The sequence below is a fragment of the Felis catus genome, chromosome B4, assembly GCF_018350175.1.
Source record: "Felis catus isolate Fca126 chromosome B4, F.catus_Fca126_mat1.0, whole genome shotgun sequence".
Lineage (NCBI taxonomy): Eukaryota > Metazoa > Chordata > Mammalia > Carnivora > Felidae > Felis > Felis catus.
In genome coordinates, this window is record NC_058374.1 from 111160012 (window position 1) to 111232100 (window position 72089).

The 72089-nt window shown below is 39.8% G+C and overlaps 2 long non-coding RNA genes across 2 annotated transcripts; both read left to right on the forward strand.

Annotated features, from left to right (window-relative positions):
* The first annotated feature begins 3061 nt into the window (after positions 1 to 3061).
* Positions 3062 to 33176, forward strand: LOC111561486. Its single transcript, XR_006600931.1, has 4 exons — positions 3062 to 3876; positions 24208 to 24298; positions 30380 to 30626; positions 31415 to 33176. It is a non-coding gene; the product is annotated as an uncharacterized LOC111561486 (long non-coding RNA).
* A 456-nt stretch (positions 33177 to 33632) lies between these two features.
* LOC123386672 lies at positions 33633 to 58348 on the forward strand. The gene is made up of 2 exons (XR_006600934.1): positions 33633 to 35943; positions 58109 to 58348. It is a non-coding gene; the product is annotated as an uncharacterized LOC123386672 (long non-coding RNA).
* The last annotated feature ends 13741 nt before the right edge of the window (positions 58349 to 72089 follow it).

Consider the following 72089-nt stretch of genomic DNA (forward strand, 5'->3'; position numbering starts at 1 on the left):
TTGGTCCAAGTTTGATGCTAAAAGTATTTTGGGGGGAAAGCAATAGTGATGATAACTTTATAATATTCCCGGATTAAGTGTCTCTAACTCCATGGCCAACAGATGGCGCTCCAGTTTCAATTGTAACGGAAGTTCTCAGAATATCTCACACAAAGGTCTCCGTTTCCATTAATAACGAGATTAAACGCATGTCCTTAAAACTCTGTTATGGGGCTAGAAACTTTGACTGATGTTTCTTAATTTCCCTTAGAAATTACTGCCTAATCATAAAGTGGATATACAAAAATAAATAAATAAATAAATAAATAAATAAATAAATAAATAAATAAATAAAATAAAAATAAGAGTGACTATAAAGCAGCAACTTTGAGTACAGAAGTCATACAAGAAAATTTTTTGTGGGGCCAAAACAGTAATAATGGGTAGAAAAGCAGAAGTTTTACTAGCAGATAGACCTAATTTCTAACTCAGTCTCACCATTTTCCAACCATGTGACCTTGCTTAACAAAATTGCTTAGTCTCTTAGAATCTGTTTTCTCCTGCAAAATGTTGATAACACATTCTTCCAAAGTTAGTTGTAACAATTAGGAATAACGTGTTTGTCAAGTGCTTTGCAAAACAATTAGTAGATAGTAGGTACTCAGTAATATTTAGCTATTCTAATTGGTGACAGATAAAATATAGAAATACATATAGGATTTATTGGCCTTGGGTCATATGCGTTTAAGTTAAATGCAGTCTGTTACTATTACCTGCATATTAACAGCATGGAATTTGACACATCACAGATGTATTTGTAAATTGTTAGAGTCAGTTAGAGTCTTAAATGCTTATGCTTTCTATAAGTCAAACATTGAAGTGACATTATATTGATACAGCAGAAAGTTCATAATATATTATTAGGTGGGGAGATAAAACAGATTGCAAAACAGTATTATAGTGTAGTCCCAATTTTGTTTAAAAACTGTATATCTGGTAAGATATACAGCAATATATTAATGTTGGTTATCTTTGGGTCGTAAAACTATAGCTGATTTCAGTGTTCTTAATACTTTTTACACATTTTTAATATTTTCTATAATAAATATGTATTAATTTCTAGTGACACACACACACACACAAATCTTTTTCATATACTACTGTATGAAGCTAGGAATATATCAGATATGGACACAGCAAGTCTGTGAACCAGTTGAATCCACAGAGGAAGTACACTCAGAGCTTAGATATGTAATGCCCTGGGACCTCCCTCCTGCTTAGAATTCTCCATAGGGGGAAAAATAAATGGAAAAACAAACCCAGATGTGTTTCTCTTTGCCAGTGTTTCAGGCCAGCATATGTAAACAGTATCAGTGAGATGTTCAAACAGCTGATTAGAAAGGAGAAAATTCAGTTGGCTTCACAATTTGGAATCATGTCAAACACCCTCTCAAAAATAAACAGACATACCAATGTCAAAATTTCTTACTAGCCTTAACTCATAAGACAAAGTTTTTGTATTTATAATAATTTGGGAATATTCATCAAAAACTTCAAATACACATATACTTTCAACCCATCATACCCCTTTTCTAGGACTCTGTCCTATAGAAAGACATAGACTTGCACCAAGATTCATGGTCGAGGGTTGTACAGGGCAGCATGGCTTATAAGAACAAAAATTGCCACTAATGGGGAATGATTTTTACATCATAAGGCATTCATACTATAGAATGCTATGCAGCTGTTAAATAGAATGCTATAGATTTCTAAATAAGGACATGGAATGATCTCCCACACACATTAAGTGGAAGAAAAAGAGTAAGAGAGCTATAACAAAAGTAAGATACCATTTACATTTAAAAAAAACCTCTCTTTGTGTATGTGCATAATACTTATGTACACATATTTAAATACGTAAATACATAGAAATATTGAAAAGGTCTAGAAAGGTAACACCTAATTATTAACAATGATCATGTCTAAGGAAAGTTTTTTAAACTATGTTTTCTAAATTGTTTTAAGTCCTCTCTCTCTCTCTTTCTCTGTCATGCAGACACACACACACACACACACACACACACACACACAATCATACATAAACACACACACTAATACATGTGTCTACTATGTGCTAGGTTTTGATGTAAATGTCAAGGATGTATTAGCATTCCACACCAGAAATAGCCCATTCTTATGAGAGCTTTCAGTGTTGAGGTTCATCCCTGGGACTTTTCACAGACTACTGGCTATATGGTCTAGTCAGACAATAAATAATTATTTCTGCAGGTTGGTCAAACAGTTTGTGCCCCAGAGCCCCCCCAACCCAACTTCTCAGTAAGGGAAAAAAATAAAAAGAAATAAACGAGTCCAGATTGAAATATAAGAAATAAAATTTTGAAAGATAATATGAAATATTATATTCTTGATATTTTCTTTGAAAAGATACCCCCATAAAAGCATGAATAATAAAAGAAAACGTTGCTAAATTTGACCATATTAAAATTTAAAATATATTAAAACCTCAGGAAAATAATGTCATAAACTTGAAGAACATACTTTTGACACACAGAATCAATAAGGGAATAGGAACCAGGATGTATTTAAAAACATCTGTAAGAAACAAGAAAAAAGACAAACAACTCAAGAGAAAAAAAAATGGGGAAAAGTCATAAAGAGCTTTTTTTAATTTTTTTTTTCAACGTTTATTTATTTTTGGGAGAGAGACAGAGCATGAACGGGGGAGGGGCAGAGAGAGAGGGAGACACAGAATCGGAAACAGGCTCCAGGCTCTGAGCCATCAGCCCAGAGCCCGACGCGGGGCTCGAACTCACGGACCGTGAGATCGTGACCTGGCTGAAGTCGGACGCTTAACCGACTGCGCCACCCAGGCGCCCCAAAGAGCTTTTTTTTTAAAAAAAAAAGTTTATTTATTTATTTTGAGAGAGAGCAAGTGAGAGAAGGGCAGAGAGATAGAGAGAATCCCAAGCAGGCTCTGCACTGTCAGTGTAGAACTTGATATAGGGCTCGAATTCAGAACTGTGAGATCATGACCTAAGCCAAAATCAAGAGTCAGATGCTTAACCACCCAGGGGCCACCCAGGGGCCTCAATAAAGAGTTTTTTATGGGTAGGAATTACAGATGCTGAACATACACAAGAAAAGACATTCAACTTTATTAGTAATCACAGAAATGAAAATTAAGACCACAATAAGATACAATTTTATAACCACTAAGTGTACACAAATACAGGTCTGACGTTGATCAATATTTGTAAGGATTTGAACCAATGGATATTCATATACTGCTGGTAAAAATGTAAACTGATTTATCACTTTGGAAACAGGTTTGACACCTTCATATTAAGTTAAATATTCTATACCCCCAAACCAAACAATTCCTCTTTTAGATATCCGTCCTTGAAAACTGCTTGTACATGTACAACAAGAGACATGAGTAAGAATATTTGAGACAATATTATTCACATATGCAAAAAAAATGGGGAAAAACCCCCTCAAATTTCCAGGGATAAGAAAGTGCTAACTGAATTACTAAAGTTACACCATGGATATTATTTGGACTAAAAGGGAATGAACTGTAGCTACTTGGAAGTATATGAATTACATTATATGAATTACATTGTAGAAATGTAATGTGAAATAAACAAGTCACAGGTGCTTACCTACAGCTCAAAATGCTCAGACTCAAGAAATACCAAACAATACGTTGCTATGGAAACCTCAACTTAAAAAAAACAACAACAACTATAAATTAAATAATGATTTCAGGAAAGTAGTAGCCTCTGAGCAGGAGGCACAGAGAATGTCTCTGCTACATTTGGTGTGCTACAAGGATTAATCAAGTCCTAGTTCTTGAGATCAATGGTGGATTCCTAGGTACTCATTTTAGTACTGTGCTACTAGATTATATAGATGTTACTATGATTTTTATGCATCATTTGTTACATCTTTAAAAAAAAACTTTTTTTTTAAACACAACTTCTAAAAGAGAAAAATTAAATCCAAAGATGAATAGTATGTATTCAGGCATGTTAGCAGTTTGCTTTTCATGTGTATTCCATGTTCTTTTCTTTAGTACTTTCTTAAATATACAAATTTTAGACCTCATGCTCTTCAGATTCTTCTTCGTAGAATAGCATTTTGTCAAAGAAGGACAGGAGTAGAATAGGAACAGGAGAGGAAAATCAAAGAACCCTTCCAAGTACAATGGGACTCTGAAGAGACCATTTTTAATGTGTCACTAGATGGTAAATTAATTTTACTTTGATTGGAAAACAATCACAGGTTCTGGTCGTTCAATCTAGCCTGCCATTGTGAGGTTAAGTTATAAGGTCCTGCCAGTTCTAAAATTTTAACTTGAAACAGACGATCTCTGCTTGTCTTCAGAACATTATGGTAGATTTGTACATCGTGATGGAATTTATGTCTGAACTTGCTTCTCCCCATGATTAACAAAATTCACTGAAAATACTTGCAAACTCGAACAAAATGTGCTTATCTTTGGGTAATATAAGGTTTAAATTCTAATTTTATTTTTGGTACTTAGTAGATTCACTTTTTATATTTGACACCTTAGACTCCCAATTTACGCAAAGACCTCTGTAAATTTGGGCCAAAAGCAATTTAGCTAGTTATACTAGTATTTCAGTGTAATATCCTTCTCAGCCAGTCATATTTGATCTGTTCTTACATCACTTTTTCCCTGGGTGTAAGATCTCTTCAGTAGATGCTAAGAATGGCAGTTTTGTAGAAAGAACACAGAATTTAGAGTGTTAGTGCCTGAGTTCAGGTCTGATTTACTTAGCAACTAGGTCAAGTTACATAACTTTTCTGGGCTTCACTTTACTCATCTGGAAAACACAGAAAATAATTGTATTAGTCAGGCTTTTTTGTCTGCAATTCATTTTGCTTTCAAACTCAATTCAAGATAGCTCAAAGAACAAATTCAGGTACTTCACATTCTAGAAGTTCAAGAGTCAACACAATTAGATCCAGAATGTCTTAAGTCTCTTTCCCCACCCCTCTTTTCTCTCTCTCTCCAAAGATTCACTTTCTTATGCAAACAAATCCTCATCATTTGGTAGGAAAAACTACTTCTAATTGACCCAGAATCACATTTTTCCAGTTTAGGAAAGGGAAGGCAGCAATTATACCACTCAGCACCAGATTGGTCTTTCTTTCTTTCTTTCTTTCTTTCTTTCTTTCTTTCTTTCTTTCTTTCTTTCTTTCTTTTTCTTTCTTTCTTTTTCTTTCTTTCTTTTTCTTCTTCTTCTTCTTCTTCTTCTTCTTCTTCTTCTTCTTCTTAATGTTTTATTTATATTTTGAGAGAGAGAGCATGAGGAGGAAAGGGGTAGAGGGGGGTGGGGGCATCACAGAGGATCCAAAGCAGGCTCTATGCTGACAGGCTAACAGCAGCAAGCCCCATGTGAAGCTTGAACTCACAAACCCTGAGATGAATAACCTGAACCAAAGTCCCATGCTCAGCCGACTGTGCCACCCATTTGCCCCCAGATTGGTCTTTCTTAGGCCAAATGCTCACTTCTAAGTCAATCACTGCTCCTGGAAGGACAGACTATCATAATTGGCCCACCTGGGATCACATGTTCATCCTTGAGCCTAAAGGAGCAGATATAGTCATTGGCCAACTCACCAGGACCACTTGCATTGGATAATAGCAGATTTCCATAGCACACAAGGATGGTGTCCAGATAAAAATATCAATTTTCCACTACTGTAATAATTCCTCTAGGTAGGATCTTATGAAAGCTAAAAATTTGGGACAGAGTGCTTTGTGCGTTATAAAATACATTAAATCTTGGTTTAAAATGTGGGTTTTTTTTTTTTTTTTTTTTTTGTAAAAAATCACTAAAGAGAGTACCATAAGATTGGATTAGAATGAGGCATCTGGGGGCGCCTGGGTGGCGCAGTCGGTTACGCGTCCGACTTCAGCCAGGTCACGATCTCGCGGTCCGGGAGTTCAAGCCCCGCGTCAGGCTCTGGGCTGATGGCTCAGAGCCTGGAGCCTGTTTCCGATTCTGTGTCTCCCTCTCTCTCTGCCCCTCCCCCGTTCATGCTCTGTCTCTCTCTGTCCCAAAAATAAATAAACGTTGAAAAAAAATTTAAAAAAAAATAAAAAAAGAATGAGGCATCTGTTGGGGCACCTGGGTGGCTTAGTCGGTTGAGCCTCCGACTTCAGCTCAGGTCATGATCTCACGCCCTGTGAGTTCGAACCCCGCGTGGGACTCTGTGCTGACAGCTCAGAGCCTGGAGCCTGTTTCAGATTCTGTGTCTCCTATCTCTGACCATTCCCAATTCATGCTCTGTCTCTGTCTATCTCAAAAATAAATAACCGTTAAAAAAAATTTAGAATGAGGCATCTGTTGAAAATGAGTCATTTTTTGTGTGAAATTGAGAAAATTGTTCTATATTCTTTACAAAGAAAATTATCTACAAAATGAAGGAAATAAATATTAGTTTTATGTTTAACATAGATTTTTTTTTTTTTTTGAGAAATGAAAGCCGCAATAAAATCTCCAATGTCTTTATGTGCCCACAGTAAATGTCTCATTTTCTATCAAGAACTAAATGTGCTCAGGGGTGTGAACATGTCACGATCACTTAGCTTAATGGGTGTGAAGTAAATGCGCTCTTTTCTAGAGGGAAAATCTTTTCTAAAGATCATTGCAACATTTACAAAACTAAGCACATTTTTATAAAATTGGACAGTTGGAAGTGACCTGCAAAGTTCATCAAATCTCTGCCACGGCTTTAGAATGACAATCAAAACACCCCCGGGAAATAACTATCTTGAAATAGATTTTTAAAATGTCTTCCAGGGAGAGACTCTGGGGAATCCATGTTTCTCACAATAAATCACAATCTACCTTCACTTCTTTCCTTCAGGCTGCCAGAAAATAATTGGATTACACTACAGCTCCCTGGGGCAGTGGTTCCCAAACCTGGTTATTTATCAGAACCTCTTTGGAAATTTATAAAACACCGTTTTCTGGGCCACACTCTAGAATTAGGGCCCCGGAATCAGTTTTCTTTTTATTTGTTTGCTTGTTTTTCTTAAAAGCTTCTCCAGGTATCTTTATTCAGCCACTTTGATCTATGCACTGGCTTTAGGAAATCACAGAGTCTCAGGACTAAGATAATATTAATCATAACTCTAATGCCATTGCCAAGAGATAGGTGTCTCACTATTGTTATCAGGCACTGGAGAACAAATGAGCAAAGTGTTTTAATTTTTGAAGCTCTAACTGTATGAAAGAAGTTTGTGAATGTCTACATTTCCCAATTTTTCTTTCAGAATATTGATGCAATACTCTGAATATTGACTATTAGATCCAGTCCGAAAGCCTCTGTAAATAGAGGCAGTAGGTTCCTTAACACATTCTCTGGATGTTGGAAAGTGCTAGAAAAAGAAATGACATTATGATAAGGAGGAGAATGAATAAATAGACAAGCTTCCATCATTCTGTATTAGAGAGAATTTTCTGAATTTATTAAGAACGGCTCCATTCTTTCTTAAAAGGTTATCAGTTCACATCCAAATGATGAGCTATCATGCAGTTATGAAGGCGCACTTGTACAGAATTTTAATGAGCTCAGATGGTATGAAAGGTTTTGCATCCTGACCTTTTCTTTCTGCATTACATCATAAGCGTTTTTCCATGCAATTATAATTCTTCACATATATGTTGGCAAACACATGGCAAGTATGAATACGCATATACATAGTCTGTAAATGCTTTTCAATGTCTTTCGGTTATTTTTTCAACAAATAATTTTTAAGTGCTTTGCTGGCACTTATTAACTGAGGAGAAAAAGGGACATCAGGAAAAAGATAAATAACCATGATAGGCTGATTGGGATGCAAGAATCGGCCAGGTCACAGGTATTTCAGCTGTTTAGAGGAGGCAGTAATTAAATGAAGAACAAGGATACTTGGCATGAATTTCTGTGGGAGAGGAAATTTAAACTCATCAAAAAGGGGTGGGACTCACAGAAGATAATGAAAATAAATTTTCATGCTGGGGAATGGAATATGTTAAGATGTGAAATTAGAGATCTGTACATCCTGTTCAGGAAATGGTAGGAGAAGTGTAAGGAGAAAAGTCTGGGTTCCTAGGTAACAATGAGACTAGATTTTGCTTTAATTTTCATTTTGTTTGCGTTTCATAAATATGAAAGATTTCAAACTTATAAAAAGAAGTGTAGAACGTTACATAGCAGACATCCAGGTGTCCACCACAGACTTTAAGCAAATGTTAAAGTTTGGCACATGTGCTTGATTCTTGGGCGCTTTTTAACGGCCTGAGTTTGAATCTGGATGCTAGAGGCTGAGCCTGGGATTGTCAAGCTGGAAGCAGGCAGCAAGTTGAAGGGGATCAACATCAGGTGTTTCTTTAAACTCTATTTAGAGACTGAAGAGGTAGGTAGGAAACAGAGAAGTATAGCAATTTCCCCAGTAAATAATGTTAAACATTTTAACATTCTTTAACATGGATATGTTCTGGAAGTAAATAAAAGACTGATGTAAATTTTTAATGAAAATTAAGAAATCAAAGAAAAATTTCACTGGCTGTGTGCACCCAAGGGCTACATCCCCAGGACCCATGCCAAAAGTGAGATCCTTCATCCCCACAGGGATACCCATTTCCCCGTCTTTGGCTGCTAGGAATGCTTCTCTTATGATAGTGTCAGATGTTCTCTTCCAGATCATAGGGATACACTGCAGTCTTACCTAATATGGGGTTTGACATTCTAAATAGTTAAATTATACTGTTTGCAACTTAAATGGACCATAGTCAATTAGTTCATTAAGTAAAAATGAACAGACCATGTGTCCTTCTGGAGTTTTCATCCATCAACAAAGAAAGATCGCCTCCACCAAATAAAGGATAAAAGAATGGTGGAAGATAAAAAGAATGTTGCATTTTGAGTTTCTCATGAGTCATATGTGTTCAGTTTACTGGTTACTTATATGAAATTTCAAGAGAGCAGTGGTGACCCCAGTCTTCTCCCTCCCGTAGGTGGGTCCAATTCTCCAAGATGATGTGAAGGACACGGAGGGAAATCTAAGCAAGAGACTGTTCACATGGCTCCGATTCTGAGTCAGCTTGCTTATGGCATCAGATAGATGAGCCTGAGTTTCTGACTTCTCCCTGTCCAGAAGGTCCTCCAGACCCTGATGCCAACCATGCAAAATAGATCATACGATGAGAAAATAAAGTCACATAATTTATTAATGATGGCGCGCTCACCAGAATCAGTGGGCGAAGAACGCCAAAAGTTATCCAACATTCATACTTTGATTTACAAGCATCATAGTGTGATGCTTATGATCATGAGATCCTGGGCACCTGGGTGGCTCAGTCAGTTAAGCATCGGACACTTGATTTAGGCTCAGGTCATGGTCTCACACTTTGTGAGTTCAGGCCCCACTGCAATGGTGTGTGACTTTGAGCCTGTGTTGCTGACAGCATGGAGCCTGCATTGGTTTCTCTCCCTCTTTCTCTCTCTCCCTCTGTTCCTCCCCAGCTCATGTGCACTTTCTCTCCCTGCCTCCCTCCCTCTCTCTCTCTCTCTCTCAAAATAAATACACTTAAAATTAAAAAAAAAAAAAAAAGAGTATGAGATCTGGAGCCTCAGTTTCAGAGACCCAGCTCTGCCACTTACTCTGTGCCTCAATATCTCCTTTGTAAAATGGATATATTTTATCCAGTAGAGGATTGCCATGAGGATTAGATAACTTAATACCTACAATGTACTTAGAACAGTGCTTGACATTCTGTGCTCAATTAATGCTAGTTTTGTTATATGTTTAATTAAAATCCAGAACTCTTCCTTCCAGTCTGTATTTGTTATTTTGAATCCTTTCAGATTCCTGCCCACTACCACCCCCTGGGCAATTTTACCACATCGCCTACTTCCATGCTCAAACTAGGTCTGTATCTCCATCTCCGGATACTTGCAAGTCCTTGTAACATGTTAAGGTGGTCCAGTGGTCCAGGCAGTCTTATTTGGTTCCCCTGGGCTGTTCCTCCTTGGTGATAACTCTGATAGTTTTCTCCCAAGTGTGTGTAAAAGTAAAACATATGTGGAAGGTTTATACCTTGAAATATTAGCCTTGTTTTTCTGTGTTTTTTTCTCTTACACTAATACGCCTAGTCAACACTGAAACAGAAATAAAGATTTGAAGAAATTGCCAACCTCAGCACCAGATGCAGTTTTCCTTCTAAGACACATTGTTTCAGGGCTGGAATTTTACCTTGCAGGATGACATTAGGGAGAAGAGAGAAAGCGGAGAAGCAACTTGATTTTATTTTTATTTTATTTTGTTATTTTATTATTTTTATGTATATTTTAAATTCCAGTATAATTAATGCACAGTGTTATGTTAGTTTCAGGTGTACAATATAGCGATTCAACAATTCTGTACGTTACTCAGTGCTCATTATGGTAAGCGTACTCTTCATCCCCTTCACCTATTTCACCTATCACCCTATCAATCTCCCTTCTGGCAACTACCAGTTTGTTCTCTATATTGAAGATTCTGTTTTTTGTTTGTCTTCTTTCTTTCTTTCTTTCTTTCTTTCTTTCGTTCTTTCTTTTGTCTCTTAAATTTTGCATATGAGTGAAGTCATATGGTATTTACTTCTCTGACTTATTTCACTGGGCATTATGCCCTCTACATCCATCCATGCTATTGCAAATGGAAAGATGTCACTCTTTTATGGCCAAGTAATACTCTGTTGTATACAGACACCACATCTTCTTTATCCATTCATCTAACCTATGGCTGGACACTGGGATGCTTCCATATCTTGGCTCTTGTAAGTAATGCTCTAGTAAACATAGGGGTTCACAGATCTTTGCAAATTAGTGTTTTCATTTTCATTGGGTAAATGCCCAGTTGTGGAATTACTGGATCACGTGGAAATTCTATTTTTAAGTTTTTGAGGAACTTCCATGCTATTTTCTAGACAAGGAGGATGACTTGGAGGGAAAAGAGCTTGATTCAGCACGGTACACAGAGCACAGAAGATGCCCTCCCTGTCTTAGAGCGTGACTCATACTCATTTCCTGTAGACCTGTCATGTAACTGTCCTAAATACTTGATACCCTGCCCCTTAACAGAGGAAACCAAATAGGTGGGGTAAGGGGGAGCCTAAAGGGAAACTCTTGCATACTGATAAAAGTAACACTAAACTGAATTAGTGGGGAATTTGCTGTGAGGTGACACATATCATGCTTCTGAGATTACATTTATTTTAAAATGGAAAAGCCCAGATATTTATCTTCTAGTATATCTTTTTTTAAAGCTTATTTATTTATTTTGAGAGAGAGAGAGAGAGAGAGAGAGAGAGAGAGAGAGAGAGAGAGAAGCAGCAGCAGTGGGGCAGAGAGAGAGAAGAAGAGAGCGAATCCCAAGTAGGCTCCGTGCTGTCAGCACAGAGCCCAACATGGGACTCAAACTCACTGAACAGTTAACGTGGGTCTGGAACTCACAAACCGTGAGAACAATACCCGAGCCTGAGACCATGACCTGAGCCAAAATCCAGAGTCAGACTCTTAACCGACTGAGCCACCCAAGTGCCCTTATCTTCTAGTATCTCTTAACCAGTTGTGTTGAACTGATCTCTTTGTAAATGTCACCATTGTGCCTATTTTAGCCTAGAGCATAGTTTTCCCCAGAAATCAGGTCCTCTTGTTCAAATGTGAACATACTAATTTCAACATGTTTTATAGTCATTATTTTGCTCCCAAACAGAAAGTTCCTATATGGGGCTGAAACAAAAAAGTCAGGCCTGATGATACAGATTTGAGAATTATGCATATAGAACAAATATTTGAAGCCCTGAAAATAGTTGAAATCATGGAGGAGGCAGTAAAAAGGGAGAAGAGCGGGTGATCAAGAACAGAGTCATAGGAACTACCAAGTTTATTTGCACAAGAACAAGGAAGAAGAGCTCTCCTAGGAGAGAGAGTCATTAACCAGAGCTGTATAGGACAAGAAAGCATTGGAAGGAGGGATTGACTGACAGAGTTAATTGTTAAAAGCAGGAAGAAAAGTGGGAACTGAGAAAAAACTTCTGGATCTACCTATCAGGAATCTGCTAGCGATATTCAAAGAAGCAATTTCAATAAAGTGGTGGCAGGAGATACCCAAACAAGAGAAGTTGAGGAGGGTGAAAGTGTTGTGGTTCCAGGGAGCTATGAGACATCTCTGGGCATAGACCCACGGGCTCTATTCATGGATCTTGCCTTCTCCATTTACCAAACTGCAGGTACTGAGGTCCTCTGGCTAGTTCTTATCAGTCCACCTTTTCCACTGAGCTAGGCTTCACTGGGAAATAAGCACATTGGGATTTTCTGGAGAGGACTGGCATTAGTTGTGGGGCCATGAAGCCAGTTATCTGGAGGGCCTTGGTGGTGTGTCTGCACTAAGCTATGCCCTCCCCAAACTCCCAGCCTTTGGCGCTGACTGTTCTTGACTTGAGCTTTGACTTTGGGATTGGCGTTCCCATTTTCTTACTGGTGTTCAACCTGCACTGAGTCCCAGCACCACCTGTCTGGGAAATTGACAGTCAAACTAACCTTGTCAGCACCTTCCCCAAGGTACTGGCTTCTATTCCAGAACTCTGGCAGGGATCATGGTCCAATCATCATAATCATCATTAATCATCATGTTGCATACAACATATTAATGTGAAAGAATCCTCTCTTCCCCTATCCCACTCCATCTTTACTGACACAATCTGTCATGGACTTCAATCCCTTGGCCTGTATTCTAGGTTGGCATGTGTGCTTCTGAAGTTTTCCTCTTCTGGAGATTGTTTGGCTACTCTGGCTTACATACCTCACTTAACTTCTAAAGCACATAAAACGTACGTATGCACATATATACACATGCACACACACACAACCTGTGATTTTTTATGATCCTTTTAATTCCTATGGTTCCCACAGCTTGGGTCAGTCTTGAATCTACCAAAACTCCACCACCTAGGTTAAACCCCAACTATAATCTCCCAACCCTCCTGAAGTTGTGCAGAGGGAATCAGACATAGCCTTAGGCTATACTAATAGGAACATAGGGTCCAGATAAAAGAAATTAAGTATCTCACTGTAATGGGTACTGAGAAAAGACACAACTGAGCAATGAGTTCAATATTGAGTACATTTTAACCTTGGTGTTCTCACAAAGATCTGGTAGAAATTACCAAACAAGAATAATGACAAGCCCTGCCACCACCTCCCAGAATCTCTTTCCTGCAAGAGACAAATAGCTTTTGAAAGGCAGTAAATGATTAAATTAGTGAGATGATGGGTTAATGAGCTGATAGTCTCATACAGACAATTTCTGAGTCAGATTAAACGTAATGGGAATTTAACAATATTAAAATCCTCATCAGGAATCAAATGCTGGCTAATTTAGCAAAAAAACAAAAACAACCACCTTAAGTAGCTCTGTAATTAGCACTTGCATTATGCTACACATTGCAGTAGGAAGAATAGTGGGTCAGGCGTGATTTTAAACACATCATGTCTGTGTTTAATGCCAATTTCATGAACTACTTTGGGTGCTCATAATAAACAAACAGAATCCAAATTTTCAGTATGTCAAAAGTCACTGAACCTTGGCTCCAGTTAAACCAATAATTCCAATTTAAGAAAGAGTTAAGGGGGAAACGTGATGTTCCCTACACTACCATGGATGAGTACATTTGTAGTGATTCCTTTGCCTTCCTGAGCCCAAAAAAGAAAACTTACAGGAATGTGAAGATTGGATTTAGTCTTCTGAACTTCCCTCTATTAGAAGAAAAGATGAACCCTAACCTCAGTGAACTTCCCCTGCTCCCCCACCCCTGGCAAAGTGCAATCATGTTCAAATCTGTTCCATTTGTATGTGTTTCATCAAGTTGCTTGAAATTGAACAGAGGGCCCCCAAAATGTTGGGCAAATTTACTTTTACAATCATTTTAAAATGCAGTAGTGTTTGACACAACTCTAGAAAGAACTCCTGTGGCTCAGCACAAACGTACTGTCTCTAGCTACATGCAACATTGTATAAATAAAAGATTTTTTTAAGAAAATGACTACTTAGTTAGAAATAGGACTGTAGATTGTCTTCTTATTGCAGTGTAAAGATCTCATTATGTGGGGTATCTTTTGCATTCTTATAGTGAAGAATGGTAATAATACATTACTTACCATAACTTTGAAGACAAAAAATCTATTCCTTTACCAAAAATAATTTGTCACACGGACTGTCAATTCAGATGAGGAGTGCAGAAAGCATTTTATGAAGAATCATCAAAAAGAAAGATTTCTTCTTTCTTATTCTACGATTTTCCTCTGTGATGAAATTAAAGGGAAACTAGGAATACATGGGTTATTTTAGTTCTTTTAGTGTATGAATCATAAAATACAGCTTGTACATTCCCCCTAAACAGTGGAAATAGTACATTAAGACACACTGATTATATCTACCGAACATTTCTCAAGGTCTTATATCTTCCTGATATATATCCTTACATACTTATGAGTAGATAAGAAAAGCTCAAAAGCTACATGACTGAAATGACATCAAATCAAGGCTTCTTAAAGTTAAAAGCTCTGGTCCTCATGGATTTCTCCACGTGGGCATCCTGAAAGCTATTTTAATTCAGCACACTCCAAACTGAACTCAACACCCACCACCTCTTTCCAACTTCCTCCTCCAGTTTTTCCAATTCTTAATGGTTGTAGCCCCACCGTTTCATCTTGGTTGTGAACCTGGAAATTGGCATTTTCTCTTCCCCTCTCTCTTCACAATTGAATATCTGTAAATCCTCACAGGTCACCTCCTAAATACCCCCTAACTCCAAACAGAATACCTCTTCCCATGTCCAGGCTTGCAGCCTCTGTCACCTGAATACTAGAAATTATTTCCTAACCCATCTCCTGTTCTGCTCTCACTTCTTTCTTTCTCGATGATACCTAATTTCTTAAATATCACTCATGAGACTCCGTGCTCAAAACAGTGCCATTGAGCCTCACCTCCTGTAAGATGAAGGCCATGCTCCTTAGCATGTCATAGAATATTCTTCTTGTTTGCATCCTCAGCAGAGAACTTATCTTTTGCTAGTTGACCACAAGGGCCCTGCACTTGACCATTCCGAAGGCTTGAAGTTTGCCTCTAATGTGGCATGCTTCCCCACAGCTCTGCACCTTTATATCTACCACTAACTGAAGGAGCTCCCTCAACCTATCCCCCAATAGAACCTTACTTGTCCTTTAAAAGGCTTTCTTTAGATGTTCTTCCCTAAGAAGCCTCCAGCCCCCTCTGCCCCAGACAGGTACTTTTTTCTCCCTGTTCTGCATCCATTATATGTGTTGTAACTTTACAACACATGTCTGTCTCTCTCATGAGATAAAAACTTCCTTAAGGGCTTCCTGTTTATCACAGCGTGTGACATACGATTAAATATTTGATCATTGCTTTATGGATGAACTAATGAATCTAGGCTAAATTTTCTCCTTGTCAAATGAGATAATTTATCTCCAGGGAGGTTGAGCAACTTGCCCGAGACCACACAGCTGGATAACAAGAGAGACAATAGAGACACCATGTGCTTTCAGATTGCAGCCTAGGATTTACTCTCATGTAGCCAGCTGCTTACATATCTGATGCAATCATGTCCCGTGGCAACACCTTTCCCTAAGTTTCTATCTCTGTTAGGGAACTTTGGTTTGGGGCTTAGTGTGCTGTTTTTAGTACCAATACATTGCTTTTCTCTTGGAGAACCACCCCTCCTGTATCCCTAGTGCCTGGAGGTAGAATGAGTCTGACCCCACACTCTGACTTCAGGAGAAGGCAAGTGACCCAGGGCTGCCCAGTGAGAGTGCTACGTTCCCTGGGGTTAATCAGACAACAAGTGACAGCCAAGACTTGATAAAACAAGCCAAGTGACCGGTTGAGAAAGACAAGCTCTCTTTCCACTGGGCTTATAAAGCTAACGTGAAAGAGAAAGAAAAGTCAGAAGAGAGAAACAGAGCTGAGAGATTTCTGAGGACACTGTTTGGACCCCTCCAGCCAGCCATTCCTCATGCCAGGATGGGAGTTGTTTGGAAATGCGTCACCTTGGCTATGATGAACTACATCTCCCAGCATCTCCTTCGTTGTATGTTTTCGGTTAGAGTGTAACACAAAGACATTCTGCATGGGCTTTGGAAGGTAGATGCGAAGTCAGTCATATCGTTTTTATGCCTGAAAGGGTCAGGCAGGGGCATGAAATGCTGTTGCAGCACAGTATCTATGAACTTGCCTTTGTATTTTGTGGGGCGGCAGCCAGATTTACACCTGGTCCACTTTCCCCCCCCCCCCCGCATTCTCCTACAGCTGCACCGACTGCGGGACCACGTGCAGATTTAGCTTTGTAACAAAGGGCGCCAGGTTTCTTTCTGCTGGACCCTTGCAGAAGTCCGGCATGGTCTGGGGGTAGTGAGAGACTGACACGGGTTCCAGGCCATTCTCGTAGGTTCCGGCTCGTGGTCACAGGCACTCACTTTACTCCTGTAACCCACTTTACGCTTTGCTTCCCTTCCTGACAGCTAGCCCTGAGGTCTTTAAGCTCCAGCACTGGAAAAGAAGACCACGGCCTTACAGAAACGGCTTAACCAGCCTCTACATTGGCATTGGTTGGATTCTGCTAATAAATCCCCTACTGTGTGTCTGTGTATATGTGCATGCATGTGCCCACTGCTAACTGAATTCTTCTTTGTTTAGACTCTGACTGACACAGAGTACCATCCCTGGACTTTTCCAGTATCTAAATCAAAATGTATTCTTTAATGTTTAGTCAGTGTGCATTTGGTTTCTGTCAGTTGCTGTTGAAAAAAAAATAGGCAAAATTGTCGTATTTGAACTAAACAACTTGATATCCTGGGGGCAGGCTCTATGCTCCACTCATTCTTACATTTGCAGCATCCAGCAAATTGGCACGTACAAAGTAGGCACTTGGCGAACATGTGTTGAATGAACTAATGAATGGCTACAGAATAAAAATGTTCTCCTGGGGACCCAGATTTAAACCACACACAATGCAAATCATGTGGAAGATGAAAAGCAGGATGAGAGGGAACTCCAGGCCTCTGGATAAAGCCATGAAGATCCTGGGTCTAAGAAGCAGCTGAGGTTCCACCTGACACCCAGGGGGCCAGGCAGCACCTGTTAGACATCTCGTGTTCGCTAACGGCACAACAGGTGTCCCAGGACCAGCCAGCCCTCGCACGGAAGTGAACTTCCTGTCACTGCTGACTAGGATTCGCTATAGGAACACAACAGAAGTGGCTCAGGAGGGCATTTTTTTAAATAGAAAATTTGAAAGCATATTAGGTTCCTAGAAGGGGAAGCTTCCAAGAAGGGTGATTTTACAGTAAGAAACCCCATGAATCATCTGTAGAATTTATATCTGAGATAAGACATAAATTCTAACTATTCCTTGTGCCTGCCTAGAACACTTTAACAGATCCTATGTAAGTAAGGGGTTTGTGGGAACCACAAAGACAGAAATTTTTGAGCAGATGTGTTCTGAATCATTTGGCGGATAGTGACCATACGTGAATCAGGCAATAAACCAGTTTTTTTCCAAGTACAAACCTTCACAGGCAAAAACAAATGACACAAACATATAGAATTAAAATGGTGGAGGCATAGGGTAGGCTCCTAATGGTCCCCAAAGAGATCTCATTTCTAGTCCTGAAACCTGTGACTAGTATCTTGTGTAGAGAAAGTGTCTTTTTAGAGATCCCTGAGTTAAGGATCTTGAGATGAGACGAATACCTTTGATTATCCAGGTGGGTCTGAAAGGCAATCACAAACGTCCTTATAGGAAGTGGGCAGAAGAAGATGTAACCACAGAGAAGATGATGGTGAAGAAGTAGAGAGAGACTAGAAGATTCTGGCCCTGAAGATAGAGCAAAGAGCCATGAGTCAAGGAATGCAGCAAGGCGCAAGATGGAACGGATAAAGAAAAGGACTCCCCCCAGAGCCTCCACAGAGAGAACCTCGCGTTCAATCTCATAAAACCTCCTTTGGACTTTCGAGCTCCAGAACTCTAAGAGGGTAAACGTCTGTCATTTTAAGCCATCGAGTTTGTGGTAATTTTATTTTATTTTATTTTATTTTCAACGTTTTTATTTATTTTTGGGACAGAGAGAGACAGAGCATGAACGGGGGAGGGGCAGAGAGAGAGGGAGACACAGAATCAGAAACAGGCTCCAGGCTCTGAGCCATCAGCCCAGAGCCTGACGCGGGGCTCGAACTCACGGACCGCGAGATCGTGACCTGGCTGAAGTCGGATGCTTAACCGACTGCGCCACCCAGGCGCCCATGTGGTAATTTTACCTTATCTAAAGTAATCTCCACTTGGGCATCTTGAGTACAACTCTTTTCCTCAGCTAGGAGAAGTCCTAACAATATATCGGTGGATCATAACAGATGAAAAACTCCAATTTGGGCTCCTTGTCTGACCAGCTGAGAGGATTAGGAGAGTAGACTGTGAAGTCAGATGTCCTGGATTCAAACCCAGCTTTGTTTCCATTTTCTAGTTGTGGCACCTTGGAAGAAACTATTTTTCCTCTCTATACTTCGGATTCAGATAATAATAACAACCAACTACCTAATAGAAAATGGTGGGAAACAGTTGAACAGACACTTGACAAGAGAGCATATCCAAATGGTAAAAAAAAAAAAAAAAAAAAAAAAAAAAAAAAAAAAAATTAAAGGAAAAAATGCTCTGCCTCACAGATCATCAGTTCAACCCACAATGAGATGCCACCACTTAGCCAGCAGAATGGCTAACAAAAAGAGGACTAACAAGATCAAGTCTTGATGAAGAAGTGGAACTACTGGGACTCCCAATACTGTCCTCAGACTTAGTCGAGAGGGATGCACTGTGGCTCTGCTCTTACCTATGGAGTAAGAGTCTGTGGAGCCCAAGAACATACCCACCCAGAACGCATGTCCTCTCCTCCCCTGGACAACAGTCCAGACACCCAGGATTTCAGAATTTCTTGCCTGCATGGGCTTCTTCCTTAAGCCCATTTTTCAAGAAGATCAAATTCCTGGGAGGTGCAAATCTTGATCCTAGGGGTGGCCAAGGGGTGGCTGTGTTGACAAAGCCTATATATACATGTTAGGCTTGTTTCAATGCAGGAAAGACCAAGGGTGGGAAAGAAGAGTGGCAGGCACTGGACTAAGGGGTAAGGAATAGCTCTCCCCATGCCCATGCCAAGGATAACTGGCACAACCTTTATGAACGATGGTTTGGCAGCATCTGCTAAAGCTGAGCATCAACATTCTTTACAACTTAGAAATTTCACTTCTAGGTATAGAAACAAACAGAAATCAACATACTAGTTTATATATGTGAGTTATATATATAATCTCACATATTTCTTATTGGACTGAAGTCACACCACTATTAATTCTAGCCCCCAACTAGAAACAGCGCTTATATTTTTTTAACATTAAGAAGTGTGTAGGGGGACCTGGATGGCTCAGTCAGTTAAGCATCTGACTTCATCTCTGGTCATAATCTCACAGTTAGTTCATGGGTTCAGACCCCACACTGGGCTCTGTGCTGACAGTGCAGAGCCTGCTTGGGATTCTCTCTCCCTCTCTCTCTGCCCCTTCCTTGTTTGCATGCTCTCTCTCTCAAAATAAATAAATAAACTTAAAAAAAACACAAGTGCATAAATAAATTGCAGTATAATTATACAATGGAATACTGACAGCAATGAAAATAAATAAATTACTGCTACATGCAACACTGTGGATAAATCTCGCAAATATAACATTAGGCTGCAGAAGCCAGATACAGAAGAGTATCGGTTCCCATGTACATAAAGATTCCATTTATAGAAAGTTTAAAAACAAGCAGAACTATTCTATGATGACAAGATGGTGATTAGCCTCAAGGAGGAGGAGGGCAATAACTGGAGGTAGGGGTGCCTCTGGGATGCTACCAATATTCTACTTCTTTATCTGAGTTACAATTACACATGAATGTTCAATTGATGAAAATTCATTGAAATGTACACTCAGGATTTATGCCCTTTTCTATATGTATCATATATTTTTTTTTCTTCAAGAAAAAATGTTCAAAAAAATAAAAACTATAACCTACCTGACAGTCTTGTTGTGGAGATTAAATAATTCAATATTCACCAAACTCCCAGGACAGAATACGATACAGCAAGTGCTGTGTCATTGCTGTCATTATTACCTAAGATGGCAGTGCTCTCTTTGTAAAACCCTGATTCTTTCACGGTCCGGTTTCAAGCACCTGCTGATGTTCCCCACATGTCATAGGGGCTCATCAGATAACGAGCAGTAGCAGCCGATGAGCCCAAACTAGTTGTCAACTTCTTTACTCAGAGTCATGCATGAAGCATGGTAGTCACATAGTCCAGTCTCAATAGGAAGGACACTCAGGATGTCCCACCCCAACTTAGCGTAGGGGCCACTTGCCCTAGAACATCTACCCAGAATCCCTGGGAACATTAGCACCCTTTCTATGTACTCGTGTTGCTTTGAGTATTTTCTCATAGTGATTGTTGCCTTTATGGGTATCTCCCCAGTGTACCATAGGCTATGTGAGACTGCCTCTTTTATTTCTGTCTCCCCAGTGCTTTGTATTATCTGGCACATGAATGATTCTCAATGGCTCTGAGTCAAAGAAAGAATTCCTGACCCATAGGAGGCATGTTATACATGTTAATCCCATTCCTCTCCATCCCTTTCTCTCCTCCCCTTTTCAAACTCCTCTTTCCAGTTTTTCCTTCCAGCCAGAGGAACCTATATGAGCTACAAGACTTTGAGTCTTTTCAGATGAGACCCCTTATGAACAGTCTAAACTGAAAAGTCTAAACCATCTAATCTGAAATAGTGACTGAACCTACCTTAAAGTGACTTTGCACCCCAAGTGCATACCATGATTTCATTCTCTAATGGGACACATGTTTCCATGAAAGAAATTCGTCACCAACCTGTTGTTTAAGCAACACACACCTGCAGGGGATGGAGTCTTTTAAGATGGTGGGTAAAGCTTCCAAAGAATCACTCGTGCTATGTAAAGTGGGAGATCAACAAATTCAACAGCTGATAGCAACACAGCCCACTTCATCTGGGGACAAATAGGTACAGCTAATGCACTTTACAGGCTGCCATAAATGCCTTACAAAATGATTCCAGCAAGGGAAGGACAATCAGGAAAGAACTCCGTATCCAAGGAATACTTCCTAATGGTGCACAAGTATTGGTCTACATTTGTTTTTGCATACAGTATTTCATTTAAACAACAAAAACAATTATCAAACACTGATGTGTAATTGGCTTCGAGCAAAATCAGTTTCTAAAATTCTTTCTATATAAATACATATGTGCACAATGACATATGAAAAGAAAGTTCATGGAATAATTTTTCGAATAGTGAAAAATTAGAATCAATTGAAATGTTTATTGTCGAGAGAAAACTCACCATTATACAAAGTGATTCGCAGTTGTTATGAGAGCAGAAAGTGCTTCTGTGTGAATTAGTGTGGAAAGATCTCCAAGTTAATCCAAGGGGAAGACACTGCAGAACAATATGTAATTTCCACTCACATAAAAATTTTAATAAAGAAATATGTTTATAAAATGTATAGAAAATCACCCAGAGGGATTCATGCCAAGAGATTAATAGTGATTCCTTCAAAGAGGAAGAATTGGAGAAATGAGAAGAAGGAGGCAGAGGGAAGAGGATGGCGTTTTACTTTTTCTGATTTATATTTCTAATTTGCTTCAATCTTTCACAGTGAGCTTATATTAGTTGCTAACATTTTTTATTTTTTATTTTTTAAAAGTGTTTATTTTTGAGAGAGAGAGCAGGGGAGGGGCAGAGAGAGAGAATCCCAAGCAGGCTCTGCACCATCAGCACAGAGCTCGGTATGGGGCTCAGAACCATAAAACATGAGCTCATGACCTGAGCCAAAACCAAGAGTCAGAGTCTTAACTGACTGAGCCACCCAGGAGCCCCAGTTGATAAGTTTTTTAGAGGTTCAAGGTATTGGACTATATTGGAACCATGATTGGAATCAGCACCATGGTTTGCCTTGGGCATTTACTCCATCTTTCTATGTATCAGTGTTCCCAACCGTAAAATAATAACACTACATCATGGCATGGAAGCAGGAGCTGATCTATGTAAAACTTTTATCCCACTTTCTGATACTAATAAAACTGAATCATATAGGTCAACTATTGTTGTGTAATAAGGCATGACAAATATCAGTGATTTAAAATAACGATTTATTATCACTCATGCAAATATAGCTTTGCCGTGGATGGGCTGATATAAACCGGGGTTGGCTGGGCTGCTTTGCTGAGTTTGGCTCTGCTCCACACATCTCTCATCCTCCTTAGACCAATGGGGTAATCAGGATGTGTCCTTCTCATAATGATGGCAAAGGCACAGACAGCACAAACATGCAAAGTCTTAACATCTTAGGCTCAGAACAGACACACTGTCATTTCTACTTCATTCTGTTGGCCAAGCAAGTCACATAGCCAAGCCCAAAGTAGAAGGATGTAAAAATACACTTAACTAAGGGTGACCAATGATCCCAGGTTGCCTGAGACAAAGGGGATTCCCAAGACACAGGAATTTTAATGCTATAATCAGGAAAGTCCTTGGTTAACCAGGACCAGTTGGTCACTCAATGTCTCTCTTAGTAAGATGAACTTCAGAGTCACCCAACAAATGATATGGTATAGGGACAAGGTGAAAAATTGAGGCCAATTATGCAATTTACCACATTTTTAATAATGTCATCATACTCAACAACTAGGCAAACAGTAATGTCAAAATTATGTTCGGTAGGTTTGTTTAGGTTGACCAAACAAAATCAGATCCTCCCAAAGTCTCTATTAACAGAATATTTTCCAGAATATTCTTGTTAAATAAATTTGAAGATGTTTCAGTAGCAAAAGGTTGTAGCATCAGATAGGTGATTAGGCCAGATTCTCAAAAAAGCTTAAGTCTCTTCCAATCCAATTCTGATTTGATTTAATAGAGTATGAGATAAGTCTACATACGAACCATGAGAATCCCCAAATACAACCTTCTTTCCTTTTAGAGAGAATGCTTTGCTTATAACAGACTCTTAGCAGAGATAGGTCATTTGCATGTGATCATTAATATTTATTTAGTTCCCTCAGCTTTACTAATCCTTTTCAAATGCCAACACCCATAGTATGTGGTTGTCTAGAGGTTAAATCCACAGAGCCACAGGGCCGTCTGCTCTGCCTATTGTTTCCTGATACCTGTCACTTCCCTCTTCCTGTCTAGACTGTAGATTTCTCATCTGAAGTCAGGTCCTTACTGGATAAGATCAATGAGCCAGCACAAATCATAAAGAATGTTTTCTCCCTCCTCACAACTGTTTTCATTATCTGAAACACAGCAAAGAGGGAGACCTATTAAAGCCTGCAGGTGTTTGGGTTCCTAAATCTTAAAAAAAAAAAAAGAAATTTTTTAGGGGAAAGCAGGACTCTAGACATTCTTATGGGAATGGACTGTTAAAATACCTCAGGGTTCATTTTCATATGAATTTTGAGAATAAAACAAAGAAATACTAATATGCTAAAACATGTTCAACTGAGACAGTCAGCTGGGAGCTGATTGTCAAAAGCATCGGAGGGTCAACATATCAGGTTGTTTTACAACTTCAGGGAAAATCAATTAGGATTTAAGTGACCTCTGGGGCAAATATCTGGACACTAAACTCTTTACGCATTCCAATCCAGGTGCCAACACAAGTGGAATTAAACTGCTCAGAGCACTTTTAATGATCAAGAATGTGTTTCCATAGATAGTGTAGATATATTGCCTTAGATTACAGTCAGTAATTTTAAAGGGACCCAGTCATCGGCTTTATTACGCTTTACCCAGATTAAGTAAGTGGAGTCAACTAAGAATAAAGAGCCCTTTTCAGCTACCCATCCTCCTTCACAAATAGACATTTCCCCCTCTCTGACATTTACACAAGCCTATAGCTCTGAGCACACCACCTGCTCCGAAAGACCTAGAAGCAATTTAAGAATTTCAGAATCTGTAAATCACCTGGGGCTGATAGACACTGACAACATCTTTGCCTTGCCTGACATTCCAGCACAGCTGAGCACTCCGGCCATTCCCAGTCTGCAAAGAGGGCAAAGAGCAAGATGATCCCTGAGACGAGCTTCCGCCCGCTGCTTCTCCCGGTCTGTTGGCCCCCGACCCCATCTATTTTCATTCTTGTTTTAATTTGATGAGGCAGGTGGTCAAGAAGTACGTCGTTCCAGGAAGATATAAAAAGGTGGGGGGGGGGGGGTAGGTAATAATCAGGAATGTTGTTACCTTCAGCCTTTTTAAAAACTATCTCGGGGCGCCTGGGTGGCGCAGTCGGTTAAGCGTCCGACTTCAGCCAGGTCACGATCTCGCCGTCTGTGAGTTCGAGCCCCGCGTCAGGCTCTGGGCTGATGGCTCGGAGCCTGGAGCCTGTTTCTGATTCTGTGTCTCCCTCTCTCTCTGTCCCTTCCCCGTTCATGCTCTGTCTCTCTCTGTCCCAAAAATAAATAAACGTTGAAAAAAATTAAAAAAAAATAAAAACGATCTCATATGGTATTACAACTATAATGGTAAACCAGGATGCTGAGCATGGGGGCAGCTTATCAGTTAACCCATGACATTTTCTGAGAAGGGTTGACCAACCAACATTTTATTAAAGCAGACTGAATAATAAACACGGAAAGAGATAAGATAAAGTGATAATGTTTGTTCAGCTTTTCAAATCATGAAGGGAATAAAAAACTTGCAAGACAAATACCTATCTTGAATTAAAAGCTACTCAGAGGATAGGAAATAAGGAAGAATCTATTATGCCTTACAACAGGTCTCCAGGGACCTGGGGCAATTTTTTTTTTCCTACTATAAGCCGTTGATTAATGACTTGGGAAAGGAATGTTTAGGGAGTTGGAGACTCGTAATTTTATTTCCTTCTGGGAGTAGAAAGTGCAGAAGGAGGGGGAGCCACCTGGGTAATTAGAATTGGAAGACTTGAGTTCAGGAAAAACAGAGGAAATGAAATTAAGTTAAGGAATCTTATAGAAAGAGACAGAGGCATGTAAAATGAGCGCTTCATAGAGATGAGAATGATAACAGTTACTGGGGGTTTACTGTGTGCCAGGAACTTCCCGTGATAATTCTACTCGAGAGGGCAGGCACTACCACATATACCACCAATTCTAAAATAAAACATGCACAGATTTTATATACTTAAGTTTAAAACACACATACACATATATGAAATACCATTATATCATACATATAGCACACAAATATATCATAATATCAGATAGATATCTCATACGCACACACATATATAAAACACTTAATGCAGGATTTAATACAGGACTGGTGTCACCTTACAATCACCAGAAATCAAAGGGCAGGCATGATATGATTCTGTCACTGTCTTTAAATGTGTTACACTCGTATCACTTGACTAATGCACATCATTGGCACTGCATATGGTTTAACTGCTATTTAAAATATTTTATGCCATGACCCGGTATTTAAGCTAAAGATTATTATACGAGCAGGTTATTATACGAGCAGAATGGCATAAAAAAAAACAAGCAAGGAAGTAGATTAAACTTGTTGTTAGTAAAGCAAATATTCATCACAGGAAGAAAAGACCCTCATTCCATATATATTTTTAAAGCAAGAACCAAATGTTTTATGGGACCCTAAGAAATGAAGCTACCAACAAGTAGATGAAGTTGTGCTTTATTTCATCACTGAAAATTATACAAAATAATTGCCTATTACATGTCAAGCAATGCAAATAAAGGCAGAACAAATGACCAAATTTCCAAGAATATTTTAAGGGCATTTCCAAACTTGGAAAGCCTAGTTTGACTGACTCATGCATGATTAGCAGAGTTGTTTTGTATTTTATTAGTGGTACATAAAATTATGGTGCATCTTATGTCTCATGGCACTTAGATTCAATTAACTAGGATATTACCGCCTCTCCACTATAGATAAGAAAACAGAGACTCAGATAAGTTAAATTATTGACCCCAAAGCTCACGGGGAGTGAGTTCTTAGAGACAGACATCCTTTAAAATGAGGTCAGTCTTATTCCAGAACTTATGGTCTTAACCAGTATGATAAACTACTTCCCGAAACAAAGAAAGAAGATTGGCATAGTCCTTTGAAAAATTAAGTCGGATCATGGCACTTCTCTTTTCAATAAGTTTTCTTCTCAAAGTAAAAGCCGAGAAGTCCTTTTAGAAGGGCCTTCTAGACCTTAGGACATCTGCAGTCCTCTCCCTTGATCATCATTATCTCTCACGCTCTCATTTCCTGCTTACTCACTCGGCTCCAGTTCCAATGACTCTTTGCTTTTTTCTTACTGTGCTAGTTAGCCTGCCCCCACTTCAAATATAGACCTACCTCAGGGTCTTTGCACTTGCCATTCTATCTGGAACACTTTCCCATCACATCTCCACTTAACTTACTCTCTTATTCCTTAATTGTCTGCTCAGATGTCACCTGATCAAGGAGACCCTGGCTGACCACCCTACATAAAATAGCAGCCCTCTACCCCATCTCAGACCCCCCATCTCATGCTACCCTCCTTGTAGCATGTTTTATTTTCTTTATAACGTGTGCTATATGAAATATTAGACATGTTCATTCGCTTATTGCTTATAACAATGTAAGTAAGCTTCAGAGGGCAAGAGCTTTGTTTTATACATCTATGTATCTGTAGAAAGAGTGGGCACTTGACGAATGAAAACACAAATAAATCTTCTGATAATATCAGCATACTATCTTTCCCTTCTGTTTTGTCAAGTCAGAAAAGTATCATAAATTACCATCTGTGTATTATTATTATTACTTAGAAATCAGTGATTCCATTTTTCGCTCCACTTGGGGGCCTGATAAGGAGTTATACTTTTGTAACAAAGTGTTTTCAAAAGCAGATTCCAGAGCCAGACTACCTGGATTTTTTTTAATGTTTTTTTTTAATGTTTATTTATTTTTGAGAGAGAGAAAGAGAGAGAAACAACGTGAACAGGGGAGGAGCAGAGATATAGGGAGACACAGAATCAGAAGCAGGCTCCAGGCTCTGAGCTGTCAGCACAGAGCCTGAGGCGGGGCTTGAACTCACAAACTGCGAGATCGTGACCTGAGCTGAAGTCGGATGCTCAGCCGACTGAGCCACCCAGGTGCCCCCAGACTACCCAGATTTTAATATTTGCTCTACCACTTGTCTATGTGGTGTCATGAAAGTACTCAAATCTCTGAGTCTTAGTTTCTTCATCTGTAAAATGGAGGTAATAACAGGACTTACTTCTGAGGATTCCTATAAGGATTAAATGAAGTAATACAGGTATATGACCTGACTCCTACTAAATCATAGTCAATGACATTTTTTTTCTATTGATACACTATTTTCAAATTACCTAATAGGAATTGTTAAATTGATTCTCAGTCAGAGGAAATGATTCCCCTCAGAGGACATTTGGCAGTGCTGGAGATGTTTTTGGTTATCACAACTGGTATTACTACATAGGTAAGAAGCGAAGGATGCTGTTAAACATCTTACAGCACCGATAGGGAGCCCCTACAGCAGGAATTCTTGGACCCAAGTGCCAACAAAGTCACTGATGAAAAACCCTGATGGAGAACGTTCGTTTCAACATACTACAAACTCCAACACTCCAGAAGTAAGAAATAAAAAGGGGAAACTTTTCTTTCTTTTTTTTTTTTTAAAGTCACTGCCACTCCCTCCATCATGCCTATAAAATCAGCTTAGAGATTAAAATCTATGCTTGCATTGCCCCACTCTAGAGACCTGACCTCGATCGATTCTTTCCATTGCTTTTTAGAATTCATGGCCAGGTAGATGCAAATACTGCTGCCCAGACCTCAGAATTGCCAGGGAATTGTCCTTGGACATTCTTGGGTTGACCATTTTAGTTCTGCATCAGACCACTAGAGGGTACAGAAACACCACCAATCATTTGGTAGTTGGGTGCCAGACTCCTCACAGTTTTCTCAGTAAAGAAAATCTTCATAAAATGCTAAATTATCCCTAAACCCTAAATTAAAAACCCAAAATACATTTATTGAACACCTCTGTAGGAACACAGCTTAAAGGGCTGATTCAAGGTATTATTCTAATTGTCCTCATCCCCAAACTGTAAAGTATGGTAGTAACTTAATTCAATATAATACATTAAATGGAAATCTAATAAATGACTATGGGTGCTGTGATTAAAAACATGAGACTATTAGAATGATGCTATTATGATAATATTCTAGGTAAAATTCTTTCTTTGATGAAGATTTGGTTATGCTGTGAGTTAAATCATATCAAATATTTATATATGATCTTGCCTACAAGGAATTAAGCAAAAATTAAGACAGGAATCAGAACCTAAATATGAATTCCAAGTTAAAATAAATAGTATTATTTTGTTGAAGCCTGAACCAAACACAAACCAAATATTAATGATCATGGTCAGAAAATATTGCATTAGGAAAACCTGAATGACTGAAAAAAAAATATTAAGGCATCAATAAATATTTAGATATATCTCAATTTCACACACTCAGGTTTGGAATGGAGACACTGAGGAAAAGTTACAGGGAACTCTGCAGGGGAAGAATTAAAGAATTATTTTAAAGAGCAGAGTGTCAGTTGTTTTTCCTTCCAACTAAAAATTAACAAAAGTTTGAATACAAATATTGTGCAAGTGCTTCACCTTGTTCTTGTGACATCCTAAGTTGTCCCTAATTATCTCTAAAAAGATTGCAAAATTCTGTTCAAAAATAATTTTAACTTTCTTTCTTTCTTTTTAAAAATATTAAATGTTTATTTAATTTTGAGAGACAGGGGCGCCTGGGTGGCTCAGTCGGTTAAGCGGCCGACTTTGGCTCAGGTCATGATCTCACGGTCCGTGAGTTCGACCCCTGCATCAGGCTCTGTGCTGCCAGCTCAGAGCCTGGAGCCTGTTTCAGATTCTGTGTCTCCCTCTCTCTGACCCTCCCCTGTTCATGCTCTGTCTCTCCCTGTCTCAAAAATAAATAAAATGTTAAAAAAAATTTAAAAAAATAATAATAATTTTGAGAGACAGAGAGAGACAGAACCTGGGCAGGGGAGGGGCAGAGAGTGAGGGAGACACAGAATCAAAGCAGGCTTCAGGCTCCCAGCTGTCAGCACAGAGCCCAACGCAGGGCTCAAACCCATGGACCACAAAATCATGACGTGAGCTGAAGGTAGATGCTTAACCAACTGAGCCACCCAGGCGCCCCTATGTTTCTTTAACTTACACACACACACACACACACACACACACACACATAACCAAAAATGCTATGTATTTTGACACGGAACTGAAAAGCTACATGATGCTATCGAATCCAGTGAATGAGGATAAAGATGAATGGTCAGAAATGTTTAGGTATCACACTAAATAAGATCAGACTTCAGGATACTACATAGGGTTAACTGCACAGGTCTGATATCAGACTATCTAGGTTTGAAAACTGCCTCCACCAGCTGATACCTTTGAAGTTCTGGGAATATGATTTTATATGTGTACACTTCAACTGTAAAATGGCTACAAATATCATAGCACAATTTATCTCATAGGGTTGACAGGGGGATTACATGAGTGAATATAAGTATACACTTAGAAAAGTGCCTGGTACATATTAACTCTGTATGCATGTTTTCCGTTAATTATCATTTCCTTTAATAGCTATACCAACCCAAGGGATAACATTTATACCTATTCTATTTTCAATTGGACATACCCTCTCTTCCTAAAGTATCACTAAAACTTTTTTATTAAAGCAACAGACTGAACATATTGGACTTCATGAACCTTGAAAAATATGGAAAGAAATACGGAATTAACAGAGGCAGCCCCTCATTCTTTTCTTTTCCTTTCCTCTCCATCCCCCCATTAACCTCTCACTCCATCTTTTTTTATCAGCACAGATCTAAGCAAAATGTGCAAACAAGGGGGAGAGTAGACGTTACCATTCTTTTTTTATTTTTATTTTTCCACTTAATCACCAACCTTCAAGCCAGGCATGAGGATTATCATATTCTGCACCAGAAGAAACCTCTGAAAACCTTTGTGAGGCATCCTGTGAAAAGGTCAAGTGAATTAATGGGAACAACGTTTTTTGCCTACTGTCAGGCTCTAGAAAGTTTCGCCAGATACTGAATTTGTTTCTTCCTCCTGTAACAACCGGTTATCATCAACTTGTTTTAGGACCAGATGCAAGAGGAAATAGAAAGTTGGGAATATGAGAGAGGGAAGAAGAACGGAGGGCAAACCCAGAACCAAATCTTGCCATCAGGTCAGCCCCGCAACAGTTAATGCCCTGATCTGTTGCCATGGAAACAAGACCTCTGTCAGACTACGCGGCTGGTTCCAGGGGCATGGAGTATACCTCACCCTTCACTTTATTCAGCTCCAACCAATTACATTTCATTCAGAAAAATCTTCATTTGGGGAGGTCAGTCCTAAATCCTGAAAAAGCCAAAATGTCAGATATATGCTCAATATATTGAGAGTAACGTCATTAGCGAAAACTCACTAACCAACATCACAATCAGCCTCATATTATATCAACGTACCATGAAAGCAAGACCAGGCTGCCCAGAAATAAAATTTTTAAATATGCATAAAACTGAAAATAGGTACCACAATGTGTATATTAATGTTGTTCCCTTTAGATGTCCTTCTCTTGATACCTAGCTCAACAGGACCTCTCCAGTTGAAACATGGCTTTAAATACCTCTTAACATCTTCTTTACACCTGCCTTTACGGAGCAAAGTTGTGAAGTCACCAGACCCTAGACACAGATGGATGGGGTTTGGATCTTGGTGTCACTACTTATTATATTACTTTAGTCTAAATCCCTTACTTTCTATGCCTCCATTTTCTCGTTTGTTAAATAAGGACAGTCATAGTTTCTACCTCATGGGGTCATTGTGAGAATCAAATGAGTGAATACAGACACAGCACTGAGTGCCCGGCATATGACTAACATGATACAAGTGTTTGTCACAATAAAAATAATTATTTTGTTATAATTATAATTACTTGATGAGAGAAATCTTCAATGCTCAGTTTTTATTTTAATTAATTTTGAAAAACCCTATTTGTAGTTCTCTAAGCACTAAAAAGTTATACTTTCATTACATGCAATGGCTCTGTAAGTAATTAGAACATTAAAAAAAAAGGAAAAGGTTCATTCACTTAGGAGGATTTTCTCTTTTTCTTCATTTCTTGCTTTGGAGGTTCTGTGCAAAGCATTTCTACATCAAATCACAGTACAGGACAACCCCTAATGAATGATGAACAGAACAGTTTCCTGACCAACCGGCAGCCCGGCCCATTCATTCTGATTGCAAGACGGGATAAGAAATTACTCTGCGACCTTTGAGTAAATAGTGGGGGAGATTCTGTAGAGCAGTTTCCATCAAGCAATTTGTAATCAAGCAAACATCATTAAAGACTTTCTCCTGGCCATGTTTCCTGAACTCTGCTGATCTTCAAGGCATCAGAATAAACAGGTCCAATTAAAGAAAACAGGGACGTACTCCCCAGATCACGGATGCTGAGAGACATGTGGTCCCAAAGCCCTTGGGAGAATGCTTGACAGATCCTTTGACTCCTATGAAGACAGATACATCTATTACGTAATGGAATGTTGGGTGGTAAATCTTACCAAGGCATAGGGTTAGTGTCTTGTATAAGCATATCTAATTCCTGGGTAGGACCGTCACTTGAATATTTCTTTCCTATGCCACCCTGTGACATGGTTCTGATTCAGTTCTACCATCTACATCTGACCTTCTAAGAGCCTAGGGTCAGAAGGATCTGAGCAATTGAGTTCTGCCTGCTAGTGGTTTTTCTTATAGATGGTAACAGGCTGCAGCATGAATGCTTCCAGTGGTAAATCCCAACCCCCCTTGAGGCAGCTCATCTCCGTACACATTTATGGAGCACCTACTATGTTATATAGATTGGGTTTTGTGCTAGAAATACGAAATCAAACAAAATTAATTCCATGTTTTATAGAAGCATGCTCTCTCTTGAAAAGAAAGGCATGAGAGAACACACAATGACAAAACAGTATGAAATATGTCTAGGGAAGAAGTACAGCAAGCTAGGTGAGTATATAATAATATTTATTGCTAATCAAGCACTATTCTAAAGTTCTGCAGGTATTTTAACTCTTTCATCCTCATGATAGCTTTGCAGTAATCTGAGGTGTTGAGAGGCCTAAATCACATAGTAAACGTTCTAGTGAGTTTAGGAGAAAAAGCAACCCGCCCTGGGGGAATTAAGACGACTACTTGGAAGAAGGAGGCGGACTATGAGATGACATCCGAGAGATGAACATGAGTCAATTCGATAACTGACTCAAGAAGCGCATCCTGGGAGGATGGGGAAAATGTGTGCCAGTACCACGCTGGGAGCCAGAAGTAGGAGCTCTGCTCTGGTGCTCCTCCGGCCGGGCCCCTCCCCACGGGTTCGGAGTCTGTAGTGCCAAGTGTCATGCCCTCCCACAGCCCATTCCCACTCCTTGCAGTCCAGATCATGCTCTAGAAACTGAGCCCCTGGAGGTCCTTGCCCCAGGGGCTCCAGACCCCCTTGCAGAATCTATATGGCTTCTTACATCCTCCCAAGAAGGGGGGCAAGCTGCTTATGTGCTTGCTGCTAAGGAATGGCCATTTGCAGATGGTGTGGATGCACCGGATGTGCTGTCTGGGATGTCCACACACCCACACGCAAAACATGTGGTGCAGGACAGATCAAGGCATGTGCAGAGAAGGTGGGTGGGCTACGTGCTGGGATCGCTCTCCTGTGCTGCCACATTCTCATGTGGAATTCGGAAGGGTCCGAGATTTCAAAACTGAAACCTAGCTTTCCAGGGAGTTATGAAGGTATTTTTGTCAAAGATAGAGGATAGAGGGCTACCTCAGTCAGGAGACCATGGGAGTCTTCTTGTCAGGGTCGTGAGTTAGAGCCCCACATTGGGTGTAGAGATTATAAAGATAAATAAATAAACTTAAAAATAAAAACAGATAGAGGGGGCACCTGAGTGGCTCAATCTGTTGAGCGTCCGACCTTGGCTCAGGTCATGATCTCGTGGTTCGTGAATTCGAGCCCCACATCAGGCTCTCTGCTGTCAGTGCAGAGCCTGCTTCGGATCCTCTGTCTCCCTCTCTCTCTGCCCCTTCCCTGGCCTAATGTGCTCTCTCTCTCAAAAATAAATAAATATTTTTTTAAAAAAAAGATAGAGGTTAGGGGTGCCTGGGTGGCTCAGTCGGTTAACCGTCCGACTTCAGCTCAGGTCATGATCTTGCAGTTTGTGAGTTTGAGCCCCGCTTCTGGCTCTGTGCTGACAGCTCAGAGCCTGGAGTCTGCTTCAGATTCTGGGTCTCCCTCTCTCTCTCTGCCCCTCCCCTGCTCATGCTCTGTCTCCCTCTCTCTGTCAACAATAAATAAACATAAAAAAAAAAGAGGATAGAACATATTTTATATAACAGTGTGTTAGAATTCAGAAATACAGCCTGCACCCTCCATTTGTACTCAAGCCCCCAGCCCTACGAATGTTAGAGGCGGACCTGCTGTGTGAGGGCTGAAGCCGTGAGAGAACACAGCTTGCTTGGGAAGCTAAAAGTAGCTTGGCAAAGCCTGAGCCTAGAATATGAAGCAAAGGGTTCAGGAATGCACTTGCCTGCCTCACAGTTTGAACTTCATTCTGAAGGCAGCAGAGAGATCGTTAGGGATTATGAGCTGGGGAGTAAGCCAGCAGTGGGTCTGGAGCCCTCAGATCACATGTGCCAATCTGCTCTGTCCCCAGAAGAAATACACAAGGATTTTTCTGTTCTCTCTTCTTCACTTCGCCCCTATCCAGAAGCAGGAAAGAAAAAGAATGGTGTTATCGGTTACAGCTGTAGGAGTCCAAATAGCAAAGCCTCGTGCAGTCAGAAAAGCAAACATCTGGGAGAAAAAATAGCAACCCCACATTCTTATCTGGCCTACTCAGCTGGCCAGAGCCTGAAATCACAGACCCAGAGAAGCCAGGTGGCCAAGCTAAAGCCCAAGAGCCCACAGACATCAAGGACAGGACATCTGGGAATGGGACGAGAACATGGTGCTGGACAGGTAATCAAAAAACTGACATAAACCTAGCACCTAAGAGACACACGGAGTGCTTAGAATGAGTCTTGCTTCATCTCCAAGGTTTGCAACGTCTCGGGTGCAGCAGAAACTCTTAGTTATTGATCATTTCCCAGAGCAGGACCAGCTGGGCCGGGTGCTCAGAGCTACAGGGCAGGCCTCTCACAGCATCCATCATGCACAACTGCATGTGTCCATAAATCATGGACACCGGACAAGCAGAATCCCCCTTCAGTAGGTCTCTGTAGACGATATTTATCAAACTTCATTGCCAAGAATAACTTGACTTCCTCATGGGCAATTATCCTTCCACTACCGTATGCGACATGGGAGAAAATGACAAACTCCAACAGAACTTCCCACCGACAGGGCAGCTCTTTGGATTACTGTCCCGCCGCACCTTACAGCCAGGTAGTAGTGATGTGACCTAAGCTCCACTTAGCAAACACCCCAAGACTTTAATCTGTGAGCCAGTGACGTGAGAATGGGAAAACAATTGGGGTGCCAATTATTGCAGCCGCCGCCTCTGCAGCACCAAGAAACGCTGCTCTGATGGCAGCAACTGCCCCGGGAGAATGGCCTTGGAGAAGGAAGATCCTTCCCACCCTTTCCCCAGCACCCTGTGCACTCCCTTCATCCTAGCAATAAATCCCTAAGTGCTCCCATAAAATCAGCTCACTTATCTTCTATTTCATGAGTAGCTCTTGCCTCCCAAACCAGCAGGTCAGCTTGAAACCCTGGAACTGCTGCCCAGAATTGTTTGTGAAGATGCGGAGTTTTCACACAATCGTGGTTTAAACCAGCAAACCAGTGGTCCCTCCGTCTTTAGCTCAGTGTGTTTAACACAACACTACCTTATGTTTCTATGCTCTCTCCCCACATTCCAGGGTGTGCTAATTGTTACAGATCGACTGGGCTATTGCCTTACTCTGGGACAGTGGGCTCCAAAGGAAGAGGAGTTCCTTTTTTTATTTCCCTGGAGCCCTCTGATTCCTGCTACTATGGCGAAAAGTGAGGGGCTGCTGACAGAAAGTCAATTTGCTGAGGCAGAGGGGGAGTGCTCCACTGGCTCTGCTCTCTGCCCTGGGGAATACTCTCGAGCTTGAGCAGGAAGAGAAGTCAACGCATGGGGCAGGCGTGGGGGCCAGGACTTAGCTACTGGCTACTGATCACATTTGGGCAGAGAGATTGTCATCAAAAATGTCATTTTGAAAGTTAGAAAAGCATATACACATATGCAACTCAACAGATGTTCATACCCCTCCTCCTCTTCCTTCTACAACACTCACAGGAAACACATGTCTGTGTTGTCCTAAGTCCAGTTACTAATTAGCACGTTTCAGTAGCACATTTCACGGAGGATAGGGAGGATTTCAAAGGGATTCCTTCCTTTTAAGTTGAGACAGCTGGTGCTAATTACCAAGCAGGAAAAGAATGTGCAAACAGAACATCCAGAAGCCCTCAGTGGAACAGAAGGCTGAGGGGTCTTTTGGTTCTATTGTAGAATTTTTCTGCAGTGGTTGGAAGGGGCTGCAGATGATCTACATCTCCACCTTACCCCCAGGAAGCAGCTGTCCAGTTTCATCACCCTGCAAGTAGGTGGGAAACAAAGTCCGAGAACATGGACTCAAAGGTCATTTCACAGTAAGCATGTAAATTTCACAGAGCTCTACTCAGAGCTCTTGTAGTAAACCAATTTTCCCTCAGTCAAAAATATACAGCGAAATAGAAGCTAAGCATGGCCTTTTCCTTTTTCAGTGATCCAGGGGATTATCAATTTAAAGTTCATCTTTGTAATTGAGTGTTGCTATGAAATGAGAGCAATCAAGCCACTCCAGATCACGTGTGGTAGGGGAAAAGCAAATCTTGATTCTAATTCAGTCATACCTCTAATGGAAAGAACACTAAATGCAAAATCAAGAGGTTTCTGATGCATTCTAAGACTCTAGGAAAGTTATTGGGTTTTTTTAAACGTTTATTTATTATTTTTGAGAGACAGAGACAGAGCATGAGTGGGGTTAGGGGCAGAGAGAGAGAGGGAGACATAGAATCCAAAGAAGGTTTCAGGCTCCCAGCTGTCAGCACAGAGCCCTACACCAGCCTCGAACCTACGAACCGTGAAATCATGACCTGAGCCGAAGTCAGGCGCGCTCAACCGACTGAGCCACCCAGGTGCCTGGGAAAGTTATTTAGTTTTTTCTGAGCTTCAGGTTTTCATCTGTAAAATGGGAATAATGGGGCCTACCCCATCAGCTTTTTGTGAAAGTTTTAGAGTTTGATAGAAGTATACTGTATATTTAATGTGAACCTCTAGATAAAGGTAAAGGTAGTGCAAATCTTTGAAGTTCGGTTTCCAGCAAAAGCCAACCAGAGTAATCTCAGCCCTTTGAAAGTATACAAATAGCTCATTGTGGGAGCTGCTGTCCTGGGTTTTCAGGCTATCTGGAGACTATACAAAGCTTATAGAATAACTAACTGGACATTAGAAACTGGCTTCACAACCAGAAACAATAGAAAGACAGTGAAGCAGAATGACTACAGGTCAACTTTCCTGCCAGTTCTGAAATTCCACTGCCTAGTTTCAAATTCTGCCCTACCACTGCCCACCCATGTGACCCTAGGCAAATCACTTGACCCCAACTGTAATGTAAGAGTAACAGTGACGGCACCAACTCACGGATGGCTTCACTGTGAGGATTAAAACGAAATAGAACGCAGGCACAATGGTTGACATCATTACTTGCGTGTCAAAAAAAAAAAAAAATACCAGTGTATTACTGCAAAGACAAAGTTAGTATTATAATTCCAGAGCTGAGTAACAAGGTCATTTTACTTTATTTTTACTTTCATGATTACTACTAGCTAACATGTATACAGTGCTTGCATTATGCAGCTTTTATGCATGTTGATTCACGTAGTCTTCGTAACAACCCTATGAGATATGCTAGTGAGTAGCAGAGTTGGGATATAAACCGAGGCAGAAGCCCTGCTCTTAATCACGGCGCAAATTAAAGTGGGCTGGAGATTAAGGCCGGGGGGAAGCGTCAGAGTGAACTACTTGCTGCAGTGGTAGTTTGCACAGCTGGATTTGAATATGAAAATATTCTGCACACTTGCTGGGCTAAATATCACCCCTGCACATCATGAGGGCACGTATATTTAGCTACTTCCACATTGTAAAGTCCTCATGCCTTTGACTTACTCGAAGCATTACCATTGGTTCTTTTCTCTTCTTCGATATTTCTGCTTTCAGAAACTGAAAACACTCTGAAAAATAAAGGAGGTGTTCCCCCATTCCAAATATCCTACTAATTTTAAAGACAAAAATAATAAGATAAGTTTGATGAATCAAATAGCATTGAAAACCCTCTTTAACACCCACACTCACTGTCTGTCTGAAAAGTTCCAAGTTCTATCATCTTCAACAAAGCCCAAAGATTTCACTCAGCTCTTTTTTATGTCAAAGAAGAATAAATTTCTGAATCATTGTGAGTGCCTTTTATACAACACCTAATTTTTAGGAACAGTGCCTAGACTCATACCCTGCTCATCAAGGAACTCAGTAATGGCTTGTTGATGGCTTAAATGCTGATGAACAGTGTCTGGTTGATATTACATGATGTTTCCATAAGTTGGAAATCTACCAGTTTTTGTGCAGAGACTCCTTTGAACCTGGGAAGGCGTACCTGGAAGATAGTTAGTTACTGACTGACAAGGAAGGCTGTGGATTAAATATAAACCAGTTGTGTGAGACCAGAGGAGAAAGCTGTTTCACGTTTGAGAAGACATACAGAAAGCCTGAGATGAGACACAGAGGAAGACAGCGACAAGAGCACCAAACAATGCCTTGGGTCATTTACAGAACAGAGCCCCCCCCTGAGAACTCTGAGGTCATGCCAGCTTGTCCAAAAACCTGCTCTCTTCCCTTCTCTGGCTCCCTGTCACAGATTCCGGTTCTCGTCATGCTCATCGCTTGCCAACCAAGTTGCTACATCCTGCATCTGTGCTCTTATTTACGCTTGGCTTCCTCTCCAACTTTTCTTCCGTTTCTAATAATCTGCATCTTACAATTTTCAGACACCTGACTAAAACTCATGCGCCAGCTCCTAGAGGACAGTGGGGTTGTTTTGCACTCAGTAGGCCTTTATACATTGAACAAGGGAGTCCCATATACTCCCTTGAAATTAAGTTCTTGCTATTAATTATTTACCGGGTCTTCCACACTTACAGTATTTCCTCACTAAACTGCTTGAGAATAGGATCCATGATTTCCAAATCTTTTCTGTTTGTCAGTGAATTGCTTCTTGTGCATCATACCCAATAGATATTCCATTACTGTGGTAAATTATCTGTAATCCCACTACCTTCGACTTGCCTGCCATTGAGGTGGCTAGATGAAAGAGGTATCGTTCTTGCTAGAGTGACAAGAAATTGTAGAACCGTCAGTATTGACTCTGCCAAAATCTTCGGATAACATCTGCTTAAATTCTAAAAGTAGGTGTAAAGCTTCAGGATCACAGTTAATGCATGCAAGGCCAGTTAACAGCATGATTTGGGAGTCCAGCTCTCCATTCTCTGCCACTTTATAGTCGGTTGAGCTAATTAACCTCTTTAAAGTCAGCTTTCTCTCCTGTAGGAGAAAGACAATCATAGTATTTGTCTCATAGAGTTTTTATAAAGATAACGAAGATGATATATGTAGTACAGCACCTGGGACAGAGAAAGCCCTCAATAAATGCATGCAATTAATATCATGATTGAAATAATTAACCAAGAACTCAAACACATTTGAAAGACACAATGGACTGTTGCTAATGATATTCAATGTGTCCAATTTTGAAATTTAACTTTTGCCAATACATATATTGAGTATTTGAGACATTTAAAAGTCATAGCCCTAATCTGGAAAGCAGTGTGTATCACCGGGTGTGTATCATCCGGGTATCACCATGGCTTTATAGTCATTCAGATATGGGTAAGAATTCTAGTTTCCCACTTACTTGCTAAATGGCAGAGGACAAGTTGGATAATGTCTTGCAATTTCAGTTTCCTCATCTGATATGAGGAAAAAAGGTAATTCCTACTTTGCAAGATGGTAATAATCTCATATAAATTCTCTAGCAGTCAATGAATGACACCTGTCATTATTTCTGAGCTCTCTGTTTTCCTGATTATTGTAAGGGGCAGCGGCTGTGCACTTTTCAGATAAATCTGTAGCACAAAGCTACGCATCGGGACATTTCACAGAGCTCTGCCGCTTCATCTCCCTAGTAGCATTCTCTCAGAATTAAGAGGCGAGTATTTCTTTGGGAACAGACTCATGTGGGAGAGCTTGGAGTAGGCAATTTGCGGACTCATTTTCTATAGTGTTGGCAGAATGTGGGTTGTCATCACAGGCTGGGTATTGTCTTGCTTCCTGCAGTCTTACAATTGCCACACTGTGGCATGGTGTTATTTGCATCTCCATGATGGGCTGATTATAAGGTAAAGCTGTACCGCCTGACCACTGTGCCAGGTGTCTGCTCTAATAACTCCAAATGTTATTACTTTAAAAAAAAAATAGAGATGTGGAGGGAAAACAGGGAGCCACCAACCAGCAAGCACTTCAGACCTCACCACAAAGAGACCAAATGTTGCTAGACTATATTTTGTTTGGACAAGTTCTGCCTATCTTCCCTGGATCGAGTGAGGAATTCAACCAATGCCTGCCCAGGGCAATGAAATTGACAATTATTTAGCAACATCTGGAACTAAGGGCAGTTCTTTGTTCCTTTTCTCCACTCATAAGGCCGTAAAAAAGCACAGAGGGGGTATACAAAAAGCTATAAAAAGGCCAAACTAAAATTATAGGTAATTCAATTCATGTTTTCCCTACATAATCTATAGGACTGGAACCATTCACTCATTAATCCAAACTTCACTAGGAACTGAAAATTTCAGGGGACATAATTATGACAAGGACAAACATACAAACATAGTCCTTGACCTCAAGAGGCTTATATTCTAAGAAGCTAAAAAGCAAACAAACAAAACAGCAAAATACATACACATGCAAACAACAACAACAAAACATAATTACAAATTAAAATAATAGCTTTAAGCTTTAAAAAGAAAGATGAGAGAGAATCACAAGGAAAGGGTATCTGGTGCAGGAAAAGTCACCTGAAAGAGTGCTCATTTAAGCTGAGATATGAAAGGTAGATAGAGGGAAGCGCTAAGCTGAGGGAAGAGGATGTGTGCAGGGACCCAGAATCGGGTGGGAAATGAGTGTGACAGGGGCCTAAAGAAGAGTGAGTAGTGGGGAGAAGGCAAAGATGAATGTGGAAAAGTAGCTAAGGGCCTACGCATGCAGGGCCATGATTCATGTTGTTCGTAGAATAGAAACGACTGGATAGCTTTTAGAAGGAGAAAGCAGGTGCGATTTAGACAATCTAGCATATCAGCAGACAGGCTCATGAGACAGGTTACTGAGGTTCAGATCCTGTCTCAGTCATGTGTTAGCTGAGTGACCTTAAGCAAATTACTTTGTTTGCTCCTGTGCAAAGAGCAATAATAATAGTATTTACTCCCTTATTGTGACGTTTAAATGAACTATTCCATGGGAAACCCATAGAACAGTGGCTAAGACATAGTAAGTACTCAAGAGCAGTTAGTTACATATAAAACACTATTTCATATATAATATATATTATATATTTCATATATATCCATAGATTTTTATATTTTATATTTATATTTTATATTATATATATTTCATATATAATATATTTCATATATAATATATAATATTATAATATTCATATTATATTAAAATATATTATATTATAAATATATATTATATTATAAATATATATTATATATAATATATAATGAATAGTATATATTAAATAGAACAAAATTATTTTGTTATACATGACAAAATTAGTTACATATACAACACTATTATATGTATATATATACGTGTGTGTGTGTATGTGTGTGTGTGTGTGTGTGTATATATATATAGTTTATACACACACACACATACACAATATGGACTGACTGTGTCCTTCCAAATTTATATGCTGAAATCTTAATCCCCAATATGATGGTATTAAGTGCTCGTCCTTTGGGAAGTAATTAGGTCATGATGGTGGAGCCCTCATTAATGGGATTAGCACTCTTATAAAAGGGACCCCGGAGAATTCTCTCCCCTTTCCACCATGTGAGGATACAATGAGAAGGTGGCAGTCTGCAACTCAGAAGAGGGTCCTCACGAGAACCTGACGGTGTTGGCACCCTGATCTTGAAATTCCAGCCTCCAGAGCTGTGGGAAATAAATTTGTTTTTAGGCCACCCAGTCTATGGGAATTTGTAATAGCAACCCAAACTAAGACAGTATACAAAATAAGTTTCATTTTTTAAAAAAATGTTCATTTTATTTATCTTGAGAGAGAGAATGAGTACACGCACCAGCGGGGGAGGGGCAGAGAGAAAGAGGGAGAACAAGAGAATCCATGCTGTCAGTGCAGAGCCCAAAGTGGGGCTCGATTTCACCAATCGGGAGATCATGACCTAAGCTGAAACCAAGAGTCGGAGGCTTAACCAACTGAGCCACCCAGAAGCCGCAAAATAATTTTAACTTTTTAAAGATCATTTCTCTTGCTGCTGTGTGAACAAAGAATGAAGTTCAAGAAAAGTAGAAGCAGGGAAACCCATCAGGAGAATGTATTTGGTAATGTAGGCGGGAAATAACTGAAGGCCTAAAATAGGGGGGCAGAAGTGGAAATGGTGAGAATGAGATGGATCAAGACATAGTCTCGGAATGAATAAATTGGACTTTCTGAAAGATTGGATATGAAAGTGAGGAGAAAGTAGATAAAGGATGGATCTTAGGCTAGTCAAAGTAGCTGAAAGGTGGCAACAATTCAAATGTTGCATCAATGGATGAATGAACAAATTGCGGTATACACATGTGATGAAATATTATCTAGGCATTAAAGGAATGAAACACTGAAACACTCTACAATGTAGATAAATCTCCAAATGTTATGCTAAGTGAAAGAAGGCAGACACAAGAGTTCACATATTATATGGTTATATTTATGTGAAATATCCAGAATAGGAAAATTCATAAAGATGGAAAACATATTGATAGTTTCCAGAAGCTAGAAGGAGGAGAGGACGGGTAATAACTATTTAATGGGTACAGGGTTTCCTTTTGGGTGAGGAAATATATTTTGAAACCACGTAGAGAAACAACATTATGATTATACTAAATGCTGCCAAATTGTTTGCTTTAAATTGGTTAATTTTATGTTATGTACATTTCACCTCAATATAATTTTGAAAAGAAAGAGTAAATCTCTGGGCACCTGACTGGCTCAGAATGTTAATCTCAGGGTCATGAGTTCGAGCACCATGTTGGGTGCAGAGATTACTTAAATAAATAAATAAATTTTTAAAAAAGAGAAAAATAACATTTTTTTAAAAAAATAGAATTTAAAATTTAAAAAAGGAAAAATAAATCTTAGGTTTTATCTTATCAACTGGATGAAGAGTTGTTCAAGTCAGATGAGAATACAGAGCTCAGTGTTTTATTTGGGGCATTTGAATATGTGATGTTCATAATTTATGCAAGCAAAGGTATAAGAAATAAGTTAGATACCCAATTCTGAGGATCAAAGGAGATATCAGAACTTAATGCATAAAATTAAAACAGTGGAAATGGAGGATGTAAGGGAGAAGAGAAGTTAGGCAAAAGACAGGAGAGAGAGACGTAGGACACGCTCTGAGAAAAGCCAACATTTAAGAAGAGGACCCAACAAAGGAGATTGAAAGTTAGAATAAAATTAATTTAAAAAATCCTGGAAGCTAAGAGATAAGTATACTTAAAGCAAATAGAGTGTCAACTTGAACAAATATTGCTGAAAAGCCAAGTAGGATGAGGAAGGAAGAAATGCATTGGTTTTGGAAGCCCGAAGGTTGTTGTTGATCTTACCAAAGAAGGTTACCGACAGAAGTGTAGAAGCATATTGGGTGGACTGCGTCGAAGAGTGGAGGAAAGATGAGAAGGCAGACAAGGTTTGTCTGGACACTCAGGAATAGGGTTATATAGGAGAACAGAACAATAAGGCAGGAACTGAAAGAATATGTATAGTTATGTGAAAAAAAATATCTTGGAAGATGGGAAATACTAGAACATGTTTATGTGATGGTGGGAATGATGAAATAAAGAGTGAAGTGTTACTGCTGAGGAAAAGCATGAGTGAGTCAAGGAGAAGAGTCTTTGATAACTCAAGAGGCAATAGAGTCCAGAGAAAAAGTGGAGAGATATCCCTTCTTGGAGGAGGAGGAGGAACACTTCCTTCATTGTGGAGGAAGAAGTATTTGGACGCAGATGCACCAAGTTGACAGGTTTTGTGGTGGGAAGATGAGTGAGTTCATTTCCAATGACTTCTATTTTCTCAATGAAGTCTGAGTCTGGGTCATCAGTAGGAGGAGGATGTGTGGGAGGTTTGAGGAAAAAGGAGATGATATGGTACAGTCATCTCATACAGAGGAAGACATTTAATAGAATTCCTGAGCAATCCTTGGTTCATGCTTGAGGTTTCTGAATTCTGAATCAGTCATCTTGGCTTTGTGATTTTCCCCATCAAAGTTGCTTCTTGGGTTTGGGCAAGGGTAAGGCAGGGAAGAGTCCTGCAACCTTATAATAGCCTTTATGATTCAACCCAGACCTATCATCTTCTGTTTCCTGCTCATTGGCTAGTGGGCATTGAAGGAAGTTCAATAAGCCCATCTGGTAAATATAGAAGGGGAGAAACAGCAGCATCAATATATTTTGTGCCTGGACAGCTGCTTGCAGTAGTAACAAGGTTATGTCCAAATCCTTGGCCCAACTAGCCAGTGCATCCAGTAAGAAACAGACTTATAGCCACATGCGCACTGCTGATTGGAAAGAGTTGCTATAGAAATAACCATATTTAGTAGGCCAAAGTTGTTTCAGGAGCTAAAGTGCAGGCTCATTAATTCAGTGTAGGATATATCTGAATTAAAGACAAATGATAGAATAAATGAAAGAACTGAACTTGTGTTTCTTTCCAGGTGTACTGCGATTTATCTATGTGAGCCTAAATTGTATCAAATAATTTCCAAATAAGTGGGGCCCAAGTTAATTACCTGAAAAAGGAAAGTAAGAAAAGAAAAAACAAAACACCTATAGATCCTACTGAAATCACTAAAATGAAAAAGATAAGAAGGATAGATTTTAATGTCAGAAAAGACTTTTATATGGATTAATTGAACAAGAAAAATTGTAGCAACTGATGCTCTTATTATGGACCAGATGAATCTTCTGTGCTTTCCTTTGGGAGTTTTCCTGTCTTTCATCACATTACTTGGCAAGGCTCACATGCCCTCCCCTGATCCTCACCATCTGCCCACACCTACTCCTTCAGGAATCCTTCTCCTCATCATGCTTCAGGTGTTGCTTTAACAAACTCTCCAGAAAGACCTTCCTGTATGCTGCTCAGTCTTGTGTATGTCCTGCCTTCTATGGAGTATGCTTTCTTGAGAACACTTACTACTATTATAATTGTGTTGGGGGGGGGGGGTAATTGTTTAATAGCTGCCTATTTTTGCTAACCACTGTATTCCCGGTTCTTGGCATATATCCTGTCACACAGAGACCAGGACTTAATTGTGGGAGAAAAGAAAGAGAGGGAAGAAGGAAGGAGGGGATTTTTTTTTTTTAAAGAAAGGGAGGAAGAACAACAGGAAGGAATGGACATCCCTCAACCTCCAAACATTTTCTCCTTCCTTTGAATCCATAGGAAGTTGTTTCTATTTAATATTTAAATATATACTACCCTTGTACTTCCCCTCTTGTATTTTCTAACGTGCAAATACTACACAGATAGTAAATATTTAAATGACTAAAACTCACCACTTATATGCAAGGATGTAAGAAATACCATTTGCTAAGGGTGGCATTGAATAGGCCCTCAAACGTGCTGATAGTTTATCAAGAATCTTTTAGAGTTTTATCTGAAATATTCTTGAAGCTGGACCTTGCCATCGAATAATATAATATTTAAATAGTCATGTAAATGTAGCAAGGGCTTCTTGTTTTCTTTTCCACCCTCACTCCCCATCCCCCTCTTCACATTTTAAGCTCTACAACTCTGAACAATCCATAGTTCTTCAGAGTCTTTTCCTTTCTCCTGACTGCAATGTTTCTTTTCTAGGACCAAATTCTAGTCACTCAAGACACCCTACATACTTCACATCATCCAGGAGCTCTCAGGATTCCCAACACTACCTCTCTTCTACTTGAATTACTGTATGAAGCCCCCGTTCGCTGCAGGACTGTATTTCTTCCGTCATTGTATTCCCAGGGCTTAGTGCATGGGTTTAAATCTAGTAGCTACTCAGTAAACATGTATGAAACAGAGCTGTTGTTCATTAGGACACTACAGCTTTGGGGATCTCACAGACTTCACTCACCCTTCCTGAATGTTCTTTCCAGGTCAATTATTGTAATTTATAAGATGACCACATTATAAGAGGAATAATATCTACCAGAAATAGATTTTTCACATTAAACCATTTTTAAATTTTTTTTAATCTTCATTTCTTTTTGAAAGAGAAACATAGCATGAGTGGAGGAGGGGCGGGGGGAGAGGGGGCGCGGACAGAGGATCCAAAGCAGGCCCTGTGCAGAGAACCCAATACGGGGCTCGAACTCACAAACTGTGAGATCATGACCTGAGCTGAAGTTGGATGCTCAACGTATTGAGCCACCTGGGCACCCCTACACTATTTTTTTATTTTAAATTTGTCTTGGTTAGTGGTGACAGAAGATAGCTACACTTGTGGTGAGCACAGCAATAACATACAGACTTGTCAAATCACTATGTGGCACACCTGAAACTAATGTAACATTATGTGTCAACTATACTTCAATAAGAATAATTTAAAAAATAAATAAATTTATCTTGGTTATACAAGTCTGCGTCAGATATTTTACAAAATTATTTATTCCTGTAAAAATTATATTCAAGAATATCATACCAGTAATATCCACAGAAAATGGAATTAGTTTCCACCACACAATAAGAAAAATAAATGGCATTGGGAACACATGGGTGGCTTAGTCGGTTAAGCATCCAACTTCAGCTCAGGTCATGATCTCACGGTTGGTGAGTCTGAGCCCCACATCGGTCTCTGCACTGACAGCTCAGAGCCTGGGGCCTGCTTCGGATTCTGTGTCTCCCTCCCTCTCTGCTCCTCCCCTGCTAGCACTCTGTTTCTCTCTCTCTCTTTCAAGAATAAATAAATCATAAAAATTTTTAAAAAGAAAGAAAGAAATGGCATTAAATGGACATCTTAGAGATAGTATATGCTTTTAGTGCAAGTGAGAAAGGTTGACATATTTTATGTCTCACCACTTTTTCTTCCTCATCCCATCTTCTTGTTCCTTTATTCCATTATTCCTTCTTCTGTTCTTCTCCATTTCCCTTGTATTCTCCAACTGCCAGTGACATAGGACTTGCTTAGGTCTCCGTAGAACAATCACGGGTATTAAGTTTACCAAATTCTTTTCTAGCATGAGAGCTTAGGCAGCAAGTAGTATATAGATTGGAAATGTGGACTTGTGTTCCCAGGTCCTAAATGACACCAAATAATGAAAGAAATGTATTTGTAAAACTGGAGAAGTTCTTTATCTTTCAGTGACCCCCCCATACCATTCTTAGTTAAAAAAAAAAAAAGTCGGGGGGTGGTGGTGGTGAGGGAAAGGGCAAGGAAAAATATAGCACCAAGATGCTTTTCTTCTGGGACATTATAAATAGCATGAAGGAGGATTGAATAAAATTGCAGTTGACAGTGCAAACCTGAAAAGGAGAGGATAGGGAAAGACGGTAAGACCTGTGACAATGTCGACTGAGGATCTGGTGAAAGGGCAGGTTGCCCTCCATCTGTTTGGACAGTGCAGACTGAGCCATCCTTGCGGGGGGGTGGGGGAGGAGCCATCCTCAAGGAAGCTGTGACTCAGTGGCTCTGCCAGCAATGATGTGTGGGCTAAGCAAAGAATTACAGTAAAGAAAATGACTGCTCGGAATGTTGTGGTGACAGCAACACTTACTGGCACCTGTAGTCAGAAAAACTCATTCATTCACCTTTTCAAATGTTATTTATGAGGCACCTACTCTACATAAATCATAGTCCCTAAATAGGCATCCTTTTCCAGATTCTTGTAACCTTGTAGTTAGAGGGTTCCTAAATGGTCTTTTCTCCTCTAGTCTCTCCTTCTTCCAGTCTATCCTGCACATGAAATCCAGGAAATTCTGCCTCCTACACAACAGTGGCTATAAGCATAGGTTCTGGAATTAGACTTCCTAGATTCAAATCTTGGCTCCAGAACTTATTACCCTTGTATCTTAGGCAAATTAGCTAAACTCTCTGAGTGCTTGTGTATCAGTCAGTTTGGACGAAGTAGCAGACACAAATGTCCCCCAGATCTTCATTGTTTTAACAATAATAGCTTATTTTTTGCTCATATTCATGTCCATCATAGTTTGAGGCTACGCTTTGCAATCTCCTTGTTCTGTGACTAAGGCTAAAGATGCAGCCTCATGTAGGCCATGCTGGTATGAAAGCTTGAAAGCTTTTGCAGATTCCTTGTCTGCAAAATAACTTCTTCATACTTTCCTCCTTAATGTCATGCTTGCCTGCCCCTCCCCTCACGTACCAATGTTCAGCCCAGCAAAACCAAAATGCCATTTGTTATTTTTCACCCAATAATTGTTTGATAGTTTCACATACAGTTGGCTCAATTAATATAGAGTAGGGAATCCACCCAGGGAAAGTGGAGATTTCTTTAAAAAAAAAAAAAGTTTTGTTTATAAAATGGAATTAAGATATCAAACCCTCATTGTTACCTTAACATTGAACATGTTACCTCCAACACAGGAATGATGTGGAGGAAAAAACTACATAAGAACCTCCATATTCTCAATGAATAATCCTCAAATTTCCTCAAATAATCCTCAAATTTCCAAACACCTTCATAGCATATCATCTATTCCATAAAATATATCTAAATATGTCATGAAAATAACTGCATTTGTGAAGATGATGAATAAAAAAAATAGCAATGTCACATAGAAGAATGACAGCAGTACTAAAGTCAAGCTAGACTTTTAAAACAAACAACCCCGAATACCAAGAAGTTAACATAAGAAATGTTTATGTCTTCTTCTCATCACATCCATTGAGGCTTGGTGGTGAGGGGTGGGGCGGGGTTCTCATAACAGTGTAAATATGGGTTGATAGTGGCAAGGGGATGGGGCTAGAGTTCTGCCCTATGTACTCATTCAGGAGCCCAGACTCCTTCCGCTTTGCCACATTACTCTCTTGTATCCTTGGAGTCCTCTCCATTCAGATGTGAGATAGAAAGTGCTTAAAGGATCACAATTAGGACAGTTTTAAGACCTAGGCCTGGAAAGAGTGTGTATCACCTCCACCAGATTCATTGACCACAACTCTGACACAAAGCTGCATCTAACTGCAAAGGAGGCTGAGAAATGTAGTCTCGCTGAGTGCCAAAAGGGAGGCAGTGGGGAAAAAGCTAGTTAATCTGTACCACAGTGACCTAGGCTCACTCTTTATCTAGGTGACTTGATGCAGTACACAAGCCTTAATGTCCATGATTCAAAGATGTGAATTTACAAAATCACAAATCACAGCATGTTCTGTACATCTGTCCTCAAGTGCTATGTAGCTTTGCAATGGCAAATGTCTGTTTTGCTATTATAAAGCACCATTCTGATGCAAACTGTTGAATCATTACCTGAAACTAAGGAGTCCGATCCCTGAATTAGGCTACTTATAAGTGAACAGGTAGAAGAGAATAGCCATTCGAATGCTCACCCACAGAACAAACACACGGACACAGAGCACCATCATGCTACGCTTTGTGCAAACACACAAACTCCTCCCACAGAGGCTGACATAATGGAAAAAGAAGGAAAGAAGTGAAAGGATATGTACACAAGGAATTGAACCAAATCAAATGTTTTGGGATACGCTTGACTACCTGCCCTGATAAGAAATAAGATGAATTCATAAGATTTGCCTGGCCTCACAGTCAATAATTGTCAGAAAATTGTCAGGCCCAAGATGGATGACATCATTCAGGACAAATGAAGATCATTTCCTTCTACATTGATTGGTGCTTGGGTTTTGTTTATACCCTAGCTGCCTGGGCCTTGTAAGTAACCAGATATTATAGATTTAAAACAGGCTTTCCATTTGCATCATTGGGCAATGAGAGCGGCCAACAGGAAGCCCAGTGATTCAGATAACTTGTTTTAATTGAAATCAATACCAACACAAGCAAAACTGCCTGGAATGGCAGTACTGTGCTCTGACAGAATATTTTCATGGCCTCTGCCAATAACAACCATTATCAAGAATGAACTATTAACTTCAACAGTGACTCATAGCGCTTTCCAGGAGGGGGAAAAAGGTTTTGGACCAGTGACAGTTTTAAATTATGAAAAAAATATGAAATTTTACCTCTTCAGGTCTCTATCAAGTTTCAGTCATAGACTCAAGTTCAATTACACTTTGGGCTTCCATTTAATGGAAAGACACCATTGGCCTCCCTAGTCCCTCTCTTGCCAACTCTTCTCCATCCTTTCTTTTCTACTCTCACCCAGGTCTGGTGAGAAACAGAATAATTGTGATAGTATTTATTGAGTATTCTAGGTGCAGGGCTATGTTCTATTCCAGGGATCAGCAAAATTTGTCTTTAAAGGGCCAGATAGTACATATTTTAGGCTTTGTGATCCATACTGTCTTGATTGTGACTATTTACTTCTGCTGATATATTGCAGATATATAGACAATACATAATGAATGGGTGCCCCTGCTTCCCAATAAAACTTTATTTACAAAACAAGCAACAGGCCAGATTTATCCAAAAGGCCATAGTTTATGGACCCTGGTCTAGGCTTTATATTTATCCTCACTGAGAAAGGTATTACTATTCTTATTTTATAGATGAAGCTGACACCCTTCAAAGCTTCCCCTCTAGCTCTGGATGATGTTATGCCTAACACCAAAGCAGCCTATACTTTTCCCACTTTGCCACTCTACTGCCTGACTGAACAAGTCAGCCAGACCACCTGTGAGAGAGAGAAAGTTGAACTCCTGGGCCTGATTATTCACAAATGCAGCTGCTAGTTTGAAGAGATGTCCAGTTCTTCTCTCTTTGTGATCCAGTGTTCATCTGACCAAATTTCTATCATGTGATGTCCGCAAGGAGCCATATGCTACTTGCAATAAACTCTATAACAGCTTGTAAACTCCTAAATAAGTCTGCCCCCTATGGCCCCTGGAACCTCCAGTTCAACATAAAATCAAGAATTGAGTCAGATTTGAAGGGTACTTGAGAATGAATTGGATATCTCCCAAGTACCATATTTATAACATTCATGTGTTTAATGCTCATTATAAGGCTAGGGAGAGGGGGTATCTATATCCCCAGAGACTTGCATAGCACCTGACACAGAGAAAGTTCTGAAGAAATACTTATCCCATGTCTTCACGGACATGAAACAGATACTATTTTTGCTCTCTGTAAGCTAACACTCTGATAGAAAAGAATATATATATATATATATATATATATATATATATATATATATATATTCAAATACTATAGTCTTCCCTGCATTACTGCTTAGATTGAAGAGTATTTAAAATTCCTATCATTGTTCAGAAAAGCAAAGAGAGTTTAACTCTTCTCCACAAGCACATCATCATAGAAGGGATGTCATCAAAGCTGGCTCTTGGGACATGAGTAGGATTGGGTAGGTGGAAATGTTGGAGGAATGACATCTCGAGCAAAGGAGACGTAGTGAGCAAATACAGAGAGATGGGAGAAGGTGGCACATCTTAGTAGAATAAAAGCTGCTGGGTTTAAGTAGAGCATTGAGCAAGAGGGGGAGGATAGTAAAAGATAAGACCAGAAAAGTAGGTAGAAGAGTAGGCCAGAAGTAAGAGCTAAGGCCAGAAAAGTAGGAGAAAATACGACTTGAAAAGTTTTTAAATAAAGACTAGTGATGGGGACGGAGCCTGGGTGGCTCAGTCAGTTAAGCGTCTGTCTGACTCTTGGCTTTGGTTCAGGTCATGATCTCACAGTGCATGAGATGGAGCCCCGCATCGGGCTCTGCACTGACAGTGCAGAGCTTCCTTGGAATTCTCTCTCTCCCTCTCCCGCAGCCTCTCTAAATAAATAAATAAATAAACAAACAAACTATCTTAAAAAAAGAAGTAAAAAAAAAAAGCTAATGATGGGAAGTGTATTTCCAAACAGAAAATATTTTAAAGTTTTCCATCTTCTCCAAAAAACAAAGTTATTTCCTAATTCGAAAAGAAATTGACAGGAAAAAAAGTGCTGCTGAAATTGCAATAAGGTAGATAACAATTTATAGTCTTAAGCTGGAGGGTGTTTGTTATCTGCTAGATATGTGAATTTACATCCATTCTAATTTAACTTATCATATCTCAAAGGGTAGTATAACCTCACGAGGTGGGAACTGAATCTATTTTTCTCACTGTTATAGTCTCAATGCCTAGCACAGTGCCTGGTATGAGACAGATGCCCCATAAATATTTAAGGAAGAAATGCATGAAGTAATACTATCCTACATATTGATAAAAACAAACTTTTTTGTTTATTTTTTGGTGTGGGTAAATATATGTCAGCCCTTTGAAAGCCAACTAAGAAATTCACCAATACAAGTTCTATTTAAATACATAATACAACAGCAAACATAACTTAGTTTAAGACCCTTGTCTTGATTTTAGTGTTGATTGACAAAAGAATCGATTAAACCTGGGTTCTGATTTTAAAATCAAAACCTTTTGAAGTTAGCCTTTGGTGAGAGGTCCCTATACCTCACTATTTTCTGATGGCTACAAATAATTTTAACACAGAAATAATCCTATACTTAAATCAAAATAATAATTATCAGCCTTCTAATTTTTCTTCCACCCCACCATCATCACCTACTCCTGTCTGACCTAACTCTAGAGTTTTCGTCTTCAAGTATGACTGAGATTTTAGCACTTGGTAATTCCAGATTAATAGGTCATTTTTAATTAAAATAATTGCAAAATCGTCCTTAGCAATAACCTAGCAAAAATATTACAACAACATAAGGTAAATAATGGCCTGCAGTCTAGAAGGTTTTCATGGGAATTCCTATGTCTGTCTGAGCTAGCCTTTGGGGTCTAGACTGAGGGAAATCACTGCCTACGTTTCCTAATCACTGAAGCTAAAGCAGGATTTCCTTGCCAAGTAGGCAAAGCATAATCCTTAGAGACACTCCTGCTGCAGAGTAAGATGATGAAACCCCCAGATGGTGGCTTGTTATTTCCATACAGCATAGGCAAGGGTCCAATGTCGACCAGGAATGAAACGAGAATGGTAAAGAACAGTGCAAATTTTATGACAAATTCAGGGACCTTTTTCTTTCTCTTTTTCTTTTTCTTTTTCTTTTTCTTTTTCTTTTTATCTTCTTTCTTCTTCTTCTTCTTCTTCTTCTTCTTCTTCTTCTTCTTCTTCTTCTTTTTCATTACCTATTGTTTTATACTTAAGAAAACATGTCTTGGTAGTAGTGGCTACCAGTGGTGGTAGATATCATCCCCCGGTCCTGCAAGCAACAGCAAGCATCTGAGATTGTGGCTATCTGAGCGGTGTGGCTTCCAAAAGCGGAGGTGGAAATTAAATGTCATTTATGTAGCAAAGCTGTAGGGATAATTAGTAATTCGACACACAGCCATCCAGGGCAAGGTCAACAGGAGGAGTAATGTAGCATCATATGATAACCGTTTAATGGGTGTGTGAAATGAGTGGGTGGTCTAGGCTCAGCTCTGGCCAGGTACTGGTTCCCACACTCCCAGGCTCAGGAGAGGGTTCAACTGCATTCAAAGAGTCACACAGACAGCTCTGGCCGGGTACAGTAAGCTGCAAAAGCCCCATTAGAACAGAGGCTGGAGCTCCTGCTGGATAAATAAAGTCATTTAACGAAACTACAGATGTGTGACATTTTAAGTGCACTGACCTAACTAAATTATACAAGTTGGTATAATTTTTCTACTTGAATAGTTTTTCCATTTCTTTGCCACAATATTGTGAAAAGGACTGGGCAAGAGTCATGCGAATCCTAGGGAAAATGAGATGTTTGGATATAAGAAGGAGAGGAAGGCTTCAAGGTTTGCTAGCAGAAAAAAAGTAGATGGATTTCTATTCATGAGAAATTCTTCAGAGTGCCCTGACACCAGTTGGGTGGACCTTGGTCATTTCTAACTGTAATGTTTTCACCCCTCCTTTGCCCTAACTAGAGTCATGAAGGTAACCATTTTCAGTAATACCAACACTTCTTTAACAATAAAGATCACTCTTATTTTTTAACGTTTGTTTGTTTGTTTGTTTGTTTGTTTGTTTGTTTGTTTAGAGGGGTGAGGGAAGAATCCCAAGCAGGCTCCACACCATCAGTTCAGAGTCTACCTCGGGGCTCAATCTCACGGACTACGAGATCAGGACCTGAGCCACAATAGGACACTTAACCGACTGAGCCACGCAGGGCACCCCAACAATAAAGTTCACTCTTAAATGTTCAGTAAAAACAAATTAAACAAGCAGAAAAAGCAAATATTTATGTCACATTACACCAAGAATTGCTAATAACAGTTTGCAGCAATAATGCTTTGTAGGTATTTAATTCAGTTGACATTTGTCACAGGCCTACTGTTGGCTATTCTAGAAGCCAGGCCTCATCTAAAGAGAACCTAAGCATAGGTCAACACATATTTTTCAAATTGTTTACAACAGGGGTCAGCAAACTTTTCTTGTAAAAGGTTAGATAGTTAATACTTTTGGTTTCACAGGCCAAATGTTAGTCTTTGTCACAACTTTTTAGCTCTTGCTTGGTAGGCTAAAAGGAGTTATGGGCGATGTGTCAATGAGCATGTGTCTGTGCACCAATAAAAGTTTCTTTTAAAAGCAGGCAGCAGACCTACAGACTGTAATGTGTCAATCCCTGCTCTAGAACATGTAAAGTTACCTGAACTGAGAGGGAAAGGAAGGAACAGCCAAAGTTTACTAATTTTTTGAAATTGTGATCTAACTTCTCTTAGCCATGCCTATGGAGCCAGATGCAGAAGCAGCTTCACTGTCAGAGTATGTTATTAATTCATGATTTACGCTTCATCTACTTCCAAAAAGAACCCAAGCTGGCTGTCACTGGGAATTTACACATACAGGTTTACCTACATGGTGTTATTTTTTTTTAATTTATATTTTTATTTTACTTTGAAGTTAGCATATGGCACAACAATAATTTGAGGAGTAGATTCCTTAATGCCCCTTACACATTTAGCCCATCCCCTCTCCCACAACCCCTCCAGTAACCCTCTGTTCTCCATATTTAAGAATCTCTTAGGTTTTGTCCCCCTCCCTGTTTTTATATTATTTTTGCTTCCCTTCCCTTATGTTCATCTGTTTTGTATCTTAAAGTCCTCATATGAGTGAAGTCATATGATATTTGTCTTTCTCTAATTTTGTTTAGCATAATACCTTCTAGTTCCATCCACATAGTTGCAAATGGCAAGATTTCATTCTTTTTGATTGCCGAGTAATACCCCATTGCATATATATACCACATCTTCTTTACCCATTCATCCATTGATGGACATTTGAGCTCTTTCCATTCTTTGGCTATTGTTGATAGTGCCACTATAGACATTGGTGTGCATGTGCCCCTTCGAAACAGCATACCTGTATCCCTTGGATAAACACCTAGTAGTGCAATTGCTGGGTCATAGGGTAGTTCTATTTTTAATTTTTTGAGGAACCTCCATACTGTTTTCCAGAGTGGCTGCACCAGTTTGCATTCCCACCAGCAGTGCAAAACAGATCCTCTTTCTCCACATCCTCACCAACATCTGTTGTTGCCTGAGTTGTTAATGTTAGCCATTCTGACAGGCATGAGCTGGTATCTCGTTGTGGTTTGGATTTGTATTTCCCGGATTATGAGTGATGTTGAGCATTTTTTCATGTGTCAGTTGGCCATCTGGTTGTCGTCCTTGGAGAAGTGTCTATTCATGTCTTTTGCCCATTTCTTCATTGGATTATTTGTTTTGGGGGTGTTGAGTTTGATAAGTTCTTTATAGATTTTGGATACTAACCTTTTATCTGATATGTCATTTGCAAATATCTTCTCCCATTCTGTAGGTTGCCTTTGAGTTTTGCTGACTGTTTGCTTCACTGTGCAGAAGCTTTCTATTTTGATGAGGTCCCAGTAGTTCATTTTTGCTTTGGTTTCCCTTGCCTCTGGAGACATGTTGAGTAAGAAGTTGTTGCAGCTGAGGTCAAAGAGGTTTTTGCCTGCTTTCTCCTCGAGGATTTGGATGGCTTCCTGTCTCACATTTAGGTATTTCATCCATTTTGGGTTTATTTTTTGTGTGTGGTGTAAGATAGTGGTCCAGGTTCATTTTTCTGCATGTTGTTGTCCAGTTTTCCCAGCACCATTTGCTGAAGAGACTGTCTGTATTCCATTGGATATTCTTCCCTGCTTTGTCAAAGATTAGTTGACCATACGTTTGTGGGTCCATTTCTGGGTTCTCTATTCTGTTCCAGTGATCTGAGTGTCTGTTTTTGTGCCACTTATGTGGTCTTATTGAAAAGACTTCCTTAACCAATGCAATTCTAGGTAGAATTATATGACATCACTTAGAAATTTATTTGAGGCAACAATTTGCCTTCCTCTGAAACTTAGTTAACATAGGCTATGCCAAGCTTAAGCAAACAAAACCAGCAGGAGGGAGGACTCTTCAGGAATGACCAAAGCTGATCATGATCCAGTAGAGAAAACACTTTTCAAGATAGTGTATGAGTTAAATTTAGAATTAGTATGAAATCATAGCTTTATCCATCATTAAAAGGAAGAGAACAGGGAAGGAAAATAGAACTATTTTTTTTGAGAAATTAGTATATGCCAATCATGGTATTAAGTATTTTTAAATGGGCTATCCATTCAATCTTTTCAGTGATTCAAAGAAAGTATGTTTAGCCACATATAACAGGAAAGAAAAAAATGAAAACATTTGTCTCAAATTTACACAACTAGTAGCTCGTGGAATGGAAATTTGATCTCAGTTCCCTCTAGTTCCAAAATATATATCTTTCTGTTACACAATCCTGCCTCTTGCACACAAAAGACCAGCATTTTGCTCATCTCAATTCAAGAGTTCTCTTACTTCCTCCTAATTCATTTTACCTATGACATGATCTTATTCTCTGCTCATGGTTCAATCAAGTCATATTCAATATGACCTTAAACAAAACCCAATCCTATGAATATAATATAGTTCCTCAGATTTGAAGATACTTGGCTACCAGTAATCAAAGAATAGGCCATATGTCAAAACCTTTTCCCAGTCCTTTCTTACTCAATTAACTGAGGCTGATTTCCAAATAGTTCATAACTCTCATGTATTTAGCTACAAATCAGGCCTGATAGTATAACAATCAGAATACATAACATTTACTTCATGCTATGTATGTGCCAGTGACATCATTCAGAATCCTTTGATAATCTTATGAGATAGGTACTATTATATCTCCATTGTATGGAAACTTTCTCTTAATAAGGGTTAGAACAATTTGCTTTGGACCATCTAATTAATAGGTAGCTGAGCTGAGACTCACATTCACATCTTAAATGATTTCTAAATTCAGATCTTAGAGAAAAATTGCAAGAATATTTTCCCTACTGATCAGTGACAAACCCACCAATGAGGTAGTACTTTCTTTTCTATCACTACCTGAGTGTACTTTTGAACCCCAGGAAAGGAGTTTCAGGAAGAGTAAACAGCTGTCCTATTCCAGTCTGCTCACTCTTCCTGCTAGAAGAAACCTTACACAAACTAGAAGCTGAAAGTAGCACAAAAGAAAAAAAAAAAAAAAGTAGAGGGGACAGACATTTTTGAAGAAGGAACAGCTTAGTAATCAAGTCCTTTCAAAAACTTTCTTTGGAGAATTTACATTTATGTATATCTTGTCCCAAAGGTGATCACAAGTAAAATTCAAATACTGTACTTGTCAGAACCTTTTACTTACATAGAGAATTTGTGTAAAATATAAGAGTTCTTTCCCTCTTTTTTATTTCCCAGCAACCAGCTGTCCAGAGCACCTCATGATAGGTTTTCCAAAGTTACAAATCCATGACTTTTTACTGAATTTCAGGAAGCCCACATTCTATATGCATTCACCTAAGGCTATGAGGCAAATGACAGACTGCATTTTATTCCCAAGTAAGAGCATTCCAGTTTCTCTGACATTGTTTCACATATATTGTCCTTTGAGCCTTTTCTTACAACAGAGTACAATGATAAATCTCTTTGCCTATGTGGAATCAAGATATATTCTTAAACAACAAAGACTGTAATTGTATTAGCAATACAATGAGTCACCCTATCACTTATATCCTGAATAAATGTGAGATGCATCTGTTGAAATGGAATCCGTGGGCTCCCTTTAATGGGCCAAATGTCTCCAAGGACAGAATAGTGGGAGGAAGTGACCCAGCTGCTCAGACTACAGATCTTTTGTTCTTGAACAAAAAATCAGGAAAACATTATATAAAAAATAAATGTACGTACTTTACCTTGGGAAGAGATTAACAAAGCTTAGTTAGAACACTGATCATTTAACTGCTTACGTTTCTATTTACTCCTTACAGGAGAACTGGCAAGAATGAATTTTCTTCCCTGGAATGTTCCTCAAACTATGATTTTCAAGCTTTTTCAAGGTCACTTCAGGGAGGCAAGAGATCATATAATCTACCTGTCTTACCTACTCCAATTGCTACTGGAAAAAAACAAAAACGAAACAAAAAATAACTTCACCAAATGAATGGGAAAAAAAGAGTATTGCTGCTAATAAAGCACCAAAGGAAGAGATGAACAAAATGTCCCATAGTGTAAAAAACAAAAATATAGCCTGAAAATTATTTTATTGTTGGGGAGGGGAGGAGTCATCTCAGCTATCTAAAAATGCTCAGGGCACACATGAATGGTCTTAGCTGATCTGAAAATGCCCAAGGACCATGACAAGACTACTTTGCAAAAGGAAAGAGAATTTTCCTCCTGAGAAAAAGTTGGCTTAGAAGTTAAGGAAGATTAGGGTGCCTGGGTGACTCAGTTGGCTGAGCATCCGGGAGTTCGGGTCCTATGTTGAGCTCTGCACTGACAGTGTGGAGCCTGCTTGGGATTCTGTCTCTCTCTGTCTCTGTCTCTCTCTCTCTGTTCCTCCCCTACCTGTGCTCTCTCTCTCTCTCAAAAGAAATAAATAAACTTAAAAAAATCTTGTAAGAACTTGAGGGAGAAAAAAAGAGGTATGTATTCTAGAAAGAATATAGCTCCAAGTCTCCTGGATTCGACTGCTTGTCTGTATCACTCTCAATTGCCCCCAGTCCACCGATGTAGTGAGAGGGTCACCATCTAAAATCTGTGGGAATACCACAACATTGCTCACTCCAGCCCTCCCACATATGTCCTGGAGAGAGGGAACCCCAAAGCACAAAGGACATATTAGAAAAGCTATGCCTCAGAGATCACCCATCTTCTCACTCTGAGGGGGTCAGCTTAATTTTCTTTTTTTTTTGTTGTGCCAAAGGCAATAAAAGAAAAGAGAGATCCCAACCCTGCTGGGGAAAGGAAGTGAGAGGGGCAGCGCCGAAGATGACAGAGTAGCTCTGGCAAAGGCCATGGCGACTGGTGAATGAAAGTGGAGGTATACACCTGTGCTCACAGGAGAAAAGGATGCCAGGCAAACTGAGCAGCTCAGAGCAGGGGGAGACAGCAGGAGTAGGCAAAGAGGTAAAACAGTCTCTGACCAGCATGTGCAGGAGACATCTGAGGCACCTTTTTCTCCTTGCTGTGAGTAATGATGGGCTGGGAAATGATTGCACTGCTGAAACCAGCCACTGAGAAGACTGGGGACCTCTAAGGAGTTTTGTTAATGGGAGGAGGGTCCTTATCATCAGCATCGCAATGGATATTGATTGGATATTTGCTTTGAGCCAGGCATTGTGTTAAATTTTCCATATGCGTTATCTCTTTAATCTGCATAGCAACTCTATATGGTAGATACTGCGCTTCCCTAGACTGGGATGGCTGTATTACGGATGAGGAAAGGGAGCACCTTGGAGAGTTAAGAATCTTGTCCAAGATAACACAGCTGGCACCTGGCAAAATGAAGATGGTCCTTGAGCCTGTCTTACTTCAAAGCTGGACTCTTGAAATAATGCTGAAGTACTCCCAGCAGCATTGCTATGTCTCTCTCTTGAGGATTTTCATGTATATTCATATTTGTTCATCATTCATGCAACAAAGACCATGTGCCAGGCCCAGCGCTCAGCGCTGGGGAAACACTTGTGGACAAAAATCAGCAGTTCGGTGGATGAGATTGGCATTAGTCAGATAGTTGTACAAATAAATGTAAAATTACAACTGTGATAAATGCTATGTGGGATTTTAAAGCAGATAATGGGGGCATTTACTTGGTCTGAAGTTTCCCTACAAAAGGGACCAGGGAGTTCACCATGCAAGAATAAATAGAAAATAGCTAGGTTAAAGGGTAGTGTTGAGTAAAGCATTTCATCCTGTACTTAAAGCCCTGTAGGGGAAACGGAACAGGACCTGTTGGGGAAAATAATACAAAAGGAAGAGGATATTATTGTGACTCCAGAGGGAGACAAAGGGTCTACAGAGGATTTTTTTAAATAGGAGAATCTTGCGTGTGTTTCACTGTTGTTAGGAAGAATTCAGTAATCATCATAGTCAACACATATCTTGTTGATCATATGCAAGACGATATTCTAAGTGCTTTACATATATTTACTCATTCAATCCTTCTTATACACCTCTGGGGATGGGCCATTTTTTTTATTCTTGTTTTGCAGGTAAGCAAATGGAAGCATAAAATTTAAGTAACTGCCCGGATAGTAAATGCCAGAGTCCTTGATCTTAACCAGTATGGAATCCTATTTCTATCTTTTTACTGGGGGAGGTCATCACAAGGACATAACTGCCACTTGACCTGTGAGCTGAACTCTGGCAATTGGAAGCTCCTCACCCCCTCCCCTGTCCTTGGACTGTAAGTTCTGTTTGCCTTCCCTTCTCCCAAGGATGTAGCCTTGAGATAGTGACATGATATTGAGACCATCTGGATGAAGACAGTTAAGGCCTCTACATAAATTTTTAAGATTTGGTGAATGGGTGCAGGGATTTATTCATTTTGTGGTCACCCCAGACAAGTTTCACCTCCCTTGTTTATGAAACCTGCCACCTACCAATCTGGAAAGAGTGGCCTGCCTCTTTCTTTAATCTCTCTCTGCCCTCTATGTTTGGGGACAAGTTTCAGATCATTCAGATTAAGTTTCAGGGAGCTCCCAAGGAGTTTGTGAACAAACAACAGAGAAGGGGATGAATATACTAGAGAAAGTATAATCAATAGGTTAGGATGGTAGTTCTTAAATATCAGGAGAATGTACATGAGATTCAACAGGTATGCTCATTACAGTTCAGACTCCCATGCCCTAGCTACCTGCTGGGTTTCTGAATTAATAAGTGGCTTTTTTCAGCATTCAGCCCAGATGATTCCAAGGCAAGTGCTCCATGGACCCAATTTTAAGGAATACCCCTTTGCTTTAACAACTGGGAAAAATAGGCATAGGTGCTGGTAGGTTGTATGTTTTGTAAAGGAGCTTGGGGGAGCTCCTCTCTAATGGCTTATGCAAAGTATAATAGAGCACACACAAATCAAACCAGGAAAACCTGGGTGTCACCTGAAAGAGCCTCATCAACTATAAAAGAATTGAGAACAACCCACCCCTGGGTTTGAGAACCACTGTCCCAGTGGATTACTCTGCTACTTGTCCATTCTTGTCCCCAAAGTGGTGAAAGAACACTCTATGTCTATTCCTCAATTTCAGGAAGAAATACATGTCCTAAGAGAGTGAAAGCAAAGCCAGATGACTGAAGAAAGACTAGCTGAAGACTAAAGATAAGTCAAGTCAGCCAAGGTTGCTACAGACTGCACGTCCCAGAAGAGGGGACTTTTAAACTCTCTTCTTCCCAGAAGAGGGAACCGATAAGATCCAGAAGAGGAAAAAATGGATTTTTGACTGAAAGGGAAGCAAATGAGAGACTTGGTTTAGTTACAGTGTGCTTGTGTTTGCAATGAGCATTGTTTAAAACTTACTTTATTCCAGAATTACTTCCCAGAACTTTCTGCTAAGATTTCCGGAACACTGAGATTCACATATGAAAAATCAACAGGGACAAAGGGGACATCTGTCGTCTTCAACTTACATAGCTAATGGCCTTTCCCTGATCCTTACATCACCAAAGAACACCAGCCAACACATGTTGTAAGGATGTGACCAGCTGTAGGAAAAACACTCATTATCAAGGAGAATTGCCTAACTCCCAAGTAATCAGCTACAGAGGAAAAAAAAAATCGACAATGGAAATAAGAAAAGTTGACTTCTCTTAGTTCTTTTACGGGTCATTGTCATTGCCTACCTCAGTTATCCACAAGGAACAAATCCACAGGTTTGAAGTCACATTTGAACTCTGCATATTTCACAATTTACAATCCACATTTTAACCCAAATGCGTCCCTTAGCCAACAATTTCCACTGTTTCCTCCTCCTCATCCATAAATAACTTTCCAGTCACTGTTAACTAGAGGAAAATGCCTAGCTTAAGTTTAACCTTGTCTCCCTTCAGCCTGCTACCATGAGCTGAAATAGTCAACATACAGGTGTAACAGGGTAAAACTTCCGGTTTCTAGGTCTCCTTAGAAGGAGCTTGTAAGTCACTATTTTGTCCTAACAAGAGAAAGCTAAACAGACGGAAAACTCTCGTCTTGTAAGAGAGGGGAGGACATAGGGCAGACCACTGCCCTCAAGCCTGGAGAGACACACAGGCACATACACAGAGTCACAGCTTACAGGAGAGAGATTCTGGAGCAGAAACCACCTCGGGAAACAATGCTGGGCAGAAACACCTGAACTGCATTTGACAAACTGCTGGAGGCTCAGCGTGAACAATTCCGAGAAGGAGAAACTCCAGAGAGACCCAGTCAAGGGGATCTTACGACATCCGCAGTAGTGTAAGAAATCAAAGGAACACCTCCTACCCCATGCAAGTGAACCGGGTGCAAAACGTAGCATCCCCATCTTCAACTCCTCATGGGTTTGGGGGAAGAGAGTATAAGTCATTTACTGAATTGAACTGGAAGCAGAACTTCCCTAGGTAACCGGGGAAAAATGTCCATGAACTCAGGCCAAGCCAAAGCTGCCGTTCCTGGCCTCGTGGGCAGCCAGCCCACCCTTTCGGAAATGCCTCAGACAGGACTCTGCTGTCTTTCTCCGGCAAGGAAGCTTCCTGTAGGTTGCAGTGTCTCCTGCCCTGCCGCTGGGAGAACAGCCAGAGCTCAGTCGTCTCTGCCCCTCTTTCTGTTCAGGGGAACAGTTGGAGAATCCCCACTTAAATAACCTCAGTGGAATTGGTGGAAAAACAGAAGGAGAAAGAGGAAAACCACAGGACGGTCCAAAGGGTTATGGAGAATCATTTAAATATGCATATACATAATACCTAACTGGCATATACATATACTACAGATATGTACCTAATACGTAACACACATAATGTCTTCTAAATATATTTGCAAGTATGCATGTATACATATGTATGAGGGTGCATATATTTTATAAGTTATATATACATTTTATATAGAGACACACATATACACACACCTATTTGTATATCAAATATTGCCCTTCCTTTTACTCAACACATACTGGCTCTGATTTCAGTGTTTCAGAGCATAACCAAAAAGACTCAAGAGAATTAAAATTAAAAACACAGAGCAGGTTTCTAGCAAAGAGGGCTGGCTGTTGTCGAAACTTGATTTGCAAGGCCAGGCTGAAAAGCTGATCCGGCCCACGGCAGACGGGTGCCTGAGGAAAGAAATGATTTGGCAGTCGCTTCCAACATCCTTCCATCTCCAAACATACAAGTTCAACAACCCACGCTGTTCCCTCATTCTTCCTCCAAATAGGAAGAAACACTTCTGGTAAGACATCTGTTTTAGCTCCCAAATGCCCTCCAAACACACTGAACAGCCTGGGACCTGCCTGCTGGGAGGAGGCCAGGGTGGAGAGGGACATGCTTGGGACCATTTGGGTGGCAGGCAGTTCCTTCCGTGCCCAAGGGCACCTGGCCTTGGAAGTTTGGAAAACTTCATCCGTGGCACATGGATTTTCACATACTTTGGTTCTTCAAGACATTAGATGTGAAAAGGATAAACCTGCCTCTGCCAAGGGAAAGGGGAGAGTCAGGGAAGGAGTTAAAGATGTTCACGTTTTCCTGTCACCACAAATAATCCCGTAATGATCAGAGCAGTCTGGGCTAAGCACTGCAGACCTACATCTGCAAAGAGAAAACTCGTCGCTTCCCTTAGGATAATGACATTATTCATGAAAGTGTGTTTGTGAAGTGTAAGTCTCCTTAGGCGACTGGAAAGGTCCTCGTTTAAACCGCAGAATGGGAGCACCTGGGTGGCTCAGTCAGTTAAGCGACTGACTTCGGCTCAGATCATGATCTAGCAGTTCGTGAGTTCGAGCCCCACATCAGGATTTGCTCTGACAGCTCAGAGTCTGGAGCCTGCTTGGTTTCTGTGTCTCCCTCTCTCTGCCCCTCCCCACTTTGTTCTCTCTCTCTCTCTCTCTCAAAAATAAATGAACATTAAAAATAAAATAAAAAATAAACTGCAGAATGGCATCACCTGTCCGGAAGCAAACATGACACCACACTGTGGTTCTTCTCCCAGCCGCTTTTGTTACTTTCCATCTCAGAGGAGCCCAACCTGGCTGCTGTGTCTGCAGGCTGGACTATTCTCCTACTGTTAGAAAGTACATTTAGCTAAAAATCACCAATGCAAACCGCCGGGTATTTAAGCAATTCTAAACAGGAGGCTTGTCCTGTGGGATGGCGTGTTAGAAGCTGACCATGACATAACTGAAGACGGCTGAAATAGGGAACAGCAAGGCCCTTTGCTACCAGGGTGCTTGTAACTACCTCTGTCAGCATTTGAGGCTCCTGACCACCTGTCTCTATCTCCCTTTCTAGGTGTTGCACTCATTGCTTCAAACCAGGTCCTCTTCTCCAGACGCATTAAGCTTCTTCTTGCCTCTCATTAACCATGAATTTATTGCCTCACTGGCTCATCTTGACCTGTCTCCCTCCCCTCACTGTTGCAGTTCCCACCGGCCTGAAGAACCTGGCCCCTTGTGAATGTGAGACTTTAGACCACTGGATTTTCCTTTCTCCAACTTCTGTTGTACACTTAATTGACCCTTCAAACTATTCTGTTCCTTAGTTATTAGCACTGTACAAGTAACTGTTCCTCAAATGTATGTAAACAAATACGTCGATGAACAAAAAATATTAGATGTGGTCTGAAAAAATAAGACACGTTAATGTATAAAAAGGGAGAGCAGGGTGGGAGTGAAATTTTAAGTGGGCAATCAGGGAAGACACCCTGGAGGAGGATACATTTGAAAGGAACAAAGGAGCCAGCCACACACAAGCTGGGGAGGGTAGGGATGCGCAGCATTCCAGGAGGCAAGTCAAAAAGGCCCAAGAGGAAACTCACTAGTGATCCTGGGAGGAACAAAAAGAAAGGTGGCACATGATGGAGGAAGTGATAATGGTGAAGGCAGAAAAGAAGGCGGTGGGAGATTGTGTGGGGCCATGTTTGCTGGATAAGGAGTTTGGGTTTCCTGCTAAGAGCAATGGAAAACCCCTAGAAGACTGTAATAAGGGAACCGATTTAAGCTGGTTTATGTCTTTAACAGATCTCTCAGTTAGCAGCGTGGCGAATAGACCAGAGCCTAGAAACCGAGCTGTTGGGATTCCAGGGGAAAGGTAAGAGAAGCTTGCTCTAGGGTGCTAGCCAAGAAGATGAGAAGTGGTCCAACTGGGGACATATTCTGAAGACAGAGCTGGCAGTATTTGGTGATGGATTGAATACAGGTTATGAGGGAAAGAGAGCAATTAAAAATAATTGCTAGGAAAAATAACTATAATTGCTAGATCTTTGGTCTAAGCAACTGAATGTCACCCGTCCCTAATGGACCAGTGCTTGTATTACATCTCAGTCAATAAACATTATTATCTACCAGTTATTGAATATCTACTATGTGTTGTACATGTTTTAGCCATTATTTGTAACTGCTACATAGGCTCGTGAGGTAGGCATTGTGACCAGCATTTAACCGATGAGGAAAGTGAGCCCCAAGAGGTTAATTTGCCCAAAATCACAGAGCTGAGGCAGGTTTCAAACAACATCTGATGTGACTTCAAAATCTATACTGGTTCCATTTAGTTACAACTCGCTTTACCACTAAGTGCTAGATGTGTATTAGAATAGAAAAGAGACAGTACAGAAAGACAATAAAAGTGAACTTCATTTCTCTCTGGATAGTGGGATTACATAAAATTTTTTTGTCTTTACACATTTCTCAAGTATTTTTTGTGTGATTGGTTATTGGTTTTGTTTGTTTTTTGTTTTCATTTTCTGTAAGGAAAGTTGAGGAATCTAAAAGCCACGTCTGAAAACAAGCAGATTCAAATTCCAGCACTACACCTTAATGGTTTTATATACTTCAGCAAATTTCTTAGCTGCTAAGAAGGTAATTTCCTTCATGATAAAGTAGATGTAATAATAATTACCCTGGGGTAGTGTAAGGATTAAATGAAAAATGTAGGAAGCATTTAACAGAATATCCAGCACAGAGCAAACCCTAAGTAAATAAATGGTATTTATTTTAGTGGTAGCTTCCCAAAGTGGACACAAACAGGATGATTATGCAAGCCAGTATTTTATTCTCTGTGATTTATTTCTATCTCACTAGCTGAGGCAAATCTGACAAAAGAGAAAGTGACTTGTCTAATGGGATAAATTAGAGCGAGGACAAGAATTCTCATTTCTCAATTCCTGAACACATCCACTAATCCCAGTGTCCTGGATATTGTCTATTTTTTTAAATTGCTACCAATTAATTGCTTCTGGATTCTGTAGTCATCCAAATCATAGCTGCTACAGACTAGCCATTCAAATGAATAAACTATAAAGTCCTGTAATCATACTCAAGGAAGACCCCTACATCAACTTTCCACCAAGAATACACAATGCTGAAAAACCTATACTAGCAGGAAAATTATCAATTGTGGCCTTAACGGCATTTTCACTTGGGAGATCTACAATCTGTTAAATATGTGTCTTAAAAGAAATACATTTTCTGGGGCTCCTGGGTGGCTCAATCAGTTAAGCATCCAACTTTGGCTCAGGTCATGATCTCACAGTGCATGGATTCGAGCTCCACATTGGGCTCTCTGCTGACAGCACAGAGCCTGCTTAGGATTCTCTCTCTCTGCCCCTCCCCACACGTTTTCTTTTTCTCTCAAAACAAATAAACTTTAAAAATATATACATTTTCTAATCTACTTTATCAAGGCATGGGACACAAAGAATTCTGAAATCTGCAATACTGAGATCACTTTCTTTTAAGACTAAAACAGTTCCCTTGAGGTGATTAGCTAAAATGGGAAACAATTCTGATAGCTGGGTAATTATCAAAATCATCCGAACAATTTAGTAAAAATTACAGATTTCTCCCAATCCAAATTCTCAGAGATTCTGATCTAGTGTATCTGGGGTAGAATCTAAGAATAAGCGTTTTTTAAAAGCTGATCATTAGTAACCAGGGAAATGCAAATCGAAGCCGCAATGACATACCGTGTCACAACCATTAGCATATAATCAAAAAGATAAGTGTTGGTAAGGATATGGAGAAACTGAAATCCTCATTCACTGCTAGTGGGAATGTAAAATTGTACAGCAGCTTTGGAAAACAGTGACATTTCTTCAGCAGTTTAAACACAGAATTACCTTATGACCCATAAATCTGCTCCTAGGTACATACACAAGAAAACTGAAAACATATGCCCAGACAAAAACTTGTGTATGAGTATTCATAGCTGCATTATTCATAATAGCCAAACAGTGGAAACAGCACAAATGTCCGTCAAAGAATGAACTGATTAGTAAAATGTGGTCTATTTATGCAATGGAATATCATTTGCCCATAAAAAGCAAGGAAGTACTGATACATGCCATGATGTGGATGAATCTTGTGCCAAGTGAAAGAAGCCAGTCACAAAAGACCACCTATTGTCTGATTCCATTTATACAAAATTCCCAGAAAAGGCAGATATATAGAGGCAGAACGTAGATTAGTGGCTGCCTAAAATTTAGGGATGTGAGGGTCGGAATGCCCTTCTAATGAAGATCAAGATTTTTGGGAGGGTGATTAAAATACTCTACAATTTCTTGTAGTGATTGAGGGTTGCACCACTCTGTAGATGTACTAAAGCCATTGAATTGTACCATTTAGATGAGTGAAGTGTCTATTGTCCAGGAGATTTCGATGTGTAGACAGGTTTGATAACCACTGTTCTAAGTCATTGCTACTCAAAGTATGGTCTATCTGCATCCCCTGGGAGCTTGTTAGAAATGCAGATCTCAATGTTGGGGTAAAAGCTGAGATTCTGCATGTTAACAAGAACCCTAGGCGAGGGAAGCACATGTTAAGTTTCAGCAGCTCTGCTCTAAGGTACTATTTTAGAAGCTTCTTAGAACATGTCTACTCAGTCCCAAATAATCAGTCCAAAGGATTTGACCTCCTTAGTGCCAATTATTGGAAAATTTGCCAAAACATCCTTGGGGAAAGCCTCAGAGTGAAGACCTTCGTAACTAAGTCTCCTTAGTGTGTCCCAGCAATTTTAAGTAGTGTCACTATCCCACTGGAGAACTTAATAGTATTTCTGATTTTAGTAGAAGGAAGAGGATGATGTCAACTTGATAGCTGATCTGAGCCAAGGTGAAGAGGTTTAGGTGGTTAGAGTTGAGGGGAAAGCAGATGTTTGCATAATTCAACATACAATGAAGTCTCTCCCTCATTGTTTTTTGTTTGCCTTAACTAATTATAATGAAATTTTTGTGATATTTTTAACACTATCACAAAACAGCTGTGTCTTTTCTTTCACAATTAATGTAGGTCATCACATGTTTTATCATATCTCCACCAGTTAGGGTGGCTTTTTATTTTTTATTTTACTTTTTATAGCTTTTTTGAGGGCATTATGCTAAGAGATACAAGACAGAAAAACAAATACTGGATGATCTCCCTTATATGTGGAATCTTAAAAAGTCAAACTCCTAGAATCAGAGAGTAGGGTGCCTTTTTAAACACTTAATTATGCATCACTGAGATGTAATGTTGGACCCTAGAGGCAATGTTTTTAAGTGGACAGGTACAGCATGTTCACTTGACATTCTAATTAACACCACAGGGTCAACTTACTTCAAATGTGGGTCATCACGCACCCACACAAAATTGTAAAAGCCACAAAACGTTGCAATAAGGGACCATCTTTATGTTCTTATTCTACTCACAGTAGCTGTATTGCCCAGTTATTGGACGAACAGTTGATAGATCAGCTTAGTTTGAATCTCAGGAATACTCTTTAATAGCTGTATGATTTGTGTATGCTATGTAAGCACTTTAAACCTCAGTGTCCTCTTCTCGAAATTGATATAATAACTTCATAAAATTGTCATAAGGAAAAGATGGCATAAAATACTTAATAGACTTCTTAGAACATAGCAAGCTCGCAATAATGTTATCTAGTATTATTACTGTCATCGAGATTCTAAACAAGGATATCCGCAATGTTTGACAGTATATTTGCTTTTAAACCATTTTATGATCTGACTATAATTTAGTATAAAAAAGATGAAACGTATTTATGGTAAGAATTGACAATCTGTAAGACAAAATGAGTTCAGACGTAGGCTATATATAGGACATCAGGTAAGATGTCTGAATGCCTGAGTTAAAGACCCTTACTTACCAGAGAACAGCTGGCTTATGTCAGTCCTCTACATCAATCAGACAAATCAGTTACCAAGAACAACGGGGTTATGAGTTGAGCTGTGTCCTCCTCAATACTCGTATGTTGAAATCCCAACCCTAGTGCCCCAGAAACTGACCTTATTTGGATATAGGGTCAGTGCAGGTGTAACAGGTTACATTAAGATGAGGCCATACTGGAGTAGAGTGAGTCCCTAATCCAATATAACTACCGTCCTTATAAAAGGGGAAGATTTAGACACAGACACACAGGGAGAATACTATGTGGAGATGAAGGCAGAGATTTTGGTGATGCTTCTCCAAGCTCAAGAATGCCAAAGATTGCCCACAAACCTCTAGGAGCTAGGCTGGAGATATAGAACAGATTCTCTCTCACAGCCTTCAGAAGGAACCAACCGTGCCACATCCTGATCTAGAACTTCTAGCCTCCAGAACTGTGAGACTATACCTTTCTGTTGTTTGAGGCATCTGGTTTGTGTGTTGGGTTACAGCAGCCCTAGGAAACCAGTCGAGTGCCAAATGAGTGGCTTGTAGCAAATCATGCAGGCCAATGGTTCCACGTGGCTGGCCTAATTTCACATCACTTAGAGGACTCGTTAAAACACATACAGCTGGGCCTCCACTCCAGAGTTGCTAACTCAGCATATCTGATGCAGGGATGGAGAATTTCTATTTCCCATAAGTTCCTAGGTGTCGCTCAGTCTGCTACTCAATCTCTCTATGACTCAGTTTCCTCTTTTATAGCATGACAATAATAGAAACTATAATCCCGGAGGTGCCAGATGTATCAAATGAATTAGTATATGTAATATAATGGTAAAATGGTATTTGGCACTATGTAATAACTTGTTTTATTATTATTATTATTATTATTAAGCATGTAGGTATTAAAGGGATGCTAATAAGAAGTTGGTGGTGAGAAATAGGAAAAGCTTTTTAGAGCAAAGTGAGTTGTGAGCTGTTCTCATATAAAGAAATAAAAATCAACTGTGTTGATTCATACACTACAGATTTTTCAAAGTCATTATAGTAACCATCAGGGAAAGTGATTAGGAAATTAAATCCTCTAACAAGTATGGATAATAAAACTGGTGACATGTGCCCCAAACCTGCATTTTAAAATAAAATAATGTGGATCAGGGAACAAGAACACCTGAGACATCCTTAGTCAAGTAACCATCATGTTCTCTAGTATTCATCCGTGCATGAGCTGGGTCTGTGTGACACGTGGATGCATATTTGCAAGTTACCTTAATACCCACATTTCTCCAGACACAGCAGAGCCCTGTCTGGTTTAATACTATTCATTACACCATGGTTTGGAAATATTATTTGGCCTATTTGGACTCTCCTCAATTAAATAAGAAAATATATGGAAAGCATCTAGTACTGTACCAAGCACATGAAAAATATTCTAAAGAAAAGATTCTTTAGAATAAAAAGAATTTTCTTTAGAAATAATTTTCTATATATGGAAATAATAAAATAATAAAGAATTTTCTTTAGAATAAAAAGATTCTAAAGAAAACAATGCAACATGGAAAATTCCTACCTCTGTTAAGAACCAAGCAACATAACATAAATAAATGGAGCCCAGGGTGCAAAAAAAAAAAAAAGAAAAAAAATGAGTAAGTAAAACACAGAGAGGATCATGGGTGCTGTCATTGATTTTCCAGCTTTGCCTACATCCAGCACCTTCTGTAGGGCAGATGAGTTATGGAGAAATACCAGGTTTTGCTCAATTCAGGCCTTTGATCCAGAAGAGCCAAGATGAACTCTGAACCTGAGCTGAGTAAATGCATAATCTCAGGGAAGGTGTGTGGGCTTCTCTTTGCTCTCTGGCTGAAAATGAAAGTCCTGTTGAATCCAACAGACCTGGGTTTGGTACCTGGTTCTGTCATTACCTCTGTACTATCTTGAGCAACTTGACCTTTCAAAATCTCCGTCTCTCAATTACTAAAATGGGATTAATAGAAGTAGACACCTCAAAGGGTGTTCATTCACTCAACACATACTTTTTGAGTGCTTCCATTGTGCCTGGTAATGTTTGAGGCCCTGGGAATACAGCGGCGGACAAAGAAAGAATCTCTCCCCATGTTAGGACACAACATGGAACTCACGGTCCAGCTGGGAAGACAGTGGCAGAAAAGTTTGCACAATGGTCCAGACCTGTTGCAGAGCCCTTTCTTGTTCTGGCCCCACTCAAAACCAGCATCTTTTTAGGTGTTATAGCACACTCAAATGAAGTATATCTTGCTGCCATTAATCCAAAGAGGCCTATGATACGTTACTTTTTTTTAGGTGCAGGAACGGAAAACTTAACATTAGAAGGGGTAACTTGACATGTCTCAGACCATTGCACACCTAGAAATTTCAGAGTTGGGAGGCCCCTGAATTTCTGTGGGGTTTACTTCCTACCTCCTAGCAGGCAAATGTGTTTACCAAGTGGCCCAACGAGTTGCTACTTCTTACCAGGTCCAATCAGCATAATACATCACTGGAACAGACCAGTGGGAGGTCTCGTGGTAGAGATTCTGACTGCATAATGGCATTGGGGTGAGTATTTAATGATATACGTGCAAAAGGTGCTTAATGCAGTTCTGGGCCCGAGCAAATCCTTGACAAATGTTACTTATTGCTGCTTTGTTCAACA